The following is a 72,089-nucleotide window of genomic DNA, read 5'->3' on the forward strand; positions in this document are numbered from 1 at the left end:
GGAGCGTTAGATAGAAATAGGTATTTCTCTTTTATTTAATTTCTATTCATGCATCACTGGAAATACAGGAGTCTTTGAAACATACAGATTCTCAGTCCCTGCCACCACAGAGCTTAGAGCCTACTGTAGAAATAGGTATCAAATATAAAATAACCACATAACTAGAGTTGTTTTATGTGTAAAGAGGAAAAAGTTTCGGCTATTGTGCAGTAGCAGGTGAGAGACAGAAAGAGAGAGAGGAAGGAAGGAAGGAAGGAAGGAAGGAAGGAAGGAAGGAAGGAAGGAAGAAAAGTAAAACAGTGAGAAATCAGTTTTATGTGACACAGTCTCAAATGGTAGAAAATTAATTTATTGACTGTAGATGCACCTGGACCCAGGTCATCACATGATTCCAGAGGAAACCTTCACCCTCGATCTCCTGTCTCACTTCTTCACTTTCTGTGGGTTTGGCTTGCCCTGTGGAGTACTGAGACAGACACCAGCAGCTCCAGGCTTACAGCCTACCAAGTCAACAACCCAGCAAAGAGTTTCTTTTCCCAAACAATGCTCATTTAAGCTAATTTCTTAGGTGCACCTTTCTCTGATATCATGAGTCACGGGCCTCCCAGCCCACCCCACCAACCTATTTATTGAATCAAATTCCCCAAACCTCAGCCAAGGGCATGTAGGATGTTGGTCAACCAGGTCTAGATTGAACCCCCATCTCAGAAGGGTTGTAACAAAACCAGTTTAACACTAACCATACGGAATAATAATAGGGGAAAAAACAGCTCACCAAGGAAAAACCACAGTGCTTGGAATGGATGCTGGTCAGGTAAAAGCAAGAATTGTCTGCACCAAACAGAAGCATAATATCCAGATGGTCACTAATCCGGATGGTTTCTCTTAAATTTCTTGGCTTATCACTTTTTAGTCTCTATCCTCCTTTTAGCCCAATCCCCTAGTATTTTTCTCTATTCACTCCCTGATTCTCAAAGGTTACCCACATTTCTGCACAAAGCTGAAAGCTTCAGTCACTCAGAAACACAAAGTAGTATGAAATATGGGGCAGAATCGCTGGGCTAGTGGATCCAAAAAGACTAGCAAGGCTGGAATATATCTGCACACATAGAGAACAAAGAAAAGGGACTAGAGAAAGAGAGAAACAGTGTGAGCAGACTTCCTTCCTTTAGAGACATATTAAGACAATGGTATTTTAGAATTACTTTCGGAAAGAAGTGAGAAATTCAGCACTCTCTTGGTTGTAATAGAAAAGCAATTCAAGTGGATTCAAACTAAAATTGGAATTAAGTCCCTGTAATGGGCTGAATAGTGGCCTCCAAAATGATATGGTAAAGACCTGACAACCCCCCTCCCCAGTGCCTGTGAATGTGACCTTATTTTGATATAAGGTCTTTGGAGATGTAATCAAGTTAAGGTGAGATCATACTGGATTGGGGGCATGGGGAGGGGGGCTAAATCCCATTACTGGTGCCCTTATAAGGAAAGGGAGATCTGCAGACACAGATTCACAGACTCACAGGGAAGAATCCATGTGAGGATGGAGACAGACACAGGAGTGATGCAGCAATAAGCCAAGAATCACCAAGTATTGACAGCACCCACCAGAAGTGAGGAAGAGGCAGGGAAGGATTCTCCCCTAGAACCTCCAGAGGAAACGCAACCCTGCTGATACCTTGATTTCAGATTTCCAGCTTCCAGAACAGTGAGAAAATATACTTCTATTGTTTTAAGCCACCCAGCATGTGATGGTTTGTTGCAGCAGCCCTAGGAAATGGACACACTTCCCTACATCAAGGGGTATCTGGCTTCAGGCTTGGCTAAATATATCTTGTCGTCAGGAAGATACCAGTCACTATCTCTGGGTTCTGCTTATCTTGCAGTTGACTTTAGTTCAGGTGGGCTCTTCCTAAGTAGAGCAAAATGGCCCCAGAAGATCAGTTCTAGACTTACCTTGGAAAAAATTAGTGAAAAAGTCCTAGACTTGGTCCGAGGGGTCCTGTATCCATTGCTGAAGCAGTCTCTTCCAGAACAGACATGGGATGCTGTATTTATTTGGTTGGGCCAGAGACCCTCGTGCATCCCTGGATCTTGGAATAAGTGTCGATTCCACATGGACTCCAAGGGAAACGGGAAAAGAGAGGTTCTTAAAAAGAAAAGAGGTCCCCAAAAGGAAAACTGAAGGGAGGTGGGTGGGGGGGATGTTATTATCAGAAATAGGTAGAAAAATGCTGTGTGGAGAGCACACATCACACATACATGCATGCACACACACACGTGCACACACACGCGTGCACATATGCACGTGCACACACATAATTCCTTCTCTAGGTCAACTCTGAGGGCCACGGATGACAGGTGAGAAGGGTTTTTAGTTACACAGGTTTGCTTGAGAATGTATACTAAGAAGCAAGAATGTAGTTACTGGGAGATCCAGTAAAACTGGAAGGTTTGGGGAGAAGGTGGATGGGGGAGAGAATACCATCTCACTCTCCTACAAATTCTGAGAAATCATGAGCTCTTTCTGGTTTGCAAGGGCAACACCTACCCCAGGTGGGTCCTAGCCTGAGGTAAACTCTCAATAGTAAAGAAAGGTATGAGGAGTTTACCATAGCAACCCAGAGAAACAATAGAAAGGGTCTGAACACGGGATGATTTTAATTCATTTTTCTGTACAGAACGAAAAGACAAAAACCCTTCAAAAATAATAAAAACTACTTTTGAGTCCTAAATGCTTTCTACCTACAAGACCATTTGGTAACTGCTTTACAAGCATGATTCGTTTAATCTGTGTATTGAAAAAAGTAGATAGACACTTTTTTTTCAGATGATGAAATGAATTTTCAGAAGTATTAAATGAATGTTAAATAAATGAGCAGGTGTCAGGGCTACAATTAAAGGTTTGCTCAGCTCCAGAGACCATGGAACTTTCCTCTGCTCCCAGCAGCCACAAAATTATGGGTAGCCAACAAACTTGACAATGCTTAAGGCCCTGTTGTACCACTTGACTGACACACCCATAAAAATACAAACAGGTATAAAGATGTAGACATATGAGCTATGTGGTAAGTTTCTGTGGAGACTATAAGTCTTTATTTTATTACTCTTAGTTCAAAATGGACTTATTGCCCCCAAAAGGCTACCTACATCAAAAGATCCCAAAAAGAGAGTTTTAAACAGCATAAATTAAGAGGTCCATATCAAAAACATCAGGGAGCTAGAATTAAATAAAAATTAAGCACAGAAGCTGAGTAATGACCCAGTGGCTCATTACAGTGTTACATTTTCAATCAAAGATAAAATCTCATTAAAAGTATATCTTTGATTAGGGAGCATGTTTTGACTATTCCAAAGTCAGATTACTTTATCCATAGACATATGAGCCATGAAATCTTTTTCCCTCTTTTTTGACTTTAAAGATAGTGAGTTATTTATCTTCTGACATCATCATAAAGGTTGTTAATACAGAGGAAAACTGAATAGAGATGGCAAAGCTTTTTATATATCTACCAGTGACTTTTATCTCGTAAAACTAACGTGCCTATTTATATAAGCTGTTGCAATTCTAGGGAAGATTTTTTATGTATTAGTAGACTAATTCTTTAGTAAGGAACCAAAGAGAGTATCTAACCCAGCGCTGCCCAATAGAAATATAATGCCAGCCATGTATGTAACGCTACATTTACTAGCAGCAACATTAAAAAACATAAGAAGAAACACATGAAGTGAATTTTAATAATATATTTTATTTAATCTATACATCCAAAATATTATCATTTTACCATGTAGCCAACATAAAATTATTTATGAGATATTTTACATATAAATGTTATTTGGTAATAAGTCTTCAAAATCTGGTGTGCGTTTTACACTTACAGGACATCTCGATTTGGGCTGGCCCTGTTTAGAGAGCTCAAGAGCCACATGCAGCTTCTGTATTGAGCAGCGCGGAAATCACACAATCCTGTCATTCTGTCAGTGTGTGATGTAGTGCTTATATTAATTAGCTGAATTTAGCCATTCCACAATGTATACATATTTCAAAGCATCATGTTATACATGAAAAACATACATATGTCCATCAAAACAAGTAAAAAAGAAAAAGAAAAGAAAAGCAAGTAAATGAGAAAGATAAAGAAATAAAAAATAGATAAACTTAGCATTTGAGAGATCTCTTTATGGGTTTTCCGATAACAAGAGTTCCTACTTTGAGAATAAGTTGTATACTAGATTTTCTCCTAACAATGTGCTTTGGGGAAGCATCATTTCTAAGTCACAAGATACAGTGAACTTATGTAGGGAATTCTTTAAGCCTCATGTATCTCAGAGTAGAGGCTCTGACCAATTGATTTCAAGAAGTGCTAACATCTCCCCCACTTTAAGCTCTGAAATTTAATCTCTGACCATCAATAGCTGATGAAACTTGTTACATTGTTCATCCATGAGGCCAGCTGAGGCTTGGTAGATGAGTAGTTACAGCAGTGTTTCCAAGTGTAACGTGCATTTCATCATTGTAGATGAAGTCATTTTGGGTGGTGCATGACTGTGTCATTTAACATAATTGAATTATAGAGTGAGGATTTAATTTCCTTTTCAAAGCTATTTCAGTCTTCCAGGTTTTAAAGAGAACGGCTCCGTGTGTTGCTATTATGTCTCTAACACCTCTCTAACCCTTGCTAATCTTTTTGAATACAGAGAGAGAGCTCTTAGGAGACAAACTATCCAGCCAGAATTCAACAATTAAGGAACATTGACCTGTTTTCAACCCATTTAGTCTAACAGTCTCCATCTATTTATGGAAAATCAGACCAGTTTTCAGTTTGAGTAATGATATAAAAAGAAGTGTTTTAAAGTTTATCAAAACATAGAAGAGTCAATTTAAAGAAAGATGATAAGATAATCATGATAAAGGTGACCCATCAATAAAGCAAAAAATGGTGAAAAGTTGTCTTGTGAATGAATGGAAGTTGGAGAAATGCTCCTCTTGAAGATTTGTCCATGCTTGCTCCAGATATCACCACATCGCTTCATTCCTCGGTCTCAGTTTCCCCTCCTGGACCCGGCCAGTTTCCACAAATGACGTTTCTTGGTCACATTCTTGATCACGTCCTGTGGGTGTACCACTTGAAATCCTTTGCTATGAATGGGCACACATTTACAATGGTATCCTCTCTTCCAGGAGATGACCTCATTATCTTTTTATATTAAAGACAAATAGATAGGAAAGGGACTGACCTTTTTGACCATCTCCTTTGCTCAAAAATTAAAAATGCTGACACAAATTGTGTACCCACCCAAGTCCAAACTAACCACCTAGCCCACACAGGAGGACTTCAGCGTGCTCTTTGTGGAAGGAAAGGATGTGGTATTTGTGTATACAACTTCTCTTCTGTTTTCAAGTTCTGTTTATCAACTGTTAAGTCATCAGAGAAAGGCTAAACAAATACTAGAATCTTCTTCATAAAACTATAATTTTTTTTATTTCAAAAAAACTTTTCAAAACCTGACGTTTAATCCAAATAGAAGAGCACACAAACATAAATGTGTAGCTGTATGAATTAGTATAATGTGGATGTAAACATGAACACCTCTCAGGGTAAAAAAAAGACCATCCCAGGTCCCCCTCATGCCCCTTCCCAAGTCTGCTCCCATGAACAACCGCCCTTTTGACTTCTCATACCAAGGATTAGTTTTGCATGTTTTGAAACATTCTGTAGATGCTAGTTGTTTATTTTCTTTCATATTTTTGAAGCTTTTGCTTACTTTTCTCATGGAGTTTATTAAAGCAGTGTTTTTTTTTAATCTGCCTGAGAGGCAAGACGTGGTGGTTAGAAGTTTAGACTCCAAAATATGATGGAGTTCAACCCAGTTCTTCTGCCTCATAACAGCCTGGTGTTGAGGAAGTCTCAAGAACTTGGTCTTCTCGGAACTTCAGTTTCCTCATCCATGAAATGGGGTCATAGGAGAACTACAGTATAGGGTTGTGGTTGAAAATGAAAAGAGGTCGGGTAGTGATTAGTATAAGGCAGTATATAAACTCCGTAAGTGGTGGAATTATAATTATTACTACCAGTATCATTCATCTCTTTGTTTTTTCTTTGTCCTCCTAGTGGATGATGGAATTTGAGTTCTGATCTACATATAGTAACAACAAAGTTTGGGTTTTGCACTCTTATTCTACTTTTCCAGTGTCAAAGATAAATTTACTACAAATAGGTGGTAGAGGTAATGTTCAACAAGGGCAATTGCTGTAGTTATGATTTATATCTTTGGGTTTCATCTTTGTAAGGCAGAAAGGGTAATCCAGCTACGATGGACAGCACAGAATTAAATCAATATTTATACAGTGATCACAGTATAAATGAAAATGGAGCCACATGATAATTGGGCTTAACATAGTTCATAGAAAACTTCAGATTTCTGTATGGGTCTCAGACTAAGTAGGAGTCTGTTTTTTATCCTATCTTGGTTGAACATCTTTGCTACTTATCTTGGTAGCAAACTTTTATCAGTCAGTAATATTTGCCTGGCAAATTGTGTTAAGAAGGATTCAGAGGTATAACCATATTTCGCAGGAGTATTTCTTCAATCAGTTTGTGATATTTTTCTTGTCTCTAAAACATACATAGGTACTTTTCATTTGTGTAATTTAGTATTTTGAGAAAATAATTAAAATAACCAATTGTTAATTTAGTGCATTAAAGACAAAAGAAAAGACACAAAGAATACATATAATTATAGTTACAGCACCCCCCTCCCAATACATACAACAAAGTTATTTTACCATCAACAAAAAAATCCTAGTCCAATGAATCAAATGTTCAATTTTCATCTGATAATGTTGATGTCATAAACATAATCTCTCTTCTCAGTTCTCTTGTCTGCAAGGTGAAGATAATAGCTATCCTTTTTAATCATCCAGGTCGTTCTGAAGATAAAGTGAGCTACTTTGAGGATCAATCCTGTAAATATTTACTGAGTCCCTTGTGCAAATCCCCAGGATTATGCTTGGAAATAGTAAAGCATGTTCCTCAATGCAAATTTTGCTATTAGTATCTATTTTTTAACATTTATTTCTTCTTCCAAATTTTGAAGTCATCTCAGAAAGTTCCCCCTGACTCAGAACTCTCTACTAGAACCTGTTTCTAGATCCAGTTTGGTTTACCCCAAAGAGTGAAATGTTAGGATCCTTTTGAAGTTATTCCTGGGAAATAGTGACATCCTTGTGCCTTGAGTGTGGATTCTTTGTCTTTAAAATGAGCCATTTGTGCCCAAGGATTGGGGTGATTAAAACAACAACCAGCACAACCACAAGAAAGGACACAACAGAGTCAGTGCTTTCCACATATATTCTCAGATACTGAGGCATCTAGCCCTGTCTGCTCTGAGGGACTGAGCTCTCAGGTGTAGGCTTTCAAGCTGGCCACTAGAGACATCCCTTCTGTGTAGACCACAGTTGCTTTGTTGTCTTTTTGGGGCATTATGAAGATTGGAAAAGTGAGTTTCATTTTGTAGAAAATGAAAGTTAGAAAATGTTTAATATTAATTAAGTTTGATATATTTATAATTCATGTATTTAATTCTGATTTTGCGGTTATTTGGAAAAGGGTCTTTCGACCTTGGCATTATTGACATTTTAGACCACATAATTCTTTGCTGTGAAGATTGTTCTCTGCATTGCAGGGTGTTGAGCCAGCACCCCTGGCTTCTACCCACTAAATGCCAGTAGCATCTCCTCCTCCTGTTGTGACAACCAAAAATGTTAACAGATACTGTGAAATGTCCCCTGGGCAGCAAAATTGACCCTATTTAAAAATCGCCGATGTAGGACAATGTTATCATTAGTAAATTCATGTAAAATATTTCAGAATGAAATTTCCATAGCCTATTCTCAAATAGTTTAGCAAGAAAGTAAAACAGAATAAAAGCAAAAAGATAGGAAAAGAGAGAAAAAGAGAAGGAAGCAAAGAAAATGGAAGGAAAGGAAAAAACAAACTATGAGAGACAAATTTCACAGGCCAAGCAAGTCACATCAGGCCTCCTGTGGTTGACAAGTTCCAGCTCTGGATACTCTAAACAGCAGGCCCAGGGGGGTGAGGACAATTCTATCATCAATATGGTATAATATGCGTGATACTGGAGACTCTACTGCAACAAAATATTTATTTAATGACAAAAGAGTTAATTGGCAAATTATTATTTTTTCCTTGGACATTAACCAGAGGACTATGTTGAACTGTCATGTAGAAAAACAAACAAGCAAAAGGGGGGGGGTGCGCTGTTCTAAATTAAAAGAGACAAAGGGAGCATAATCAAATGTTAATTTTTAATTGCTAATTTTTAATTATTAATGTTAATCAAAGGTTAATTTTTTAAAGGGTCTAAATGACTGTTGAGACATTTGAATATGATACTGAGCATTAGATTTTATTTTGAATTAAAGTTAATTTTCTTAGGTGTGATAATAGAATTGTGATTATGTAGGAGACCATCCTCATTAGGAGACGCATTCTGGGGTGTTTGGGAGTGATATAGCTACACTCTACTTTCAAATACAGCAAAAGAGGCAAAACAAAACAAAAGCTATACATATATATAATGAATGTTATATATACATATATGCATGTATACATATGTATGCATGTATGCATAAGTGTATATATATATATACTGTATGTTTATAAGTATATACATTTATATATACACACTGTGTGTATGTGTGTGTGTATGTGTATATGTATGTGTGTATAGCTCAACTGCACAGAACAAGTAGGTCACACCACCTCTGTGGTGACAACAAGTCCTCAGAAGTGCACTCTCTGATCGGGCACAGTAGGGTGTGTAGGGTGGTGACACGCAGGTTGGACATTCCCACGAGAGTTTGAGCTTTGTGTTCAGACACCTGGATTCAAATCCTCCTTCTTCCAGTTAACAGCACATTGACCCTTGATGGGTTTTCTATCTTCAAAGCCTCAGTAAAATGGGAATAACATTTTCTCTAACACAAAACGATTTTAAGAATGACAAGAGGTAGCATATGTGAAAGGACCAGTCATGCAGTCAATGTCTGTTAATGATACCTGTTTCCTTTTCTCCGTGTCACGTGTCCTTGTCACAAGGGTTGGGGGGGGGAGACAGTGAATGTCACAAAGTTGTGATCAGCTCATTGTGGGTGCTGTAAACTTCTGTTTGTATTTCACTGGTTTTTGCACCATATGTTCAAGCACAGATAGAATAATTGCATTTCCTATGGTTTTCTTGGCTATTAGCATGTTTTCATAGTTGCACTTTAGGATCTGATTTTAGACACCTGCAAATGCGTATGTTACTCTTACACGTGTTAACTGGTGGTTGCTGGTGTAGGGGCTGATATGGCCAGAAGATGGCAGTGCACGATAAAGAAAGAGCTCCCTGGCGCCCGCCACTGTTTTAATTAGCTAAAAGCAAGACAGGTACACTTCTATACAGGTTTTGATTTTGTAATTTTCCTGAGCAGCCATTAAGGGCAGATGTTTCCAGCCTTTCCTCCAGTGTAAGCGTTAGAGGAGTGGGGATATCAAGATGCGATCAATCGCTGGCCCCAGAAAACCCCCTGAAATTAAGTCTTGCAAACATCATCAGCTTGTGCTGTCTCAGAAATTACTGCAGTGGAAGAGGCATGGAGCTATCAATTACTTCTAGGGCTGCAATCCCCTCTGTCCTTGAAAAGGAAGCCAGCTGCCTCTGTGGGTGAGATTAGGGGACAGTCTCAGGGGTGGGAGGCAGGCTTCTTTATCAGTGTCCTAGAAGTTGATCTGGAGCCCTAGAGGAAGAAATTAAAGATCAGCTTAAGTTGTACATGATGGCTAAGCTCGCTGTAATGAATTATCATTAACTGGTCAGCAAAATAATTGAAACATGGAAGGCCGAAGGAAGAGAAAAATTCTTTAAAACATTATTTCTTTTCTAGTTGTTTCCTTTGTCCTTTTAGTGAAGGCAGCTGGTGTATTCTCTGTACATACTAAGTGCTAGACACGTTTTATACATTTTCTGGTTTTACTTAGGGCAAACTTCAAGTAAACCCATATGGTGGGTAGTGTTAGTACCATTTTATACAAGAGGAAAACTGGGTCTTCGAAACAGGTAACTTGCCTAAGGTTGTGTAGTGACTCAAAAGTTACAGGTGAGAGTCGAATCCCAATCTGTCACCCAACCTCCTTCATCTGCAGAAAGGGAAGGTAAATAAATGTGAATGTCTCCTTTTGTATTCTATTCAATTTCTTTATTCCTACTCTGCATATTTACTAAGAGAAAATAATGACAAGAGGTGTTGCTGATGATCACTGGGTTGGCAATAAATGATTACGAATGAGTGTAATAAAAGAGGGAGAGCTTTATTTTTTGATCATACTTAAACCAAGCTCAACCATCATTTGCTAATTACACGAAAGTCATCCATGCTCATTGCAGAACATGTAAAAAATATAGAAAAGCACAAAAAGTAAATTGTTCTCACCAGTTAGGAATAACGACTTTTAACAGTTTGGTGTTTTTCCTTACTTTCCCCCCCAAGCACCTATAATTTTAACAATCAGTTTTGTGTTTTCATCACATCACAAAAGCATTTCCTGCCTCAATATATATTTATTTCTTAAAAGCACCATTTTTAATGCTTTTGTGTTCTCTTTTATTAGATGAATATTTCCTAGTTATTTTTTAAAAAGCTATTCTACTTTCGTCCAGTTAGGTTGATTCCAACTTGGGAGAAATAGGTTCTCTCTGGCTTTTGAAAAATGGATAATGCCACACTTTAAACAATGCATTCTTTGAAAACGTACCACATGCCAAACACCATGCTGAGCGCTGCATTATTTCATTTAAATCCTGCAGCAACAGCAGTAGGGACTATCATTTCTTCTGCATGATAATACTGTGAAGGAACAAATCCCTGTGATGTAATCAGGTTGGTTTCCACCACGCAGATGTTCCTGTCACTCAAGCAAGTCTCAAACCAGACTAGGCAGTGGGCAGCACCCTTAATAGCAATCGAGGTCTTCTGTCCACATGGGAACTTTACAGAGTTGCATGGGCTTATTCTGAGCCTTTGCCTCTTCTCTTTAGCTCTGCTGATACTTTGGAAAGCCCTGTAGGCCATCCCATTACACACAGATGACAGCATTTCCAAGGACCACTGTGCCCAGGCCTCCCTTGTACCCTCAACGCAGCTTGTTTTTGCATAATTTAAGCACTACATAGTTGCGCCGTTTAAGTTCTGTGAAATTGGTACTCTTCCACCCATGAAATTATATACATCTTGGGAACACTTCTAGTTGGTAAAGGGGTGAACACATTCTTCAAAAGGGGTGAGACGACAGTGGAGTTGATAGAGCTACCCCAAAAAGCATGAATATCTTTCCTGGCCACGTTGACACACAAACGTAGACTTTTTCTTTTTAAATTCTAAGGAGACCAGATAAGGATAAGCTTTCCATTCTATACCCAGCAGCAACTCATTCCTTTTTCCCCAACCTCTCCCTTCCTACCCCCCCAATCCAAGTTCACACATGGAGAGACCCACGGAAATTTTTGGTAATGCAGATTTCATGTTCTTTCTAAACATTCTCTGCACTTCTGCTAATCTTTTGTGTTTTGGGTGCCTAGGATGATAATCTTCCAAAAAATGCTTTCAAGTTTTTATTTCATGTATTCGATTTACATGTATGTGTGTATGTGTATGCAGATTCTGCTCATGATTATATAATTTAAACTATTTATTATGTAAACACAAATAAATAATATATGTCATCATGGGAGACATTGTTAAACTCATTTCAAAAATCTCTGCACTGTTACCATACAAAAATGGCAGGTATCTAGTTCCTGAAGGAATCACACTTCTAGGAGAAGGACATTTCTTCTTCTTGTGACTTGGCGCATCTGGAGAAATCCAGGTCAGCATGGGCATCCTCTGAATTCCTGGATTTGAAGTCAGTGATAGTCTATATTAGTCAGGATAGGCTAGTCTGTGCTATAGTAACAAGCATGTCTTGACACATCAATGGCATATCACCTGCAAGTTAATTTCTTGCCACACAAAACTCACTGTAGGTCTAACAGCTCTCTAGGACAGCTCTCTTCCAAGGAGAATTGCAGGGGTTCAGGCTGCTTCTACGCCATATAGCTATACTTATGTCTTATATGGTTTTGCAGGGTTGCAGTGGAGAGAAGGAAAGAGCAGGCAGGGTTCATACCTGTTCTTCTATGTGTTGGCCCGGAGTGGCCACATGACTCTACCTCTGCTCCCTATTGGCCAGAACAAATCACATGAGACCAGCCTAATTGCAAAGGAGTCTGGGAAATGTATTCTCAGCAAGCACAAAATGACACAGTGAACACTTATTTCCCTCTGCCATATTGCCAAAATGATCCTCTTGAGTGGGAGCTTTAGAAATATCAGGTGTCACATGTTTACAAAAATATTCTTTGAGAACATATTCCATGCCAGACACTGGGCTACCCATTTCACCTGCTTTCTTTCAGCAGTGTGGCTATCATTTTCCATGCATAATAAATGAAGAGACTGAAGCTGATCAAGGTAACTTCCCAATCACCCGTAGTGGGGACACTGGGATTCAAACCCAGGACCACCTCAGGTCAAGCTTGCATCATTATCTACTAGCCAGTCAACCCCCATCACTTGGTATGGGGTTTAACGACCCCAGACTCATCCTCTAAGGCTGATTCTGTTGGGAGTTTTTATACAAACTGGTTGTAGAATCTTATGATTGAGTTGAATTTCCTACTTTTATGCATGTTTATGAAGTGATACAGTAGACTTTGAAATATTTGTAATATGTGAAAATCCAGACTTATTTGATGTGGGTAAAGGATAATTACTTCTACTAAGAAAAACTCATCTTTTTTAAATGATCAGTTTCTCTCATGCATTTTAAATAGTTTATGTAATGCAGAAAAAAATGTTTACTTTCATGCTAGAGATGCTTATCAGGGACCTATCTTTTGTATAAAGTACCTCAGCCTAAGACAATGTCCACTGTAAGTGATATCAAAGGGTTTCTGGAGTTGATATCTTTCTAGTGTAGACACATTCACTGGGGACAGTTGTCGTGAAAATCCTCTGGAAGTACTTTGGTGACATGTCCATCATTCATGTTCTGTTTGGTTCTTTGCTGTAACTCCCACAACATGGAAATAAACAGAGAGCCCAGCTGTTTTATTTCTCCATATTCCTATGGGGAGAGGCTCACTGCACAGACCTCCTGAGCGAGAGCAGTAAGCTTCATCTCCTGCAAAGAGATTAGTCTCTGAATGCGGTTTCTTTTTGTGTTGTACTTGTGATTGTGTGCATGTGTTTATCAATTGAGAATTGGCAACTATGGGGCATAAGAGTTGACAGTTCCCCAGATCATGTAGGCAAGCTGATAGAAAATTAGTTTGGGATGTTGATGATAAACAAGTGAATCTTCTTTGGGTAATCTTTTGAAAACAAATCTTGCTTTATTTATTTATTAATATTTTTTTTTTCCTGTAGGGAATTATCCATGAGTGAAATAAAAATGCTTAGAAGATGTTCTTAGATTTGAGCCTCTATTTTTTTAGGATTTCAAAAAATGTTATATTACCTATGGCTTAAAACGTGGGTTAATTCATCAATGGTTTACTTTAAGTAACATGAATCTCTAAGAAGGATTTCATTTTCTTTTATTGGGATTCTAGGATGTGGAGAAACAATGATAATATGTGTGCTTAAAAGTGTGGACTGAGTGATATCATTACCCGTGCAGTACTGCTTCCTGTAGAAGATAATTCACAAATCTGTTCATTGGCATAAATTCATATAAAAGATTATTATACTATTAACAATAGGAGGGATTATTTAAAATACAAAATGATTTTGCCTAAGATAGTTTAACATTAATGAGAGAAAAGAAAATCAACCTATTTGTTTAAAAATGATGTATAGGTGAAAGGCAAACAAAACCTTAAAGGTCACCATCTCTAAACTATAATCATTACATACTAGATGAATTTATGTATCATTATTAAGTAAGATGGAGCAGGGATTGGTTGGTTGGTTGGTTGGTTGGAAATCATAAACCTCTGTTTTTAGGCAATTATAATATAGGAAGAAGTGGATTGAATAAAAAGAGATATTATCAACACCAAGATATTTCAAGTTTGTTTTCCTTGACTTTAGAAGTACCATGAGCCAAGAAGTGTACTGTCTTGAGGCCATCATGCTCCTTCCTAGAAGCTCGCAGTACTGAAATCCTCCCCGCTTGGACTCTGAAGCAGAATCAGGGGAACTGGTAGGGTTGGACTCTCATTTCCACCTCAGGCTAAATCTGTCAACCTGTGATGAGGTTGGTTGGGCATCATCAAGAAGCCGAATGTTTTCATAATTGTGGGGTAGCAACAAGTACCAGCTCATTCAGTGCCCATTCATTCTGTTGTTCATGTTACATCATGTTCTTTCCGATTGTTAACATGACCGTGTCACTTTGTCTTGAGAGATGTTGGGAAAAGTAAAAGGGAGTTATAGAGTTCTGGGACGAAACCTCCCAACCATGTCTTTTGTATCAAAAAGAGTCTGCTATTAGCTGTGTGGGAGTTAGGTGTCACTCCCATCAAAAGATGACTTCCTGTCTCTATAAAATGATCTGTATGTTCTCTAGAGAGCAACTGTATGTGTGCACGCCAGGGAGGGAAGGGGTGAGAGAGCTTTAAGCCCATAATAAATGTGACCATTTTTAAAGAATGCTTATTTTGCTGTCATTTTTCACTCCTTTCTCCATTGCTACCCTCCCTTTCCCTGAAATCCAGGCTTGTCACTTACAGGACCTATTAATTCTACTTCCTCGATACCTTTAGCATCTTTTTGTGTGTGTGTGTGTGTGGCTGCAACTCAAGTTTGGGAAGTGGAAAACATTCTGAGTAAATGCCGTGTAGTAAGTATCACACTATCACATTATGTGTATTATATATATCATTTAATATCATCTTTAAATGAACCCTAGGAATGTGTGCCCCCCATTCAAGATGACCTAGGTTCACAAATGGGAAATGACTGAGGTAGGCAGAATAATGGCTGCTTCAAAATGTCCATGTCCTAATCCCCTTGAACTTTTGAATATCTTACAATACCTGGCAAAAGGATTTTACAGATGTGGTTAAATGAAGGGCCTTGAGAATGAGAGATTATCGTTAATTACCTAAGTGAGGCCAATGTAATCACATGGGTTTTTAAAAGCTGAGAATCTTTCCTTGCTATGGTTAGAAGGGAGATGTGAAGAACAGTCAGAGAGTTGCAACTTACCTGTCTTTGAAGGTGGAGGAAAGGGCATGGGCTGAGGAATGCTGGAGGCCTCTAGGAGCTGGAGAAGACAGGGAAGCAGACTCTCTCCTACAGCCTCCAAAAGGAGCACAGCCCTGCCTGCTGACACCTTGATTTTAGTCCATGAGATTCATGTCAGACTCTTAATGTACAGAACCATAAGATAATAAATCTGTAATCCTTTTAAGCTCCTAAACTGGTTACATGTTACAGCAGCAATAGGAAACTAATGCAATGAATTACCTTTAGGGCCACCCAATGCATTGAGAGGTGTCTTGAGCTGTAGCTTGAATTTAAGTCTTTCTAACACTATAGAGCTGGTGTGGTTTTTGCTCAACTTCTGTAATGTTTCTGCTCTCATTTTTCCTTACCTTGATCCTTGGAGTCATTTGCTAAGTCATATCTCTGTCTAGAGTTCCTCCCATATCAATCCATTTCATTCATCTCTTGTAAAACACTCTTCCTTGTGCACGGGAGTGCTTCATTACTTTTCAGTGACCCCATGGCCTAATGAAGGAGACAGATGGCATGCCTCAATTGCCTAGATTTCTCTCCAGCATTACTCCCACTTAGATCATTCATTCACCCACACTCTAGAAAGTTGGAAAATTATTTGCTGTCCATGTCTCCTCATGTGCTTTCACATCCAAACATCTTTTCTCCTGCTGCTTCTCCCACCTGCAATATATTTCCACTCTAACCAATACCTAATTGAAAGGCTATCTATCCTCCAAGTTGGGTTAATTTCTCTCTCTCCTGATCCATTCAAAACCACCTGACACCAACATCATAAGAATCATCATTATCAAGATGATCACCATTATCATCATCAACATTATTTCCATACCCATCATAGTCTAACAAGTTGTTGGTGTTGACAATGTGTCAGACACTACGTTGGATCCTTCATGTGGATCATCTTATTTACTCTTCACTTACATGACGTGGGCACTGTTATTTCTTCTGCTTTACAGATGCCAAAACCAAGGTAACTTCAAGATGATTTTATGACAAGTTTATTTTTCTATTGTAATATAAGCATGTGTATGTCACTACTCAGATGCTGAAATGTTTGAAACAAATTTCCATGATTAGACACCCAGACTCAGAGAAGAATTTCAACTTTTTTTTTTTTGGGCTGCTAGCCGGTATGGGGATCTTGAACCCCTGACCATGGTGTAATAACACTGCACTCTAACCAACTGAGCTAACCAGCCAGTCCAATCTCGTCTTTTGTTTAAGACCATATGTTTCTACTACCTGTTGAGTTTTCTGCTGCTCCCATTAAATAATCCCTTTTTGACTGCTATTATATCATATTGTCAATATCCTACCCATTGTGAAATTCTCTAGTTTCTGTTAAATTAGAGCAGAGGCTGGAAAATGAATCAATTTTTTATCGTATTTATATTGACAAAAAATTTTGAGAGATTATCCAGGATTAGGGGCTTGACGCAAGTTAATTATGTAGATTATATCCACAGTTCTCATCCAAATTCCATTATACAGAGAAGAAGAGGAAACTGGCCTGTCTTATCATATGGAAAATTTATCTTGGATATGAATGGGAAATATTAAACGATGCCTGACCCAAGAAAATTCCAATGTATTTTAGTTATATCCCCTTAAAGCTGTTCCTTTCGACCTTTTCTTCACCAAAGGCCTTTTTACTCAATGAGACTCAGTAACTCAGAGAGTCTCACACCTGCCCATCTGTGCCTTTGTTCTTCCCTGTGTTGGTTTCATAATTGTTTCCCACATGGTAACTCAATGGCCATCAGGAGCCCTATCATATCCTTCCAGCCACACCATTGGTACAGTTATAAAAATGAAGTTCCAGAGTTGCTTCTACTTTGACCAGTTCAGACACGGGCATACCCCCGTATCAATCCCCTGTGATGGAACACACTGATCACACAGACTTGGTTTATATTCCCCATCCCTGAAACCGAGGGAACCCCAAGACAGGATGCAGAAGAGAATGGTCTTGGAGAGCAAGACTGAGGAATTGTTACCAGACCCTTGGAGAATGGATGGATGTTGCATAGATACAAACCACAGGTGTCACTGCAGGTAGAAATATTTGGTAGAGGGATCAAAATAACACCTAGGCATTTTAAAAGGTGCATGAGTAGATTTGTTATTAAATCAGGTAGGCTGAGTATAGAGAAGATAATATAACTTTTAGATGACTCACATTTCAGAAAACCCTTACCCTTTTGGATGTTAGTGGGTGTTATTAAAAAGAAAAAAAAATTAGAGTAGCATAATTAAATGTATCTGGTAACTGTTGGATTAAACAAGTTTCTTTACTGAAAGATTTCTAGGAGCCCATAAGAGACCAACATCCCTGTTATGAATCTAAATATATTTTCCCTTGGAATCTTCTTTAATAAGGAAGAATATCCTTGTAAATCTCCTTATACTGTCTGGCATATAGTTAGCACTCAGTAAATATTTGTCAAATTAATGAATGACTATTATTCACTTTGGGAAGTGCGGTCCAATAATTGTGAATCATATCTCTACTTCTTGTAGCAAAAATAAATAACATTTTTTGATGTCTTCATTTTAGTGTCCCGTTTTGTTTGTGTGTCTTTGTTTATTTTCCCTGCTTGAAATCTAAGGGGTCTTCAGGATGAACAACTCCATATGGCTGTGAAACTGTGAAAAGAGACTGGATATGGTGAAAACAGTGGCCAACTGACTAGTCTTTTGATAACATTGCAATAAGCTTTTTAAGGGATGTACAGACTTACACATACTGATCTGATTTTTTTTTTTTTTTACTTTATGTGCACATAAACTGACAAAAGTTTACCTTGCTTGAGGCAATTGTTGTATCTAGAAAACTGCGAAAATTGAATTAAATTACAGGTAGAATACACTGGGGATCTCATTATTAAATGGATCCTATACTAAGTATTTTTGTAGAGCGAGGAATTATTTTGTAAAGCAAATAATACCCTCTAGTTTATGTAATAGGTCAGCTTAAAGTGAGATATGCAATATCTGTATGTACTGCTACTATAGACACATAATGATCTTTTATTTAAACTACAGACATTTACATTATAAATTTTTATCTCAGAAATTTTCTCTGAAAAAAAGTTTTAGAATAGCACTTTCTTTGTAATATGCAATGAGTGTTGTTTTATACTGAAACTTCAATCCATTTTCCTCCTAGTTAAAAAAATGCTTTTTCATCCTTTCTGAAATAAATATAATATTTGAAATTAGAGCCGATGTAAATCCAAAGGTAATGAGTTTCAATTTTTCATTGTAGCTGAATTAGATGGAGAACTTCAAATATTTATTTGAGGTTTAATTTGAGTAATTTAGGAAAACATTGAGCTTCCTCAATCATAAATGATAATTACTTCTCTTCTTCAAATATTATACTATTTTCCCTTCCACTATCTGTTCATTCTCATTCAGATAGGAACAATTTTACATCTCAAAGGGGATTTTTTTTTTATGTAACTTACTTGGATTGTTTAATTTATAAAACCTTTAGAAATGGAGTTTGCTGTGCCTGTGTTTTGGAGTGTTTAGTTTTATAGGCAAAAGAGGTGAGAAGTAGAATAACATTTACATTGATTTTCTTTAAGGGCGTGCTCTAGTTAGAAATAGTATTTTGTCTTACTAAAGCACATGTTTAAGAAATGGAGATTGCTGTCTTGCAAAACTCCCAAAATAAACTCCAGCAGATTAAAATGCCTGTAGCCTCTAGTTGATTATAATTCTGTACTAAATCAAAAGTGACTGCATTAAAAAACTTCCATAAAGAAAAGCTTAAGCGTTTCAAACTAATGCTTGGCCAATGAAAGATTCTTCATTCCTTTACCTTCAGAAATTCCTTCGGGTAATGAAAAAAAATTGTTTGTATATATGTACACACACATATATGTTCCATGAAAATATCCAGAGGTTGACTAAAGATATCAGGCCAGTACTCTGGTGGTAATAATATTGTGGTCACTATAGTGGTAGCTGTAACAGTGAACCAGATTTTCAGTTTTGTCCCATCTTATGTCCTTCCTTTTCCACCTGCTTTATTCATGACACTTGATTTGTTTATTGCACTTACCAGAGAAAGTCACACTAAACATTGTACCAAATCAGGGATCCTTTGGGTTCAAATGACAGAAACCCAGCTCAAACTTGTGTAAGCATAGAAGGGAAATTTATTGGTTCAGAGGAAAAGTCCAGGGTGGTACTGACTTCAGGAACTAAGAAATCAAAAAACTCAATGTTTTCCAGAGACTAGTATCTCCTTATTATAAATCTGTGTTTCTCTGTGTGGCCATGTGATTTGTTCTCACTGAATGAGATTACGTCAAATGCTTATCCCTGAACCAGATTTTATCATTAATGGATGGAATGAATATGTTCTAACAATGAGCCAAGGTCACTTGCTCACCTCATGGGCTAAAGGAGGAGGGATAACCTCATCTGAAACAGATGGAGTTTGGGATGATCTTTCCCCATGTAAACAGGGTGTTGTCTGCAGAAGGAATGGACGTGGATACCGGGCAAATGAAAACAACAGATGTCTAATCGAAGACCTGACCTTTGTATTGGAATATGTCCCTACATGACCCACCTTCAGCCAGCGCTATGGGCACCAAACCTACCCCAGACACTAGAAAAGCAATTCTAATCAAGTGTAGGACATGGCCAGAAGACCAAAAGTCTATTCTTTATATCTGTTCTATTTCTATTAAGGAAACAACTAGAGAGTTGATTGGCCTATGGTAAGTACCCAATAATTGTGTCCTTATTGATCAAACCTATCACCTTTCTCAGTAATTGAACTACCTAGAATTGTCTGTTATCTCACAGCACAGTGTCTGAGAATTTGGAGTTATCTCAGCACTTTGGAGATCATAAAATATGCATTATGGTACTCATGAATTAGGGGCTAGAAGCCAGAAATCCAGTTACATTTCTTCCAACTCCCTTAAAATTTTATTTTCCCTCATGCTCTAATTTGACAATTGGATCCTGTAAATATCATTATGTAAAAGAACACAGCATTAGGACCTAAACAAAGGGCATGGGGGTAATCTATTTCTGCACCTGCACCAGTGCATTTTTCTAAGATTTACAAGAATGTGGGAAAATCTGCTTTTAACCTCAAGTGCAACATTTTTAGAGAACACAGCGGGTTGGTTTAGCTACAAAACCTAGAGATGCTTAAGTGAGAACATTCTTCTGAAGTCCTTCTGTGGCAGCCATAACCCAAATAGACTCTGTCAGTATCTCTCCCCTGGCTGGCCCCTGCCTTTCCCCATGTGTAATTAACTTTCTTTTGTCTCTTCAAATTTTTGTTTGCTCTTCTGAAGTCATCATCATCAATTAGTATTTGCTGTGGGCCCAAAGGGTCTAACTTGCCACTTCTCCATCTGTTATTCTCCAATGCATATGTGGTGGTCCCACCCCCTTCTGGGTTTGAATCACATTATTACAGGCTGTTTTCAGCATCTCTCACCTGCCATCCTCCAAGCAGTTCTCAAGTCCCACTTCTTTGTTCTGCCCTGTTTTCCTCCTGCATGATTTGACTTTCCTAACGTTACGCAATGGTGAAAAGTTTGGATCCCAGACCTCGATATTGAATTTCTGCTCTACCACTTTCTAGTTGATTTGACCTTGGGGGACTTTTGGAAGCTTTATAGCATTCTGACATTTTTTCCCCTTTATCCATAAAAGAGGTGTAATGCATGCATCTGTACGGGATAACCCTGGAGAATGGTATGCTGATTGTGAAAATGAGATTAAGGGTAGAGAATGTGGCATAGTTCTTGGCATATATTAAGTACTCAAAAATGGACATTTCTATTATCTATGGATTAAAGTAGACAGGTGAGTGGCAATCATAATCAGCATGCAGCCATCATCACCATTAGTAGCAGTGTCATCAACCCATTTCAAATGCACATTCAGGCACCCTTGTCAGGTTAATTTTAAAACATTTTTATCAGTATGCAAGACAGAAGATGGACTATGCTTCTGCTGCTGCTTTGGCCTTGAACTGTCTTCACATTCATCGTTTTTAGCTTTACCCTCCATAGTTACCTCTTTTAAAATCACTGTAAGGACCAATGACAGATAAGATTTTCAATAACGGTCATGATATACATGGATTTTCTATGCAAATGGAATGATGTTCAGAGTCAAGACTGTGCTGCTTGTCTTTGCAGGAGAAGCCTGGGTTTAAAAGCCAAGGCATTTTAGCAATATTAACTCAGTTGATTTCAGCACATTATATAATGTGTCCAGTGGTCTATAAATGCTGACTGGTCTGGCACATGGGTAACAAACACCAAAGTGAGCAATATGTCATAACAGACAAATGGGATCTTTGAACTAGACAATGGAGACAGAGTTTCCATTGGCGTGGATACTTATCTGTCAGTCAGGCCCTGACCCATTCTAATTATGGACAAGACATTGGATTAATGCTCTGCGATATAAAATGAACCATCAGGCATGGCCCTTGCCCTGAAGGAGTTTACAATCTAGTTGGGAAAATGAGGTATAAAGACCTGAACACTTACAGGCACAGTAAAGGAAAACTCATGATAGTTAGCAGTATTCAAGTGCAGATGAATGGTCTGGACACTGAGTATAGCTGTTCTGCTATTAGTCCTTCAATTTGGCCTCAAAGACAATGTGAAATTGGTGGGCAAGTATAAATTGCTCTGAGTTATTGAGTCAAAACATAATTTGCCCTGATATGTGGATGAGCTAGCTGTCATAAATGTTTTCAAGGTATCCTTTTCTTCCCTTGTGATTGGCAAGAATAGCTTAAAACCTTTCTTTCATTAAGTAATTCTTCCTCCCCTATGTCAGCAGTCCAGCACAAACCAGGCAGGTACCTGGAAATTGTAGAGACATTCCCCCAAGGTGATTTGTTTGGGAGTCAAAGTCAGAGTTGGGGGGACTTACTTGTTTTTTCCCTCTGATAGGGGAATGTGGGAGGAGCTCCATTCTCTCCTTGTCCCAGGTCTTCTTCTCAATAGCTGAACCCAAGACTTGCTGAAATCAGAAATGAGTATAGCCGTCACACACTTATGACTGTAAGTAGATTCCCAAAGCTGAGTCACCTGGTAAGACAAGACCTTCTTGGAACTCACAATTTTATTAGCACTAGATTTACCATATTTTCTTTACAACAACCTTATAAGCAGTTCAAATTAAAAGTTAACAACATTGAGAATTTACAATGAACCTAGTGATGAGCGCCCTACCTAGGTATTTTTTTAATCCTCCAGATATCCTGTTTCCCCTGTTTACGAGTCACATCCTCGGACTCCTTAACCATTGTTGCAGACTGGATTTGCAGATGCTCAGAAGCCATTCAGGGTGCAAGATGCTTATTAAGGTTCCATACCTATGAAAGAAAGGATTGGGCAGAGCAGGAAGTAAGACTATGATGTGAGCCAGGCAAAGCCTCTGCTGACCCAGTGGAGAGTTCCAGCGTGAATATTCCATCAGCATTTTCCACCTTGAGATGAAATGACAGGACCTTTGTCCCCTACTTTTCTGAGTCATTGACGTGGCTGACCCCAGAGGGCGTGACCTTGAGCAAGGAGACTCTGCAGCTGAGGCAGACCCTGAAGGACCTGGCAGCTGTGGTTGTCTGCCAACCTCATGTTCCACAGCTGTGCAGCTAGTTCTGCCTTGAAGGAGTCCCTGGGTGACACATCTCCTTGTCAAATGTCATCTTGCTAACTCCACAAAGTGGGAAGGCATCCTATTCCATCCCTAGCCCCAAAAAGTTGTTGGGAGGACTACATGGGGTCATGCGTTTAAAGAACTCAGCCCAGTGACTGAAGAGAATAATTGTTCAGTAACACTTTTTTAAAACTTATGCAGCAGATATGGGTGTTCTCTCTGTCTCTCTTTAATTATTTTAGCCTTTAAATTTATTTAAATGATTTTTTGTTGTGGTAAAATATACATAACATAAAACTTACCATTTTAACCATGTCTAAGTGTACAGTTCAGTGGCACTAAGTACATTCACATAGTTGTGCAACCATCATCACCATCTACCTCTAGAACTTTATCTTCTCAAACTGATACTTTGTACCCATTAAACACTAACTCCCCATTCCCATGTCCTCTCAGCCCCTGGCAACGACCATTCTACCTTCTGTCTCTTTGAATTTGACTGTTCTAGGTAACTCGAGTAAGTGGAATTATATGATATTCGTCCTTTAGTATCTAGCGTGCTTCATGTAGCATAATGTCCTCAATGTTCATCCATGTTGTGGCATGTATTGGTATTTCCTAACTTTTTATGGCTGAATAACGTTCCATTGAACAGATAGACCACACTTTGTTTTTCCATTCATTTGTTGATGCACATTTGGGGTGTTTCCACCTGTTGGGTACTGCAAATAATGTTGCTATGAGGATTGATGTACATGCAGATACTGTTCCCAATTCCATTTTGTAGATAATAAAATGCAGCTCACCCAGATCGAGGGGCAAGACCAGTAACCAAATCCACATCTGTCGTGCTCATAGTCCCAGCTCTTGGCTGCCATTTCTGTCGCCTCCCCACTTTGACAAGGATGGCCAGTGTCCTGAAAAATGCCTTGCAACTATCTCATATAAAAGATGTGTTGACTTCCTCCTCCAGCAAAGGCAACTTTTCAAGTCTCAATTGCCCACCTTGGATTTGAACCCTCTCTGTGTGTCTGCCTTTCCCCTCTGACTTCCTTCTCATTGCACCACATTTATTTCTTCCTCCTTGTCTATCTCCTTCATGTTGTGGGAATCTAAAAGGGCAGACACTAAGCTTACTCTCTTCCCTTCCTACTAACCCTATGGGCAGGTATTGTTATTATCACCGTAAGGAAATGGAGTCACATGGCAGTTAAAAACCTGCCTAGGTTTTGCACAGCTGTGAAGTGCCAGAACCATGAATCGAACACAGGCAGTCCATGCTCCACACAACTAAACAAGGCTGTCTCTGGGATGGAAACACAAATTCAGACTCACTTGCAGACACAGCATCTCAGAGTTAGGAGACAACTCTCCAGACAAACCTAGACAAACATAGCTGAGGTGGTGCTGCCCGCCATATCTGCCCACATGCTATGGCTGGGCTCAGGACTTCTCTCCTCACTGCAGACTGAGCAGCAAACCTGGAGGCCATTGTGGCAGGCCAAGTATTCTGCACCCCTCTTGGGTCTGGTAACTGTTGGAAAAAGGATACCAGACCATTTATAATATGGTTGCTTTTCCCTGTACCCAGCAGGAGTCAAAAGGGGGTGGGGGGGGGGAGAGAGAGAGAGAGAGAGAGAGAGAGAGAGAGAGATTGCTTACTGCCTATTTATCCCAAATCCATATATTATTTTGGAACACTCGGTATTGCAGAAACACGTGAAGGATAAATCACTCCTTTTGCCATCTGGTCTTGGAGAACCTTCCCAAGAACTGAAGCCTCATTTAATTTCATTGTGTTCCTTTCTCAACCTCTTTATGCTTTCCATCATCTTTGCTTGGCTGCATGTCTGGATTTGTTTTGCCTTCAGTTTCTTGCTCCTTTAGCTGTTTCTGGATTTCAGTTTTCAAAAAGAAATACCAGATCTCACTCATCTGAGTTGTGCCAGATTCTCTATTTGGCATGGCAGTCCCTCATGGCTATTTTTTAACTTTCATTTGGAACCTTGGAATGATGTGTGGATTTTTTTAATGCCCCAACCAGATGCACCAACAAGCTTGATGGTTCATAATGAGGAAGCACCAGGACCCTGTGGCCCTAGAGTTTCTTGGCAGCAATTTGTGGCAAATGTTTCAGTAAGAGGAGCATGGTGGACCAACCCTGGTTTTTGCTACATGGATCCAAAGTCCTTTTAAATGAACAAATGGTTTGGCACACATCTAGTGGGAATGCAACTCCAATGAAGTTACTCAGAACATACTGGGCAAAGGTTTCTCACTGTTTGAGTGGGAGGTTATAGATAAGCAAGAGAAGAAGTGTAGAGCAATTTATGTCATTATGACCAGACTTGGGCGTCAGTATGAAATCATGTTTAGCTTAATATAGATGTGGATGGTTTAAGTATAGAAATATTCATAGACATGGACAAGTATACACATATAAGCCTACTTCAAAATGTTCGTGGAAAAAAAGAATTGAAAGATAATACAAATTCTTCCATGTACTTTATGTATTCTCATATATGTCCTTGCTCTGTCAGCTGAGACGTCCTAGGAGCAAGGGCACCCCAGCAGCAGTGAGCTGCCCTAGTACTCAGATCTTGGTTTCTAATACCATTCTCCAGTAAAGGGAACAAAAACTCCTGGAGAAGTGGCTGCTTTTAGGACTGGGGAATGAAATATACAAGATAAACCTGGGAGTGAGCCTCTTACAGTGTAAGAAAGTTCTTTAAAATAACAATAACAACAGAACTACCAGGATGGGGTATGTCTATAAGTAAAAAATAAGGAGGGTTCAGAATGTTAGTTAGATGGACAATTTTGTTGACCACCTTTCACTCTTATGAAAAACTGGGCACTCAGTACTAGTGGCTGATTTTGTAGGGTCTTTGTTATAAAGCAGTCTATGTTGAATTCCTTTCTGCCGCTTCTGTGAGTAGGTGAGACCTGAATTCCTCTTTCACTACCACAGTATCTTTCCTGGGCTCTCAGAGCCCAATTTTGAAGACAGGGCAACTGGAAACTAGGAGAGTGAAAAACATCACATTTACAGGAGAAAATCAAGTTGTTGCAACTCAATTATTAATGCGCAGAACAGTTATGTAATGTAGCAGCCCAATTAACAGGTGTCTCTTGGGGAATAATCAAGGCTTAATTTGGCATGATAATTAGTAACCTCCCCTCCCAGCTTTGGATGGGGGCCCCTGCAGGACAGTCTGATGGCTGATAATGAGGCAGTATCACTTACTTTGCAGCCGTGTTAATTGTATCTTTCTGTGCATGGGGACAAAACAGATTTACCTGTTTCTAGATGCTGGGATGTGCCATTGGTCTAATAGAGTTGTTCTCATTTTCTGGTTTTGCCAACACTGGTCTTTCTGAAGGGCAACACTGTTACACTTTTGAGACTTCTTTAATTGGCTTAGTTGTTCCAATGGCTACAGCTGCAGTCTTTTTCTTTTTTTAAAAAAATAAAGTGTGTGGCAGAGTTCCAGTCTTAGAAGACATATGGCCAGAGCTGACATATTCTTAGGAATAACAGGAAATTGTCCTCTTCAGGGCCTCTGTAATAGTGGGTGACCACAGTCACCTAGCATATGCATCCATCTCCTCCTTGCATCCCTGGGCACTCCCGTTCACCACAATAAAGTTCTAGATGTTTGTGTGACCTGTATAGTCATAGAAAATAAAATTATGAAAAATTATAAAAAATTGCTACTTTTACTGACAAATACAGAAAAGCACAGAAAAGAAAAAAAGAAATGAATGACCTCTAACCATTCCTCAACTGAGGGATAACCATGCCAACATTTTTGTGTAATATCTTTTAGTCTTACACACACACACATTTCTCCCCACATGTAACTGTTAGTCCAGACGTGATTTCTATTTGCAAAATTGAGATTGTAATGTGCATTCTGTTTTATTAACATATTGCGATGTTAGCAGCAGATTTTGAACCAGGGCTACTACACCAGCTTTTCCTAAACTACCCTCCTTCAGAAGTTCGGGAGCTGCTGATCTGTGCTCTGATAATTAAACTGAGACAATAAACATTTTCTTTCCCCGTTTTTTGCTACCATGCAATGAATATCCATGATTGAAGTCTTTGTTTAAATGTTAAAAACATTAGAGAAGTCAACCATTAACAGCCCCTGCCATGTTTTCCCATAAACTACACTTGAGAAAATGCTATTGAGCATCTAGATACCTTTCCATTTGTTTTGTTTTATTATGTTTTGACATTATAAACATCACTACAGTGAACATCCCTGAACATACATTCTGGGGTATATCTAAGATTTCCTTAAAATTAATTCCTAGAAGAATCAGAGGTCAAAGGGCATACCTCTTTGAAGGTTTTGGATCATCTTTGGTGAACTGCCCTCTCCAGGAAGCTCCTGCACATTTACAAACCTACAAGGCACACGTAAGACCACCCCCTCCCCTGTTTCTGCTCTAAAGTTCATTTTAAATTTCCGATCCTGCAACTTTAGTAGTGATATAAGAGAACAAAAGAGAAAGTTTATTAAATTCTTATTTATGTATTCAATTTGCATCAGCCTCTTCCTTCCCCAAGCTCAAGGCACCACACAGAAAACATTACACTTGTAACTCTTGACTGTGCTCCTCTGAGAAAGGGACTAAGGAGAAGATAGAGGGAATGGAGATGGGTAAGCAGTGTGGTACAGAAGGAGCAGGTGCCCTGTAAAGGGATATCTAGGAATAACAATCAGTGGAGCTAGGGAGGATCTCACAACCCTTGTTCTTGAAGGAAGGCCCTTTTCCATCCCTCCCTCAATGCTTGCATGGGAAATAGGAGAAGCCATGTGAATGTCTGCATTTGTTTTCTGCACACAGACACCCGACTGGGGGGCGGGGGAGTTGGTGCCGAAGGTCAGTCTCAACTCTTCTCACCAAGCCCTCCTCCCTTGGTGCTGAGTCCTCATTAAAGGGTCACTCTTAACTACTACACACAAAGTCATTGTGTGGGCTAGGAGAGACCCCGAGTATTATTTGCCACACACCCACACGCATGCACGCGCGCACACACACACACACACACACACACACACACACACACACACCACTATCTTCCCAGCTCCCTTGAGGCCATAATCTATTTTCTTACTTTCCATTCCTTTTCTTAAATGAAGGGAGAGTTAGGTTCTAAAGTAATAAAATGATGTGGTTTTGTAGATAACGTATGTGTGAAAAATGTGCCATCTTCAAACGCCACCCAATGGAGATCTGTGAAGATCTTTTCCCTGCATTGGACAATTCCTTACCAATGTTTTTTTCCCCAATGATTTAAGATGCTCTTAATTGCTTTACTGAAGGGAAATAGAATACCTTTTAAGCCAACAGCCGAGCGATTTTCTATGACAATTCTGCCACTGTGTGTTCACTTAATTTCCAATTAATCAAACATTCAATAAATCATTAGTATAATTACACCTGCTCTCTTTTTGCCCCAGCACATTAGCTCAACTCAGGCAGCCCCCTCGACTGGCTGTGGGGCAAGTGTTCATTTGTCTGCCCTGGATGGGTGCGCATCCTTACTCCCCGTGAGCTTTGAGAAATGACAAGTAAGTAATAGTAATTATTTCAGGCATCACAAGTTTGCTTGGTTTTCCTGCTCTCTGCTTCTCACACCAATGTTTCCTCAACAACTTAATCCAACATCATAGCATCCTAGTAGCAGTGGCTGGTTAATTTCAGCAAGCTTTTTTTTTTTTTAATCATTTTTATTCCCCGACTGTGCCTCTTTTCTAATTACACCATCTCCCCAGGTGAGCGATAATTCCCTCATCATCATATATCTCAAGCACAGATTATTAAAATAATATAGCTTATGTCATATAAATGTAACAGAAAGTATCTTAAAGATGCTTTATTGAAAGCTGGTAAATTGGTTCAACAGATGAATGTTTTAAGGCCTGTTTTTAAAAGGTTGCACAAGTATAAACCCACTGAATTACTGCAGCCGTTTCACATGAGCAGATGCAATTATTTTAAGCATCTAACTGTGCAAAAGACAAATCTGAAAGGGAAGGAGCTAAATTCTCCGAGATTAATTAAAGGGTTTCATTTTGCTCTTGATTTAAAAATAAATTTCAAGCATGCATCACTTGTTATTCTCTTGAAGAATTTGCTTTACAGGGTTTAAAAAAAATACTGAGAACATTGAGCTTCAGGAGCTCTTCATACAATATAGCTGACAGCTTGTAAAAAGAAGGGTGGACATATTGTTGAAACATCATATTCTCCTACATACTTCCTTATACTTTTCCATTTGTGAAGGGTATTAATCTTAAAACTCATTTCCAATGTAAGATTGTGCATTTACATGAATCTCCCATAAGATTGCTCCTGATTCGATCTATGCCCATTGATTTAATTTCTTTTACCTCTCAGAGCCAGTGGCGCTGAAGGGTTTATGGTAATTATAGTGTTGTGGGTTTCGGTGGAACAGTTCCCTGGTACCTTAAGTGCGGATTTGATTCCCTATAAACTCACTCAGCCCCAGAGATAGTGCAGCAAATATCTCTGAGGCAGGGAGCTTGCAGGCTAGATCAGCATGTTGGCTGGTGCCCAGCCCGAAGGCAACGGGAAGCAGGAGAGTGAATGGCCTGAGGCTACTGGCCAGATGGATTGCTTTTCTAAGGGAGCCCTTTTAAAGTGAATCACCTGGCAATTTTGCAAGTTGGCAGACGATACAGCCACCTGTGCTTCACGTGAAATGAGATACAGGCAACCTACTGGTCTGAAATATGCTGCCCACCCTTTGAGAGATGATTCGGTGTTGCAAGAGGTGATTTGCCTAATAGTGGGGTGTGGGGGAGGCAACCACAGCAAAAATACAATGGGTTTGGGGTGGGACTGACTAAAGTCCAAATCCGAGCTGTATGTCTCAAGAACTATAAGACTGTAACTTGGTTTACTTACCTTCTTGAAACCAAAATATTCATCTATAACAGCACTGTCCAACAGAATATAATGCACACTACATATGTAGTTTTAGTTTTTCTAGTAGTCATTTTTTTTTAAAAAGTGAAAAAAAACAGGTGAAATTAATCTAATAATATTTTATATAACCCAATAATATATTTTATATAACCCAAAGTATCATTTCACCACATAATTAATATAAAAATTAAACAGATATTTTATATGCTTTTTTTCATCCTAATTCTTTGAAATTCATTGTGCATTTTGTATGTACAATGCATCTCCTTTTGTGCTAGCCACATTCCAAGTGCTCAAGAGCATTGCGTGGTGATGTCTACCGTATTGGATAGTGATGGTCTAGCTCATACATTATCAAGATACTCCCATTTGCAAGTGAAAGAAATTGGGTTCAAATTAGCTTCAGCAAGGTAAGAATATTTGTTTCAAGTATGGCTGGATCCAGAAACCCAAACATTGCAGTCAGGAAATTCTCCATGTCTAGGCACTGGTTGCTCTGAAGTACCACATTCGATGGTAGGAAAATGGCCCCTGACAACTTCAAGCCTAGATGGCCCTTAAGTATGTGACCGAAGGAGATGAGAGACCATCTTCCCCCATAGTTCTAAGAAGACCAAATTCATTGAGGAAAAGGATGGACTTAGCTTGTGTCATGTGTCAGGGAGTACTCCTTTCACAAGGAAGAGAAATGGGGTGATGACCAGATCCTTCTAGGCTACAAACAGTGGTGGTCCCCCCAAAGGAGCACCAGAGTGCATAAAAACAACACATACACCCTGCAAATGAGATGATACAATCTGCTTTAAAGGTTATAATAAGGATTGCTCAGACCAAAACTTTGGAGTCATTCTTGATGCTCTTATTTCTTAAATAATGAGCATCTAATCCCTCCCCAGGAAATCTTGTTGGCTTCAAAATCTATTGAGAAATTTCTATACCGCTTCCCACCATGGGGACCCTCACCCTGTCCAACCCATCGTCTCTTGCCTGGACTAGTGCATCTTCCTTTTGACGCTGCTTTCCCTGTTGCCCCGCTCCTTGTGAATAACCTGCCCTCTGCCCTCTGCCTTCAGGGCTTCCACCTTACTGAGAATAAAAGCCAAAGTCCCTGCGATTTCCCCCAAGCTTTGCACACTCTGGTTCCTGCCAACTTTCTCACCTCTTCTCTTGTTACTTTTCTCTTCATTGATCCCATCCCACCCCCCTTGTTCCAGACTTGGTTCTTCTTCTAGATGTTTGCATTGTCTGCTTCCTCTACCTGGAGCAACCTCCCCAGGCACCCCTAGGTCTTCCTCCATCCCGACCTTAGAACTTGACTTGAGTACCACATTTTCAGTGAGACTTTTCCTATTGAAAATTGCATGCCCCTACATCTCTCACTCCCACACTTGCTTTTTAGATGTAGCATTTAGCATCATATAATATTACATATATTTTAGTGATTTTGTTCTCTCTCTCTCTCTCTCTCTCACACACACACACACACACACACACACACACACACACAAACAAACAAACAAACAAACAAAAAAATAAAAAAACAACTGTAAGCTCCATGAAGGAAGATATTTCTGTCTGTGTAGTTCAGTGTTCCTGTTCCTGGAATGGGCTAATTAGAGAGGTTTAACAAATATTTATTTCATTAATGAATGATGGAACATAGAAGGACTCAACAAACAGTGACAATTATCATTATTTGCCATCAGAGGCTGTTTCCATGTACAGTGAGGTTAAAATACAAGGTGAACTTATCTACGAACCCTAAGTGTCAACACCATCGGTCTGCACGGTGTTGTAACTTTCTGTCATCTGGATCTGCCAGCTACTCCTCTGCTCATGTGTGTCTGATATCATGTTTTTGAAATGGTGCATTTTTCCTGGTCATGGTCCAGCTAATCTGTCTCATGACTAGGCCCAGTAATAAGATTTTGAGTTTTACTGTGACCCATCCTCACCTTTCTTCTCATCCTCCTAGAATTATTTTCTCACAGTCTTCTCCATCTTAGCAGATGATGTTGTCATCTACCCAGTGGTCCAGGGCATCCTCTTCTGAAGCTCAACACCTAAGCCTCAGTCCAATGCCTTCTACGGAAGGGTAATATAACTGAATCATTTATTCTTGCATTCGTTTATTTAGAAAATGTTTACTTAGGGTCCTATCATGGGGAAGGCACTGCAATCAAAATGCTTTTTAAGTATCTTTAAAAATGTGCCCACTTCTCCCCACTTTCCCTGCTACCATCTTAGTCCTGGATACCCCCTTGCAGCTGGACAATACAATGTCCCCCTCACCCATCTTACATTCGCTCCCAATCTTGCCTTTCTCTAGTTTGTCTTCTGCCTAGAGCTGGGGGAATCTTTTCTTTCTCACGTGCATCTATGATTGTCTCACTCCTCTGTTTTTTTCACTCCAAACAAAATTGAAATTTCAGTTTCCCAAACATATGATGTTCTCTCTTGTTTTTAGGCCTTTGAACCTCTTTTCCTCACTCTTTCCTCATGTACCTTCTTAGTTCTGGCTGGTTACTCCTGCTTACCCTTCATGTTCCAGCTTTATTAAATCCTCTCCTGACATCTCTGCAGGTAGCAGGGATGTGGCAAGATCCTACAATCCCATGGAGAAGATTAATCTTAGAGGGTGTGAAGGTGGGTTGGGTAGGACTTGGGGACTGAGAGCATGTGGGGAATATGGACAGGAAGATGTCACTGTTGGCTCAGTTGGTTTCCCCCAGAAGCAGGCCTGAGGATAGGATTTACATAACAGAAGTTTATTTGGGAGGAAACCCTGGTGACTGGGATAGTGGAATGGTAAGGTGTTGCAGGTAGGCTGTGTTTTATCAAACCACTGGCCACTATGTGTAACTGAAGCTTAATCCCACTATAGGAATGTTTGCAACCAGTGTAGATACACACTGTAGACTTAGCCCACTCAAGGCCTGGGGAACTGGGGTATTTATACCACAACTGTCATTAGTCTTTGGTTGGGGGGCTCTGCGTCTCCAGCACTCTGGCTTGCTGCACAGGTGGGAAAAGCAGTTTCAGCATCCAGAAAAAAGAAACTCTGAGGTTGAACATTAGCCCATGACAAGTCAGGACAGTGTGCACTGACATTGTAAAGGTGCATATACGGGAGGGTCACCATTATATCTGCCTGATGTGGTGACTCTAAGGTCATGAGTCTGTGCAACCAGGAGAAGGGCAGTGGTGTTTTCACAACAGTGGGATTTGTCGGGAAGAGAAGCTGGCTTGCTTTTTAGAACAGCGTGTGCTGCATCCTTGAGAGGCTGCACTGCAGATTCTGTTGGCAGTCAGACTAGAGAAAGTCTCTTGAAGGCAACTAGAAAAGGGGATAGCTAAGAATCGAGGCAGATTGGAGCTGAAGAATCTAGATGTGGAGGCATCTTTGAAGAGATGGTGGTTAAGTCTTGTAGACTGGCAAGGTGGGCAGTGAAGTTGGAAATCTAAGGAGGAGGTGTAATGGGAGAAGCATCTGTGTTTGGGATTAGCTATGTTCCTTCCTTCTAACGATGTCTGTGTGCAGCAGCAGGAAGTAGCGAAGAGATTGCCGCTTGGGACTAAGTCGCAGTGTTTCCAAATAAAGGCTTTAACAAACACTCCTCATTCAGACTGAATTTAAGGGGCTGAACCTTATCACTCACACACACAGAAAAGGGAAACTTTCCCTGAGGCAATGCAGGAGAAAGTTTTAAACTTTTTTTGTTTTTGTTTTTGTTTTTTAACATTGTTCTATCGAATTATCTTCTAAAGTGTTTTAAAGTGTGGGGCCGGGGTGAGGAGGGACAGATGGGGTTAGTGATTTTGAATGCTACAGCTTTATTGCTGCATTATAAATAGGGGCTGCCATGGAATGTAGCAAGCCATCAGGTTAATAAACAAATGATTGCCAAGTTTGTAATTGGCAAGGAAGGAGGTTATAATCTATAAGGACCTTGGTGTCCCCACCAATTTATTCTCTGACAGAACTTCATTGCTTCTGCTGCTGAAAATTCCCAAGGAGTTTTATGAGCAAAAAATCCCAAATTGGCTGAGTTTATTTTCTCTAGTGACTTTTCCTTTCTGGCTTCATTTCCCACCTGGATAAAGACACTTGGAAAACACATTTCTTTAAAAATGCAGCTGCTCACCTGGCCCAATGATGCCTGGTTTGTTGTTGATGGGTGGTTTTTATCCTGAGAGATGGAAGGAAAAGAATTATGTGGCAGAATCCATTTTAAATCCTTGTCTGCTATACAAAATCAGGAAATAAAATGGTGTGTTTCGTGAGACCATTAACCAAGACTGTCTGGGTTCCTTAGGGTATGAAGGTCCCTTGGGGTCAAGGTTCTGCCTACCACTGCTGCCTTGAACCCTGCTTCTCCCTCCCTGGTGCTGTGGGGAATGCAGGATCTGGTGTGCAGTGCCCAACTCTGTGGGGTGCCATTAACCTCATAGTCTATGTGAATGGACCCACTACAGTTGCATCGACTCACCCTGCTCGAATGTCACAGTGGCCCTAGAGTTTCTGGAATTAGACTGCCATGAGACAAATTCTATACAAGAAATAGAGTGACCTTAGGTAGGTTTCTTCATTTCTAGAATGGGGATTATAGTGCTGTTGTTAGAAGTCATGGAAGAAATTGCCCATCTTTGCACATATTTTTCCTTTGCCAAGACTGCTCACTGCAAATCCCTCTTTGCTTTTCAAAACCCACCTCAGATACCTTCTTTTGGGTATATTTTTTTTATGGCCACCCCTCCTTCCTCCTCTTTGCAATTTCTGAATATATATGTGACTGGAAGATTACAAGTGGCATTTAAAAACATCTAAAAAAATTTTCTTTTAGATTTTGTTTTGCTACTTTCCCCATACTTTGTAGCCAACTATATTATCACCTGCCCATTTCTGCAACTAAAATCTGTTTGCCTCCTTGCTTTTGCTTGCTTTCTTAGACCTTGCTCTTTCCACTTCTTGGAATGGGATCTGTCTCAGAATCATTTGAGCAACTGTGCCTTCCCTGCACTTACAATCCCTGTCATTCAGACAGGACTAAGGCTTCCTCTGACTCTAGTATCTGCCCATGACTCATGTTTATTCAGTCAGCCTCCTTCATTCCTCTGGCCATGGTGATTGGTTCGCCAATGCACATGTGACCCAAGTCTATCCAATGAGACTTGTCCTGGGAAGAGTTTCTTTCTCATGGGATTGTGAAACTAACAAGACGTAGGTCTGGAGTAGCTGATAACCATGTTGATACTGCATGGGTGACATGGGATGAATGTTTGTATCTCCCCCAAATCCATATGTGGAAATCCTAACCCCCAATGTGATGGTGTTAGAAGCTGGGGCCTTTGGGAGGTGATTACATCATAAAGATGGATCCCTCATGAATGGGATTAATGCTGTTATAAGGAGAAACAGGAGAGCTTGTTTCCTCTCTTTGCTCTCCACCATGCAAGGTTACAGTGAGAAGTTGGCCATTTGCAAACTAGAGAGGGAGCCCTTCCAGGGTACCGGCTCTGCCAGTGCCTTGATCTTGGACTTCCCAGCCTCCATAACAGTGAGCAATAAATGTTTGCTATTTAAAAGGCACCCAGTCTACGGTATTCTGGTAGAGCAGTCCAGACTGACAAAGAAAAGGAAGAGAGCCAGTCTGAACACAAAGCAAAGTGTTAAAAAGATATTTATTTCTCACATTATTTGACTGTCAGCACTTTCAACTAATTGGGCCTGAAGCCTTGAACTTTTCCATTTTGTGATAAATCAAATCCCCACTTTCTGTGCATTAGCTAGTTTGGGATGAACTGTGCACCCTCCAACAGCATCTACTCTATTAGAGCATGAGAAATTTAAGAGCAGGATGATGCACCTGCATGACACATTTTGACACTCCTTATGTTGAATTCAAAAATGCCTGACTCAGAATTTTAGAAGCAGAGATTTAATAGCCAAAAATCCATGTATAGTCAACCAGATGAGTTAAGATAGCCTGTGAGCCTGAGATGCTTAAGTCATTTTTTACCTAGAAATATAGTGATTTTTACATGACACATCCAGTATCGACTCTCTCTGTCAACTCAGCAAGTCTCTTTGAAGCTGGCAAGTGATAAACCACGTGAAAGTCCCAGTCACATTGTCTGGTTATTGATGATGCTGCTGGACCAGGAATGTGTGATTAGCATGTGCTTTTGGGACTGTGAGTTTGGCACTCCCTTTATTTAACCAGGGGGAAGTGTGGTGGAATGGTTTCTGTGCAGGGGAAGCCTGGAGTTGAAGATGTGAGAAAGTGCATTTCTTTGCCTTGTTAAACAGACAATGACTACTTCTCAGCTAGGTGGTGGCTATTTTCTATGAAGAACCTGATCACTGAGTTCCATGCTAAGGTGTCTCCATTTTTTGCTTTCTTGTCTCATCAGTACAAAGCCACAAAATTATAACAGCTGATCTATTTATTTATTGGTCTCTTCTATGTGCTAGGTATGCCAGCACTATTCTAAGTGCTGGAGTCAGAGTGGTGAATGGTACTGACCTGTCCTTGTCCTTATAAAGTGCATATTAGAGTGGGAAAGATGGGTTATTAAAAAAGTGAGCAGATATAGGAACAAGATAAATACAGGTTTTGATAAATGATGTAAAGGTATCCATAGGGGGATGAAATAAAGAGTTATTGGTCTTGGGGAGAGGTGGTCATGTTAGGAGAGAATGGTCTTTACAACAATTATTTCCAAAGTGAAGCCATCACTAAGGAGATAACATATGAGTGGAGTCCTACAGGTTGAGGAGCGGCCAGCCACAGATGATTCAAGAAAGGGTGTTCAGGCAGGGGGGGAAAGCAAGTGCAAAGGCCCAGAGGCTGGAAAGAGCTTGGCATGGAGAAGAAACAGAAGTGAGCTCAGTACTGCTGGAGTATAGTGAGCTAGGAGAGATATGTGGGGTGCAGTTAGAGAGATGGGGGCTCCTACAAATGGTAGGAAACATGGGCTTCTTTCACCAGTGTATGACCTTATTTACTCTTCGTATAGGTGATGGGGTGGTACTCCTGAAGGGTTAAGAATGTTGCTGAAGTTCATGAGTAAATAGCAGAACCATGATTCATTTACTGTCTTTCGAGGATCTATCCCTCATACCTTGACATCATGCTGCCGTGACATTAATTGATTTCTTTTTTTTTTTCCCCCTTTTTTTGTCTTTTTTCGTGTCCGGCAACGGATCGCAACCCTCAGTGTCATGCCCATACTGGACCGGGACCAGCAACGGGATCGCAACCCTCGGTGTTGTGCCCGCACCTCGCTCAGCCAGTGAGCGGGAACCGGTCTGTATGTGGGATCTGAGTCAGTGCAGGATAAGCAATGCCGTACTGCTTCAACTGACTTCCTATGTTTGCTAAATATAACTTAAAATAATTTAATGGTAGTAAAATACATGTAACATAAAATGTACCATCTTAACCATTTTTCAGCATATGGTTCAGTAGTGTTAAATGCATTCACATTTTCGTATGTTATGGAGACAAACAAACAAAAAGTTTCGTCTTACAAAATTGAAACTTTAAATCCATTAAATAACAAGTCCTCATTCTTCTCTCTCACCAGCCCCTGGCAACCACCATCCTACTTTCTCTCTTTGTGATTTCACTTTCTCTAGGTACCTCATATAAGTACAGTCATACAGTATTTGTTCTTTTGTGACTGGCTTACTTCACTTAGAATAATGCCCTCAAGATTCATCCACATTGTAGCACATGTCAGAATCTCCTTTCTTTTTAAGGCTGAATAATATTCCATTGTATTTATCCATTGATTGACAGTTGGGATGCTTCCACCTTTTCGTGATTGTGAATAATGCTGCTATCAATGTGGGTGCACAAATATGTTTTTGAGACCCTGCTTTCAATTCTTGTAGGCATAGACCCACAAGTAGAATTGCTGGGTGATGTGGTCATTCTATTTTTAAAGTTTTGAGGAGCTTCCATACTGTTATCCACAGAGGTTGTCCCATTTTACATTCCTACCAACTGTGCACAGGGTTCCAGTTCCTCCATGGTCTTGTCAACACTTGTTATTTTCTGGGGTTTTTTTTTTTTTTTTTGTCTTCATAACAGCTATCATATCACTTCATGTGATCTTGGCTATCTCCTTAGGAAGTATGCTATTTTCAGGGAAGCTAAAAACATCTTATTCTCTTATAGCCACTTTTTCCTGATGAAAGTGGCTTATGCCATTGATTGATTCTTCACCCTGTAGCTGAACAACACATAGCATTTTGCTGTGAAAAGCTGAGTTTTGTGTGCTTAGTACCATGTTTGTGTGATGCCGATGAGAATCCACAGATTTCTTTAAAATAATCAAGGGGTTTTTGAATTTCTTCTTGTGCACTAGAAAGTATCCAACCCGCACCCATTTAAACTCAGCTAAGATATTGTTTCTCTCTTACAATTGCATGACCCATAATTAAATGATTTGTAGGAGCAGTCTGAATTAAGGGCCCTGTTCATCAATACTGAATGAATTATGTAGGCATATCTACATTTTTACATTATTTATCTCGCTGGCCAGATGGATACGTTGGCTGCAATATTCATCAGTAAGAAATCCAAATGTAGCTTCAGTATGCTGACATCTGTGCCTGGTCTCACCCCCTGTAGGGTAGAGTGAATATTTGTGGTTGGGGATGAGGGGGCCCTGTGCTTCTAAGTAATTCAGGAGTGCAGCAACTTCTGGTATTTGACACTTGATTAGTCACCCCTAAGTAGCTCTCATCAGAGCTAAGTAGAAAGGATCTGAGAGGTGCGAGAGCTTTGGGGAGAGATGGCAGGGCTTTGGAGAGATGGCAGGGCTTTGGAGAGGGGGCAGGCAATGTTGTCTGAGTGGTGATGTTGACACCAGTGTTTTTTTTGTCTTTTTTTTTTCTTGTGACCGGTAAGGGGATTGCAACCCTTGGCTTGGTGTCACTAGCACCGCGCTCAGCCAGTGAGCGCACCGGCCATCCTTATATAGGATCTGAACCCACGGCGGGACAAGCGCCACACTCTCCCAAGTGCGCCATGGGGCTGGCCCGACACCAGTGTTTTTACAACCCACTTGTCTTGGTTTTTAATGCTAATGTAAAACTTACAATAATAGCAATAGCTAATATTTACGAAGGGGCAGTATAATTCAGTGGATGAAAGGGTGATCATAAGGATTTTAATCATAGATCCCCCACTAAATCTTCTTTGGCTTTGGGTAAACAGTTTTCTCTTGTTCCTCATCTGGACAATGACAATATAGCTACCTACTATGCCAGAGTGGTTGTGAGGATTAGTTGAACATATGCTGGTTATAAAACAGAGTACCATGAATCTGTCGATTCAAAAGATTTAAAGGTACCACTATGGAGTGATCTCAAAGTTATATAACTGATGAAAATACAAAGGGCTGAAAAGTCATATACAATGGATTCCTATTAGGGTAGAAAACAATAATACAATTATAGATTATATTTGTTTGTATATGCATAACATTTCTGGAAGGTTCTACACACACAACTGTAACTGGTTTCCTCTGGGAAGTGAGTGGCTGTGGGGGGTGTCTTGAGTCCTATTTTATGTTGTGATCTTTATTTTTATTTTATTATATACATTACGTTAATGTTTTTGAGGAACAAAGTTTCATTTTCAAAACAAAGAATGATACATGGTGAGAGATATGGGTCTAGTTTCATTCTCTTGCATATGGATATCCAGTTATCCCAGCAACATTTTCTGAAGAGGCAGTCTTCAGCAAGCCCAGTTTATAGGCTTGGTACTTTTATAAAAGATCAGATGGCTGTAGGTGTGTGGGTTGATTTCTGGATTCTCTATTCTATTCCATTGATCAGTGTGTCTGTTTTTATGCCAGTACCATACTGTTTTGGTTATTATAGCTTTGTAGTATAGTTTAAAGTCAGGTAGTGTTATGCCTCCAGCTTTATTCTTTTGCTCAGGATTGCTTTGGCTATGCATGGTCTTTTGTTATTCCATACAAATGTCTGGAGAGTTCTTTCCATTTCTGAGAAAAATGTCATTGGAATTTTGATGGGGATTGCATTGAATTTGTATATCACTTTGGGTAGTATGGACATTTTCACTATGTTGATTCTTCCAATCCAAGAGCATGGGATATCTTTACATCTTCTTGTATCCTCTCTAATTTCTCTAAGGAGTGGTTTGTAGTTCTCATTATAGAGAATTTTTTATGCCTTCAGCTTTATTTTTTTTTTTTTTTGTTCAGAATTGCTTTGGCTATGCATGGTCTTTTGTTATTCCATATAAATGCCTGGATAGGGAAGAAGACACAACATTCACAATTTGTTGAAGTTGTTATGACAAGTGGACAGATATGAGGTTGTTGGCAGGGAGGGGGGAGAGATAGAGGGAGGGAGGTTTTGGTAATGGGCCACAATAATCAACCACATTGTATATTGATAAAATAACATAAAATAAATAAATAAAAACCAAGAACAACATGAATCCCATATAAAGATATTTTTTGCAATTGCATGGGAGCCTTTTTAATACCTGGTGATGAGCCTCAACTAGACCCATGGACTTTTGTACTATGTCTTTTAGGTCTTAGCTTGATGGATTTGGGTGTCCTGCTCTAGGTTCCCACCATCATTTCTGGGTTCAGCACAGAGCACTCACCCAATCATCATCCACCAAGAAAATGATCTGGGAGAACCCCACGTCTCTTTGCTGAGGACTTGCAAGATGTCCACTTAGCAATTTGGGAGAAGCAGGTAATGGCCTCTGCCATGGTCTGAATATTTGTGTCCCTGACAAATTCACATGTTGAAATTATTCCCCAAAGTGATAGTATTAGAGATGGGGTCTTTGGGAAGTGATTAGGTCATGGGGTCAGAGCCCTCATGAATGTGATTAGTGCCCTTGTAAGAGAGGCCCCAGAGATCTCCCTTCCCCCTTCCACCACATGAGGACACAGCAAAGAGGTGCCTTCTATGAACCAGGAAAAGGGCCCTCATCAGACACCAAATCTGCTGGTGCCTTGATCTTAAATTTCCCAGCTCCCAGAAGTATAAGAAAATAAATTTCTGTTATTTATAAGCTACCCAGCCTATGGTATTTTCTTATTGCAGCCTGAATGGACAAAGACAGCCTCAAAGTCAACATTTACGAGCTCAGATGAGTCATCAGTTCTTCTAAAATTCTACAGACAGGGGATATTTCCTCCTTCTTTTTTCTATAAATGAACCAAATATGTCGAAATGCTATCATTTTAAGGCATTTTCTGGGGCTGTGTATTCTCTGCAAGCAGTGGGCTGTACAACACGGTTTGCCTTTTTCCAGCAGTGTTCCTCATTTGATTTATCAGAGATGATACTTGGTAATTCAGTTTGATACTGTTCCTTGTATCCGATGATAAACACTTGAGGGAAACCAGGAAATCTATTTTTTATTTTAAATAATAACACTGGCCCTTTCATTATCCTTTCAGAATTGCAAATCAACCTTGCTCTCTCAGCAAAGAGAGAGGAACTAAGATTTGTTCACTGTTGACTCCTACATAATTATGTTATTCGGTGTTAAATATAATAGAATTTTGTCATACAGAACCAGGAGGGGGCAGTAAATTTCCTTTTTTACTGTTATTAAAAATGGATACCACGTTTCACGCATAGCAAGATCTCACCCGTTTTCTCCAGAACAGGACCAGTTCTGCTTTTTTTTTTCCTTTCCTCCCAGCAAGGGAAAGTTTCAAGCTTCATTGTGACTCTGGTTTTATGTAAGACTCCTCCTATTAGGTTTTTAAAGTAATGTACTTTCAAATTGCTATCTGTAAATGGGCAAAAACATATTTTGCACTTGCAAAAATAAGTTTTATTGTTTTACTTTGTAAATGAGATGAAATCATGACTTGTCTTAAGATCCGTCTTAACTCTTCCCATTCTGAAGGTGAACTGTCACCAGATAAACTGAAATTAAAGTACAATGCTTGGGCGTGTTCAGGTCCTGGTGACAAATGAGAGAAGGGAATGATGTACACAGCCACTTTCCTGGTAATATTCCACTGCTTCAGCAAATGCCCTGATTCCAAATACATGTGCATTCCCAAAGAACAAGTTTACTGATGAGGGTTTGGACTGGAACTCTCATCTTGCAAATCCACTTTGCTATTCTTTTCTGCTGCTGCTTCTTCCTTCAACTTATATCTTTGAATACCATTAACTTACGTAATTGCTCTGTTCCCTACTGGGGTACCTAATATATCTGGCGAGTTTCAAAGAACACCAAGTTTTCTCTGTGGGATGATTTGGGGGTGGCTTGGGATTTATTATTGGCTGTGCTATAAAAGGCTGGGAAGGAAAATAAAGGACACATTCAGGACACAATTAACACCTCCTAATGGCACAGCCTGTGAGCTACCCAGAGATCAGGAGGCAGTACAGACTCAGAGAAATAACTACGTACAGTGAAAACTCATCATGATTTCTAGGTATTTGGATGGAAAAAATAATATATATGTGGTTATATTTGCTGTCACAAGTCACAATTCCACAGAAGGAAGAGGTCAGGTTCATTTTCTTCAATTCTGACAATCTCATACTGCAGAGTGGGCATTTCTAGGTATTTCTAAAATATATTAGAAAATATCTAAAGGATATTTTCTTAAGTGTCTAAGTTCTCATTAGTCTTCATTTCATAGTGGTTGCTTTTATTTTTTCTTTTATTTTTCCCCTGCTTCCACCTACACCAAATAAAACACAAGACAAAAATTAGATTATACACAAATTGTATGCTGATTTATTAGCCTGAGCCAGGACTTTAATGAGAGGAAAGGAAACAGTACAAATAGCTCTTAGGGGATATGGAGTGAAGTTTCTGCTGCTTTGCCAAGTTTGGGTATGAATGTGGGATGGGGGTGTTCCCCTTCCTCCTTCCTTAAGGTGGGAATGAGGAATGTATCTGCTTACAGGTGCGCCGGTACACTTAGCAAGTAGGTGGGCACGTGTGAGCCTTGTGGAATTTAGTAGAAACCATCCAGTTTTTGTTTTGATAGGCATTCCGAGTTTTTGATGTTTTCCATGGCATTTTACTTTGTTTCTCTGTTCCTTCTCCTATGGCATGTTAGAAGGATGATACATGCTTATTTAACGGATTCTATTTTGCAGTCATACAGAGTGTTTTGGAATCTCAGTTCTACACTTAGAGATGGAGGGAAGAAAGTTTATTTTATCTCTTTAATTTCCTTGTCTATAAATGAGGAGATCACAATAGTTCCTCCCTCACAAGTTTGTTTTGAGACTTAAATGACAAAATGTAGTCAGCATTTTAGCACAGGTCCAGTGACACAGTAAACACTGATAAATGCCTAATATTTTATTATCATTTTTGACTATTGGTCTCACACTTCTTCATGATGCTTTTTTGAAAAGTGCTTCAAGCAGCTCCACTTCTGACAGTCACCTGTAGTCATCTTAAGTGAAGCTTCTGCAAGACTGCTGTGGTGTATTATTTATGCCTTTAAGCAATTCTCAGCTTGGAGAAATACAACATTGCAGCTTACTCACCAAATAGCTACAAACATAATTTGACCAAATTTCTCTCTTGTGCAAACAATTAAAACCCAATATCTTGTCCTTTGTCTCTTCTTACAGAGGAGGCTGGATTCCTTGAGTCCAACTGAGTTTTAAATGTTTCATAACCTTGAAGATTGTTCATCTTTATGAAGTAATCCCTTTTATTACATAATATAAAGGGAAGATAAAGTTGTTAATTCTCGACGCATCTGAAGTGATGACGTGCGGCAAACAGCTCATTATCCCCCACACGAAGCACCATTACTCAATATAAGGAAACGCTACTTGCAGACGCTGCATTATATTGGAGCCTCCCCAAGCTGGCTAATGTTGGATATTGATTCTGAATAATTCAAATAGCAATAAAATTGGGTTTTCATGACAGTCAATCAGAGGCATTTTATATTTAATGCTCAGTGGAAGAAACACAGTGTCTTCTTACCTTCTGAATTTCAGAGCCATTAAAGTAATTGTAGGTCATTAAGCTAAATTTCTCTGCATAATCGGGATAGTTAATCTAATTCATGTACTATTCAAAACAGTGGAAAGAGAACTAATGAATGTTTAATGATATACATATATACATATGTATATCTTTACATATATACATATACCTACATACAAACACACGAGGGTATTTCAAAAAGTTTATGGAAAGATTGTGTTATCTTCTTACTCTATTTTTTCCGTGAACTTTTTGAAGTACCTTCATATTTAGTCAATTAGTGAAACTTTACAGGCATTCTCTTCATTTAATACAATCAATAAGCCATATGAGGATAACTTTTAATAATCCATTTCATTCCTGTTATTCAGATATTCCCAATGGTCTCATATATGAGTAGCTTCTATTGAAATTGAAAGAGAAAACTAAGAAGCTTAGTTTTTTATGTAATTTTACTGATCTCTTCTTTCTGGTTCTCAGCCCTCTTTGCACAATAGACTTTCCTAGAAGATGTGTGTGTGTGTGTGTGTGTGTGTGTGTGTGTGTGTGTGTGAGTATCTTGCATTATGTATACATAATAGAGGTCACCAGGCCCCAGAGATTCTGATTTAATTGCTCTGAGATTGGGGCCTGAGCATCGGGGTTTTTAAAAAGTTCCCCAATTGATCCTAATGTACAGTACAGAGTAAGAACCATGATGAGTCTAATTCACTCACTTATTCATTTATTCAAAAATTGCTTATCAAGTACCCACTATGTTCTGCAGTCTTGTAGGTATTCTGGAGTCTAACAAGATGAGTAAGTTAGTCTTCCAGAAACCTTCAAACTAATCCAGTAGGAATTTTAAAAATGCCAATTTAGACCACACAGACAAAGAAAATTTTTATATATACCTGCCTGGAAAGCCTAATTCTTTCACCTCTAAAAATATTATCAAAATCCTAGGGGAGAATGGGTTTCTGAAGGGTTCCTGGCTGTCTATAGACATTACCTCATTCTATTCTAATTTAAGACTTGTAAACCTTAATATATGATCTCAGATTTGTTTGTTGGAAGGCAGGATGACATGTGAAATTGCACCTTACATGGGAATTGGGATGAGGTTGTTTCTAGCTCTGTGAAGGCAGCAGTGCTTCTCATGGTAAGTGCTGAAGTCATGAAGGACAAACAGGGATTGGGAGAAAGTGGTTTAGAAAAGAGAATGGCCCATAATGGGTCTTTCTAAAACTTGTTCAGAATGCCTCACTCTGAGAAGAGAGAAAGGCTAATCAAAAATTCAGATCCTGATGTTAACAAATGAGTCTAATTATTGAGCATTTTCCTCCAGGAAATAATGTGGAAGACTTGGAAATAATCATGGAGACAAGCTTCAAGCTCTTTAGATATCCCTGGGCTGTCTGTTAAAAAGGCATTTCTTCACCTATGCAATCGCAGCTTCCATTGACTTAAATATTTGCTTCCCTAAAAGAAGTGTGAAATAAATGTAGCTTTATCCACCTGAAGAAAAGGAGGGGACATGAGAACAAAGCCTGAAAAAATATTAATAGTTTATAAAGGGAAATGGTAGAATTATTCACCAGTGCAAAGAACTCTAGAATAGGGGGTAGCAGTGGATGGGGAGAATCCCTTGGATTTCACTTGTGTTCATTTAAGAATATAAAATACATTATATAGTAAGCAGTATGTATGAGAAATCTATCTATATATGAATACTGTACCTATTCATGCATGTATACCTTAACCTATATCTATATATCTATGTCTATATCTATCCATTTACAGTCCTAAAGAAAGGGATTGGATTCAAAGATGATAATGTTATCATTGGTTAATGAAGAGACTGTCATTTTGTAGCTAATCTTCAATAAGGGTTAAGTGAGAACTCCTATACAGAATGCCACTGTACTGGACTCTCAGACTATTTTCTCAGTCATACTAGAGACAAGAAGACCGAATTGACTATATAATGGATTGTAGAATTCTAGAGTTGGAAGATAGCTTAGATAACATTCATTAGGAGATTCTCATATTTGGCTGAGGAACAGAACCACAAGCAGACTTTAGTCAAGATGCCCAGATACCACCTTGCCTTCTTGAATCAGAATTTCAAAGAATGGGGTCTGGGGATTTCCATCTTTAGCAGGTTTTCTTGCTAGCCCCATAACAATTCAAGAATCAGCATTTGAGGAACTGCTGGGCTAACTGAAATCATTTTATGTTACAGATCAGGAAAGAGAGGTGTGTCTTGCAACCGAGATCAGAAGCTAGCCTCTAGGTTCCTATTCCAGGAATATTCTTAGTTTTTCAAAAAGTGGTTCTTCCATCCCTTGGAGAGCCTGAATTATAAGATGAATACTGAAAGGCTGCTGAGGGTGGCTAGAATTACTGAAGGGGGGCAAGTATACAGGGAAACAAACAAAGGTCAGATCCTAAAGGAACTGGATTCAAATGCTTAAGTCTGATGGGAAATGGTAGAAAGGGTCAGGAAATAGAGTCCCATATACCTAAGAAGGATACAGAAATATTGCCACATGCACAGATAGGTATTGACCATTATTGTTGTGGACCCTTGGTGTCCACAGGGGATCAGCAACCCCAAATCCCACTTGTTGCAGAATGCTGCCACCACCACCCTCCACATCTTCTGGGCTTGCTGTCTATCTGTGCTCCTGCAGACTTCCAGCTGCCAGTATCCGTATCTCTGTGCCCAAGGGCATTTCCAAGGACTATGGGAAGCTGCTTTGCCACGCATAGGAGACCAGAATTATGGAAGAATTAATGCTCCAGGGACATCTCTCAACCCATGAGTCTTGGGAGTGGGTATATAAATACATCAGCTCCCTCACCCCTTGGGTGGAATGACGCTGAGGCACGGGTTTCACACATTTCTGTTCATGATGGAGCCCATTGTGTAGCTGATTTCTTAGTGCACCCTTTATTAAAAATGCCTTTTCTTCTCTGTGCCAATTTCTCCCTCTGCTACTGGTGTTCATTCCGTACACTCCCAAATAAACAACTTGCTCTCAAATCCTTATCTCCATATCTGCTTCTAGGAGAATCCAATTTAATAGAGTGTCCTGTGTTTTCGTGCACATCCAGTAAAAATCTGACATATAGGAGTAACGTATAAGATTAGTTGAGCCTACTAAAAACTGATTAGAATCAAAAGGGAAGTTTTTTAAAAGATTTAGGGGAATCTCAAGGAACTGGGTTGAAGAAGTCTAGCTAAGACGTAGGAGGGGAATTTACCCTTCTTTGCTCCTTTTCTCCATTTCTCTTTCATTCTTTCTTCTGCTTCTGACTCCTCTGCACGGTCTCTGATCGCTTCTCTCTGCACGTCTAATTCCTTCTCATCTCCAAAGATTGACTTTTCCTGTTTACTCATAGTTTCTGCTTTTCTACAACCTCTGCTGGCACATAACAGGATGAGAATGGTGCCAGATTTGGCCAAGAATCCACAATGAAACTCCAGCTCCAGCATTCCCTCTCTATGAATCCTGGTCCCCAGTTCAAATTCTCAGTGGAGCGCAAGCCTCTGATTGACTCAGCATTGCCGCCTAGGAATGAGCTGCTCTGAAGCAGGTGATCTCCCTGGCCAAGTCACCTGTACTGCACCTGCGTTGGGGAGGTGATTAAGGAGAACGAGGTCACCTTGTTCATAGAGTAACTCTTCCAAGGGGATAGGCATAGAGTTTTAATCTAGAAAAGAGATTTGACAGGCAATTGCATTCCATTATGAATAAGCAAATTTTCTACCGTCATGTAGCAAATTATCCACCTGTTAATGCATAATAGGTCTGCAAGTCAGAGACCCTCTGTGTTAACAGAAGGACAGTGACATGGTAAGGAACAGCAAGGTGAATACTTAGTGTCTATATAGAAAGTTGACATCCTTTGTTGCCTAAAGCACATAAGCCTGATTTATGCCAGAGGAGATCCAGTATATTCTGTCATTGTGGCTGTACATGCTGAATGGCTACATTTTAAAAGAGTAAACGACGAGGTGGGATTTGTTTGTGTGTGTTTCTTTCTTTACCTTGGACAGCCATCATTTGAACTTCTCAAAACAAATTTGTATCTTTTTTTTTTTTTTGTCTTTTGTCTTTTTCCGTGTCCGGCAACGGATCGCAACCCTCAGTGTTGCCCCCGTACCGGACCGGGGACCGGCAACGGGATCGCAACCCTCGGCGTTGCTCCCTCGCCTCGCTCAGCCAGTGAGCGGGAACCGGTCTGTATGTGGGATCCGAACCCTCGGGCGGGAGCGCCGCCGCGCTTCCCAAGTGGCGCACTATCCAGTGCGCCACCGGGCCGGCCCAAATTTGTATCTTAAAGTTTGTTGATCCATGTGTTATCTTTCATGACAAATGATGAAAATACTAATTGCTGAATAAAGTAAGAGTGCTTTTACACATTTTTTCATAAAAGGTATTACCACTTATTTATTGACATTAAAAATAAAAGATTTTTGAAAATTATTAACAGATTCCAACATCTTGGACTCGTTTCTACATAAAAGATGCAAAAAATAGATAAATAAAAACAGGATGGACATATATGCCAATATCTAAATGTGAATGAGAAAAACCAACCCCTATCTCTTATATGTTACTAGAAAGTGCTTTTAAACTATGCGCTTATTAGCAGATGGCAGAGCCCTGGAAAATAACTGTTTAGAAGTTTTCTTTTCTTCCATTTGATTAAAACACACTGTACAAAACAGAAATATGACTTTGGCATGTACATAATCCTTCCATCCTTCCATAATCCAGGGATGTGCCTGCCCAATCTATATAACCAAGTATCAGAGCAGAGACTGTGTCTGTCAGGTGAACCCTCCCAATCCTATAGCCTTCCTGAAAAATTAAATAAAAAGGTTTCATTGTGGGCTTTATAAGGGCAACAGGAGAATTTTCTAGGTCAAGATAATCAATATTTTTGTAATGAACCATTTAATAATTAATATCTAGCAAATATAAGTAATGGTTGTAGCTTGCAGTAGTTAAGAAAAACTGCTCTGAAATCTGAGAGAGCTGGGTTCTAATCCCATCTCTGTGGCTTGCTGGTGGACAGAAGAGTAGGCACTCACTGAGTTGTAGTTCTGATGGTCAGTGCCCTGTTGTACAGGGTACCAGTTGTTAGTCTGAAGAGCATCCTTGTCTATCTTGAAGGGTTGCCATAAAGTTAAAGTTCACCAGTGAGTTTGTAAGGCACAGTGCTCAGTCCTTGTACATCATTAGAGTTTAACACATGCTTATGTTTCTTATCCTGGTAATTTTAAAGAACTTCTACACAGTATGCCTGAATGTGGAGTTCCAATCTTATTACTGCAATTGCACAGGCTTCTGCCAGAATTACACAAAGTTCAACAGCTTTATTTTGACTTTATTATTGTGCTTTTGATCCCAACCCACATCTGTGCAGCTCAGCAATCATGTGAAGTCTGACCCTCTGTTCAACTCTCATTGAATGTCTATAAATGCCCTTTGCTAAGCACTGCACATGGGCGGGTTTGTATAGATGTATTTGCTTTGTTCGGGAAGAAGAAAGAATATCCTCTGGGCTGAGTTTTGAATTCACGAGTTTGCTAATCACTGCTTATAACAGCTCTAATTTACTGAAGACTGGCAATTATGTAGCCATTTCTTTTACATGCTTTATCTCATGTAATCCTAATGATAAACCTGGAGGTAAAGGTTGTAATATCCCCACATTATGGGTGAAGACCTGGGTGCAGGAAGTTAAGTCACTTACTCAAGTCCTCCCAAAGCATAAGTGACCCAATAGGAGTTTAGTCCAAGTCATTCAGAAGATTGTGTTCTTTCTGCTCTTCTTAACTACCTGGGACCATATCTCCATTGTTCAGATGTTCTTTCTTTTGTGATAGTTTCTTGTCTCTCTCTAGAAATACCTTCTTTGCAAGGGAGGGGTCTGCAGGTGCCATTAGACTTCTGTTCGATCATCCCTCTTTCTCTTTCTTCCTTTACTCCTATCCAACTACAATATGTGGAAAACATGTCTTACAAAATCTAGATACATAAAATAGAACAGGGGCAACAATTAAAAGATGAATAGTAATTCAATAATTTTTGTTGCCTGGTAAATATTATTACATTTTAAAAATAAAAGTGATGGTTTATTGCTAAATGGAGACAGTTTATTGGAAATAACATGGGTCTAGGAGTTATATACACCTGGCTTCCAGTTCTAATGCAGCCACTCACCAATAGTGTCATCTTGAGAGTTACTTAAATTCTGAATCTGGTTACTCACTGTTGTCAATTAGGGAAATTGCACCTACTGTTCAGGGCTTTTTCAGGATTAGAAAGTTGTAGATAGATAAAAGATTGAGAGATAACCCTCAATGCAGTGCCTGTCACAGAGCAGGTCTTCATAAAACAGATATTATTCAACAGTCATTTATTCTGAGACCTTTGTGTGGCAGACACCATTTGCTGTTTGTTTCTGGCCCCATATGGGGTTGTGTTGGACCTGAAAGCTAAAGCCTGGTTTTGAGAAACCCCAATACAGGAGTCCAACACAATGACCCCTGAGTGGCGTGAAGGGGGTGGTGATCTGGGCTACTTCTTCCATCATGGAGAGCACAGATATGAGCAAATGAATTCTGGAACTGGAATATTAGTTACATAATCATAGGCCCTTTTCCTGAGACCACTTGGAATAAGCAGATGGTTGAAGAATGAGGCATTATTTTTCTTTTTGCTGTAATTTTTTGAATAATTTTGTTTATGTCCCTAGATGGTCTCAGGTGGATTAATTTGAAGTGGATTAACTCGTTCCTTGAAAGGGATTTGCAGAGGCATTGGCATGGTTATCCAAACATTTTCTGACCTATCCAAAATTGCATAACTTCTGCTTCAAATTATTTTAGCTGTGAAATGAAGAATAAATAAATAAAATTCACTTCCATGTTGTTAAGATGGAAAGTCAGTTTAGAAGTAGAGGTCATAGTTTAAAGTAAGGTAGTGTTATGCCTCCAGCTTTATTTTTTTGCTCAGAATTGCTTTGGCTATTTGTGGTCTTTTGTTATTCCATATAAATGTTAAGATAGTTTTTTTTTTCCATTTCAGAGAAAAATGTCATTGGAATTTTGATGGAGATTGCATTGAATTTGTAGTTCACTTTGGGTAGTATGGACATTTTTACAATGTTGATTCTTCCAATCCAAGAGCATGGGATATCTTTCCATCTTCTTGTGTCCTCTTTAATTTCTCTCAACAGTGTTTGTAGTTCTCTTTGTAGAGATTTTACACATCCTTGGTTAACTTTATTCCTAAGTATTTTATTTTTTTGGTGGCTATTGTAAATAGGCTAGCTTTCTTGATTTCTTTTTCTTCATGTTCACTGTTGGAGTATAGAAATGCCTCTGATTTTTGTGAGATTCGTGGATATGGAAAACATGGTATGTCTATGCAATGGAATTCTATTCTGGTATAAAAAAGAATGTAATACTACCATTCGCAGCAACATAGATGGACTTTAAAAAATTATATTAAGTGAAATAAGTCAGGCACAGAAAGAGAAATACCACATGTTATCACTTATTTGTGGGATCTAAAAATAAATAAATAAATAGATAGATAAATATACAAACAAATGGGGGGCAGGGAAGAAGACACAATAATCACAATTCTTTGAACTTGTTAAGACAAGTGATCAGATATGATGTTGAGGGGCAGGAGGGGGAAGAGGGAGGGGAGGGGAGAGTGAGAAATTGGTAAAGGGACATGAAAATCAACTGCATTGTATATTGATAAAATAAAATAAAATAAAGAAGTAGAGGTTGTGATTTACATTATGTTGCTGTCCAGACCAGGTGTGGCATATTTCATTCATACATTGTGGTTTTCAGATGTGGATATGCTGGAAAGAGGAAAGAGGGTGGCAAGTGGGATACTTGGAGTCTGAAGGAATAGATTCTGAGGCTGGGTGTAGATTCATCAGGGGGGAGTGCCGTGGTAATTAATGATGTCTGCCTTAGTGATTGAGAGGTAGCAGCCTACATGCCCAGTATTTGCCAGCTATCTTTGATGTGGAGAAAGAGGGTGCTTCGTGTAAACAATATTCAGTGAACACCTACAATGCATAAGACTCTCCAGTAGGCTCTGAAAAGTTCATAGTGAATAAGGCAGGTGGTTTCTGCCTTCTTGGGGTTTACAACAGAGGCAAAGCTATAAAGAATATTGGCAAGCACAGAAATATTTGGCTAGGTCAAGCACAAAATAAGGCATATAATTTGAATAGATAAGGAGTTACAATAATTTTGCATCTCTCCATGCTTTTTTCTACAAAAGTCTAGTTACTACTTCCCCTGCCCTAGTTCATTATTATTTCTTTTTTAAAGTACATAAGTTAATTAGGTAGATCTGTTGTTTAAATTACCAGGCAAAACTGTAAGAAATCTTGGACATGAATGTAAGCATACATCAGAATAACAAAATAGAATTCAAATATTTGAGAGTTGAAAGAACAACCATGTTACTTCTTGTCCTGCTCAGTGGCCTAGAAAAGCTACTGCCTGGTGTCTATCAGCTTTCTGGTAGTCATTCTTGCCAAACACCAGTTTTAAATCTGAACTCTGCTTCTAGGATGTATTTCTCACCTGAGACTCATTTTAGGTGAGGGCTAAGTGAAGATATACAGTTTAGAAGAGTAAAGGAAGCTAATCAGGTTCAATATGAGCTCATGTATTTCCTCAAAATGTTCCCAGTACTTACAGTGGTTGGGTGTCCAGGTATATAGATGGTGTATGGGGTTTAAAGAATTATCCATTTATTAATAAGAGAAGAAATGTCAAGACTGTTTATATTTCAGTTAGCTAACCCCTTCCATTTAGGACATTGTAGAATTTTCTTAAACCTAATGTACTATGTGTTTTTTAGAAATAGGAGTAGCCATGAAGCCTCAGTTTTATTAAAAAAAAATAAAGTAAGATAATGTGTGAACATCCCTTAGCACAATGACTGGCCCAGAGAAAAGTGCGAAATTAATTCTTACTATAGTCAGTGTGTGATGAAAAACAAAACAAAACCCCAAATTCATGTTTTTTCTTCCTTTTCAATAATTCTGGAATGATACATTAGACTTCTACTTTGGGTCAAGATGGAATAACAGAGACCTGATTTAACCTCTCATCTTAAACAATGATATAGTGTACAAAGCACAATGAAACAATGGTTTGGATGACACTACATGAAAGAGTGATGCACAGTGATCCTCAACAGATAGGAACAAATGAGGTGGGTCTCATGATGCCCCAGCTGACTGCCTTAGAGTTTCCATATAGAAAGAAGGGGAATTCGGGTGAAGCCTGGTAGACTCCCTAAATTGACAGAACAGAATCAAGAGTTCAGAGATGAAAGCATCTACTGTTCTCAGGACAGAGTACCAGAGAGGAAAGTGAGAAGTCAGGGCAGGATTTATAGGAATCCTAAGTGTGTATTTACCAAACAAAAGAACTGCCTAATATATGAAGAATAAACTTACAGAACTGAAAAAAATAAATATACAAATCCACAATTATAACTGTAGACTTAAGTATGCAACTCTCAATACTTGATAATAGAACTAGACAGGATATCAGCAAGGATAGAGAAGAACTCAAAGCACCATCAACCAATAGGATGTAATCAACATTTATAAAACATTCCACCCCAAAAGAGCAGAATACACATTCTTTTCAGGAGCCCATCAAACACAGACCTAGACAGACCATGTTCTCAGCTATAAAACAAACCTCAACAAATGTAAAGATATTGAAATCATAAAGTATGTTCTGTGATCACAATGGAATCAAAGTAGAAATGAATAACATAAAATAATAGGAAAATCTTCAAACACTTGAAAACTAAACAATAAATTTCTAGGTAATTCATGAGTTGAGGGTAACATCTCAAGGGAAATTAAAAAAATTCATTGAGCTTAATAAAGATAAATATACAACATACTGAAATTTGTTTGACACAGCTAAAGTAGCTCTTAGAGGGAAATGTATAGCACTAAATGCTTTCAATAAAAAAAGGAAAAGTCTAACATTAAGCTCCCACTTCAAACATAAATAAATAAAGACAGAAGAGCTAAATAATATCAAAGCAAGAAGAAGGCTAGAATTAATAAGGATTGAAGCAAAAATCAATAAAATTGAAAACAGAAAAACAATAGAGTTGTCCCTTTTTTGAAAATATAGGGGAAAAACTACAAACCTTTAGCAAAAGTGATAGAGGGGGAAAAAAGGCAATAATTACCAATATCAGGATGGAATCAGGGGATATCACTATAGACCCTGCAGACATTAGAAGATAATAAGGGAATACTATAAACAGCTCTGCACACATAAATTTGACAACTTAGATAAAATAAATCAATTTCTTGAAAAGCATAAACCACCAAAATTCACTTAATATGCAATGGATAATTTGAATAACCCTTTAACTATTAAGAAAATGGATTTCATAACTTTAAAACTTTCCCAAAAGGAGTCCCCCTGTCCAGATAGTATCATTAGAGAATTCTACTAATGTTTAAAAAACAATTAACACCAATTCTGCCCAATAACTTTCAGAAAATTGAATATAGTAGGGCACAACCCAATTCATTTTATGAAGCCATTCTACCCTGATATCAAAACCAGACAAACACAGTACAAATAGAAAAAAAGAAAAGAGAACTACAGACCAACATTCCTCATGAATATAGACATAAAATAATTAACATTTGCAAATATAATTAAGCAACATATAAAAATAATTATATAACTCAACCTAGTGAGAAAAAGTCCAGTGATGCAAATATTGATTTTCAATATTTGAAAATCAGTCAATGTTATCTGTAATATTGATAGGCTAAACTAGAAAAGTTGTATGATTGTATCAATTGATGTAGGAAAAAAACATTTGACAAAATTAATACACACCCAGAACTCTCATAAAACTAAGAATAGAGGGCAACTCTTTATCTTGATAGAAAACATGTGTGAAAAACCTACAGCTAATATCATACTTAGTGATACAACTGAATGCTTTCCTCCTAAGACTAAGAACAAGTTACCACTGCTACTTAACATAGTGTAGAAGTTCAAGACAGTGTAATAAGACAAGAAATAGAAATAAAAGGCACACAGTTCAGAAATGAAAAAAATAAGACAGTCCGTATCTATAGATGACATGATTGTCTATGTAGAAAATCCCAAGAAATCTACCAGAACACACATACACACACACACGCACTCTGAAGAATAAAAAGTTAGCTCAGTAAAGTTGCAAGAAACACAGTCAAATTGCAAAAACCAATTCTATTTCTAAATTCTTGTTATAGGCATGTGGAAACTGAACTTAAAAATGCAATGCCATTTATAATGACTCCAATAAGTGAAATACTTAGGTGTGCATCTAATAAAATGCATATAGGACTTGTAGCTGAAAACTAGCAAAACTATTTCTTGTCTTATAGCACTATCTAGAACTTCCATATTTTGTGTGCCTAACAAAACACATACAGGATTTGTAGCTGAAAACTTACAAATGCTGACGAAAGAAATCAAAGATCTAAATAAATAAAGAAGCATACTGTGTTCATGGTTTGAAAAACTCACCATCACAAAGATGCCAGTTCTCACCAAATTGATATACAGATTTAATGCAATTCCTGTCAAAACCCCAGCAAGACTTTTTCTCTAAGTACAAACAAGATTATTCTAAACTTTGAATAGAAATTCAAAGAAACAAGAATAGTTATAACAATTTAGAAAAATAAGAGTAAGGTAGAAGAAATAAGTTTATCCAGTTTTAAAACATTGTGTAGCTCTAGCAATCACTTCTGTGTGTTATTTGCTAAGGGATAGAGGCCCAGATCAGTGAACAGAAGAGAGAACACAGAAATAGCCCTGTATTAATCCATTTCTGTTGCTTATAAAAGAAAACCTGTAACTGGTTAATTTATAAAGAAATAAAATTTATTTCTTACAGTTTGGTAGTCTGGGAAGTCCAAAGTCCAGGAACACATCTGAGAGGGTTTTCTTGTTCTTGGTGGTGGCTCTACAGCAATGCAGGGTGTCACATGGCTACCGTGGCTGAGCAACAGAGTTAAGCTTCATACTTGGTCTCTTGATAAAGCCATCAGAAACACGCCCATCACTCTATGAATAAATCAGTCCATTCACAAGGGCACAGTCCTCGCAATCTAATTACCTCTTAAAGAACCCACCTTTCGAATACCGTATTGGATTTCCCACCCTCTTAACACTGTCACAATGGGGATTTAGCTTCTAATATGTGAAACTTTGTGGGACCCATTTGACCCATAACAAACCCCATATGACTATGGCAAACTGATTTTTAGCAATGATGCAAAAGCAGTTCAATGAAGGAAGGATAAATGGTGCTGACAAATGGTGCTGGGACAATTGGATATCCATAGGCAAAATAGTAATGATGATAATAATGATGATAATGAATCTTGACCTACACTTCAGACCTCATAAAAAATTACCTCAAAATGTATCATAGGTTAAGCATAAAACATAAAACTATAGAACTTTTAGATGATATCATAGAGAAAAAGTCTTTAGGATCTAGAGCTTGGTGACATTACACCAAAAATCTATAAGAGGAAAAGAAAATCAATATCTTGCTCTTCATCAAAATTAAAACATATGCTCTGTGAACAACCCTAATAGGATTTGGAAAGACAAACTTCAAACTGGAGAAAATATTTTCAAATCACATATCTGATAAAGAACTAATACATAAAATATATAAAAAAGTAAAATGATAAATACCAGGTGCTGGAGGAGTGGGGCATTTAGATGTTGGTCAAAGGACAGAAAATTTCAGTTAAATAAGAGGAATAAGTTCGAGAGATCTGTTGTACAACATGGTAGTCATATTTAATAACAACATGCTTGTTGTATTCTTAAAAATTGCTGAGAGTAGCTTTTAAGAGTTCTCACCACAAAAAAATGATAATTATGTGAGGTAATGCATATGTTAATTAGCTGTATTTAGCCATTCCACAATGTATACATATTTAAAAACATCATAATGTACCCCATAAATATATACCATTTTTATTTGTCAATTTAAAAAATGTCAAGAGTTAAAACAAATCCAATTAGAAAATGAAAAAAAAAAAGACTTGAAGAGACATTTCACCAAAGAGGATATAAGGATGCAAATAAGCACTTGAAAAGATGTTAAACATCACTAGCTATTAAGGAAATGCAAATTAAGGCTATAATGAGATATCATTACACCCATATTAGGACATATAAAATTAAAAATAGAGACAATATTAAATGTAAAAAAAGGCAGAGAAACTGGATCTCTTATACGTTGCTGGTGGGAATGTAAAATGACACTGCCCTTCTGGGAAATACTTTGACAGTTTCTTAAAGAAAATAAATATACATTTACCATACAAGTCAACAATCACACTTCAGAACATTTATCTCAGAGAAATGAAAACTTATGTCAAGAAAACAAAACAAAATACCCATACACAATTATTCTTAGTAGTCCTGTTTTTAAGTGTTTTTTAACAGCTAGAAACAACCAAAATCTTTACAATTGGAAAATGTTAAAACAAACTGTGGGACACCCATACTATGAACTACTACTCAGCAATAAAAAAGTGAATGAATTATTGATACACACAAACACTTGGATGAATCTTAATGGCATTATGCTGAATGAAAAATAAAACAATCTCAAAAGGTCACACACTGTATGATTCCATTTATATAACATTCTCAAAATCACAAAATTATGAAGATGGAGAATATAAGAGGAGTCTTTATAAAGTTCATGGAAAGATTTGTATTATCTTTCAAATCAATTTTTCTATGAACTTTCTGAAGTAACCTCATATTAGTGATTTTCAGTATGATGGGAAAAAAGGAGATGGCTGTGACTATAAAGGGATAGCATGAAAGAGATAACTGTGGTGATGAATTAGTTCTGTATCTTCATTGTGGTGGTGGTTACAGAAATCTACATATGATAAAATGGCATAAAACTATACAAACACATTGTGTCAATGTCAGTACCTGGTTATGAGATTGTACTATAGTTTCATAAAATGTAACCAATATTTTACCATTGTAACCAACTGGATAGGGAAACAGGACCTGTCTGTAATATCTTTTTAACTGTCTGTAAATCCATAATTATTTCAAAGTAAAAAGTTGCAAAGATATCAATTATATAGTATATACTATAAACCCTAAAGCATCCATTAAAATGACAAAACCAGAGTTATGAGTAATAAACTAACAAAGGAGATAAAGCAGAATTATAAAAACATTCAATTAACCTAAAAGTAGACAGGAAAGATGAAGAGGAGAATAAAAAACAGAGGGGAAAAATAGAAAACAAACAGAGCCTATAGATTTTAACCTAACAGTATCAATAATCACATTAAACATGAATGATACAAATATACCCAGTTAAAAGGTATAAATTGTCAGAGTGAATAAAAAATAAGACTCAGTTGTAGGCTGTCTATAAGAAACACACTTTAAATGTAAAGACATGAATAGGTTAACAATAAAAGAGGAAAAAAAGATATTCTATGCTGACACTAATCTAAGTAATACTTGAGTAGCTATATTAATATCAGACAAAAAATTCTAGAAAAAAAGAATACTATCAGGAATTAAAAGGTCATTTTGTAATGTAAAAGGGTCAGTTAATCAAGAGTAAATAACAATATTAAATATTTATGCACCTCTATTTCAAAATACATAAAACAAAAACAGATGGAATTGCAAGGAAAACTATCCAGAGGTGTCAGTACTAGTCTCCCAATGACTGATGGAATAAATAGCCAGAAAATCAGTAAGTATATAGAAAATTTTAACAATATTATCAACCAAAATGCCTTAATTAACAATGATAGAGCTCTCTACTGCAAAACAGCATAATACATATATTAGTTCATTTCTGTTGCTGAATACCTGAATCTGGGTAATTTATAAATAAATGAAATATATTTCTTACAGTTTGGAGGCTGGGAAGTCCAAAGTCCAGGTAACACATGTAGTGAGGGCCTTGTTCTTAGTGGTGACTCTCCACAGAGACAGAGGGTGTCACATGGTGAGAATGGGCTGAGCAAGAGAAAGCTAACCTCCTCACTTGCTCTCCTTTTAAAATCATCAGAACCACCATATGACCACCCATTAAACCATCAGTCTATTACTACATGAATGGATCAATGCATGCACTAGGTCGTGGTCTTCAGATCCAACCTCTTCTCATAGGCCCCACCTTTCAAATACCATAATTGGGTCTCCCAACTACTTAACACTCTTATGATGGGGATCAAGTTTCTAATACATGAACTTTTGAGGGACACAGCTAACCCATAGCAATACACATTCTTTTCAAGCACACAATGAAAGTCACCAAAAGAAGCCCTATTCTGGACTGAACTACTTTTTAAAAGTCAATAAAATTAAGAGAATTGTAATCATAGAGTATGTTCTCTGACCATGATGAAATCAAACTAGAAGTAAATGACATAAAGATAATAGGAAAGTCTCCAAATACTTGGAAAATAAACACCACACTTATAAATAATGCATGAGTCAAAAAGCAAATCTAAAGGGATATCATCAACCTGAATGAAAACGTAAATATGTAAATTCAGCATATCAGATTTCATGTGGTGTCACTAAACAATGCATAGGGAGAAATTCATAGTATTAAATGCCCATATTAGGATTAACAAAAAAGTTCTCAATCAATTACTTCATCATCTAACTTAGGGAAATAAAAAAAGAAGGGCAAATTAAACTTATCAAGTAGAAGAGAGGAAATAATAAAGATCAGAATGGAAGTCAATAAAATAGAAAACAGACCAAAAATGGAGAAAATCTTTAACATCAAAAACTAGTTCTTTGAGAAAATCAATCAATAAACCTTTAGCCAGACTTAGGCAAAAAAGAGAGAAGACACAAATTATCAATATCAGTAGTGAAAGAGGTGGTGTCACTATAGATTTTCAGATATTAAATGAATGATAAGGGAATATTATGAATAACTTTATTCATAAAATTAAGACTTGTGGATGAAATGAACAGATTCCTTAAAAGGCAGACACAAAAAAAGCTCACTCAAGAAGAAATAAATCTCCTGAATTTCCTGATATCTTATAAATAAATTAAATCTTTAGTTAAAAATCTTCCCACAAAGAAAATCCCAGGTCAAGATGATTTTGTTGATGAATTTTACAAAACACTTTTCCAAAAAATGGAAAAAGAAGCAATACATCCCAATTCATTATATGAGGCAAGTATTACTGTGATATCAAAACCAGAGAGGAAACCTTACACACTCACATGCAAACTATAGACTAGTATCCCTGATGAACACCCATGTGAACATTCTAAACAAAATTTAGCAAATCAAGAAAGGATAGTATAACATGAAAAAGTGGATTTTATTCCAGGATTGCAAATACGCTTTAACATTTGAAAATCAATCTACATAATTCACTATATTATGTAATAATAAAAATGTGAAATTACATGATCGTTTTAATAGAGGCAGAAAGGCATTTGAAAAAATCCAACATTTATTCCTCATAAAAACTCACAGCAAAGTAAAGATTCGTAGCATGTTTTTAATTCTGTTTTTCCAAGAACTTTTTGAAGTACCCTCTAGAGGAGAAATTTCTCAAAATAATAAAGGACGTCTTTGAAAGATGTACAGCTAACATTATGCTTAATGAGGAAATACTGGTGTTTACCCCTGAGATCAGGAACAAGGCTGTTTTCACCATTTACAGCCAGTATTGTACTGGAGGTTCTAACCGGTACAAGAAAGCAAGAAAAAGAGATAAAATTTATCTATTTTGGAAAAGAAGAATTAAAATAGTCTTTATTCATAGACAGCATGATCATCTATGCAGAAAATTTGATATCATCTACAAAACAGCTGCTGGAACTAAGAAGTTAATCAAGTTGCAGGATGCAATGTAATATATATAAGTCAATTGTATTTCTATATATTAGTTTCAAAAGTTGGAAACTGAAACTAAAAATATTATTTACAATAGCATTTTAAAAAATGAGATACTTAGAGGGGCAAATGTGACAAAAGATAGGCAAGTTTTATATTCTGAAAGCTATAAAATGGCTGAGAAAAATTTTAAAATACCTAAATATATGCTGATGGTGTGTGCATAGGTTGAAAGACTCATTATTGTTGTCTGTTGTCCCATAATTAATCTATAGTTTTAACACAATGCCAATCAAACTCCATTATTTTTTTAATGACCTAAAGTGGCCTATATATATATATGTGTATGTGTGTATATATATATATATATATACACATACATATATATGTGTGTGTGTATATATGTGTGTGTGTGTGTGTGTATATATATATATATATATATATATATATATATATGTGTGTGTGTATATATGTGTGTGTGTGTGTGTGTATATATATATATATATATATATATATATATATATATGTTTCTTTGTTTGTTTGTTTCTGGCCTGTACAGGACAAAATATTTTTTAAAGAGAAAAAAAAATAAAAAAAAACTTGAGTGGACTAACACTGTTATTTCCAGACTTAATACAAAGATACAGTAATCAGGTCAGTGGTGATGTTGCTTTATTAATCTTTAATCATTATCAAATTAGTTTAACTCCTACTTTGGGCCTATAATTGTATATTGTTTATATAAGGTAGAAAAGAGAAATATTAGTAAATATAACCCAAATACACCAGTGTTCCCCCATCTTTAAGTACACATGAGGGCCGACCCCGTGGCTCACTCGGGAGAGTGCGGTGCTGGGAGTGTAGCGATGCTCACTCCCGCCAGCGGGTTCGGATCCTATATAGGACTGGCCGGTGCTTGCGCTCACTGGCTGAGCGCGGTGTGGGCGACACCACACCAAGGGTTGCAATCCCCTTACCGGTCACGAAAAAGACAAAATAAATAAATAAATAAATAAATAAGTACACATGAGATTTTATTCAACATAGCAATGCAAATGTTGATGTCTAGGTCATAGGAACTCCATCTCTCAGTCTTCTCAAAGTATTGTGTAAACTCCAGCAGGTGTCTCACTTGCATGCAAACTCAAATCTTTCTTCCTGTGGCGCTATACTACTCAGCAAGAATGCCCTCTCCACATGGTTTCTGAGATGTTAGTCCACTCGAGTTCTATCAGATCTACTCAGAATGGCTCATGCTACCAGAGCAGGTCTATGTAACTATGCCAAATGGGGAGAACGCTAAATGACCTTTCTGGTCTGCATTTTGTCACTTGGGGTATTTAAGAAGCATGCTGATGCAGTGTTCACAGTATCTCTCTTTAAGTGATATTCTCAGTATCTTCTTTGGCTTCTCTCTTTAAAAATTTCAGACACTGTTTCTTAAAAAAAAAAAAAGTTGCTGTGCCATACCATGTTAACTATGTCCCTCTCATTGCTACCTCTTTTGCACAAGCAGAAACACATCTTCTGGGCACTGTCTACCTTTTGGATATTGACTCCTGCAAATAGATTCCTGGGAGTTGTCAACCTACATGCCCAGATATGTCTGTAGCATGATTTATTCCCAGCCCTGACCCACTATCTGAGGTCATTTTCCCAACATAAAATTTTCACAGGCAATCCATACCTTATAGCCTCACAATTGTAAAACTGGTGGAAAACATAACACTCTGTCAACTTCAACACCATGAAGATTGGCCTGTGTTTTCTAATTCTCTCTGCTTTTAAAATACACATATATTACAAGACTTAGGTTGTATGATTTGATGGATGTTTCCATGAGTAGTGACACTGTTATTTATTGTAACATTTTATTGACACTTTTTTTGTATTAACTGAACTTGTATTTCTAATTATTATTTGGTAGGGCCATTTTTCTGATGATATTTATGGCAAGACTTACTGGCATCTCAATTAGACAATAAATGCATATTTAATTTGGTACCATAATGAATCCAGTACCATGCTTTGCATAAATACCAGAGAGATATAGGCTCAGCCTTCCCTTTTTTCTTTCTTCCTCTTTCTCTGTGTATGTAACTGTATATATACACCCACACATACATATACATATATACATATATATATACACATATGTATGTTTGTAAGTATACACACCGATTATTTGAAGTATATAGGATTTGAACTTGGTTTGGATATATGAGAATTCTCAAAGATTATAGTTGCTTATTTTCATCCTTCATTCAATAAGATTTTATTCAGTACCTACTAGGTTCTAGGGCTTCAGCATTTTGCAAAACTGGCAGTACCTGGATTTGTCTAAGGAAGAACATAGACCTCAGAAAATTATTACGAAGTCAATGTTTTTGAAAGGAAAGAATAAAAAGTCATGGGAGTATATGACAGGATGAACTAGTCCAGGTATTTCTGCCAACAGTTGAGTGAAAGTAGTGGAAGCCAACATTCACTGGGCAACTACTAATGAGGTCAGATGGTACTCCACAGAACAGTTCACAATCTCAGACAGATCTGGATTTGAGTTCCACTGTGCTATGTATTCAATGCAAGATCTTATGTGGGAAAGTTTCCTATCTCTTCGGAGTCTGGTTTCCTCACTGATATGGTAAGCTGCCAACAGCATCAACCCAATTAAATGAGAAAATGGTAGCACCTGTGAAGCATTTCACACAGCGCCCAGCTCAGGTGAGCTCCCAGCACATGACAGTTACTATTGTCCCTGAAGGAAGCACTCAATGAATGCTGTTCTTGTTGTTGCTGCTGTTACTCAGGTGCTTTATACTCACAACTGTCCTGGGAGGGAGGACTTACATTTTCCCCAATTTACAGAAGAGGACACTGAGGTTTGGGGAAGTTTTAATAATCTGCCATTGAGCACAGACCCAGTAGGTAGCCACACTGATTTCAGAGCTCCTTTTTTCTTCTTTCATTGCATGGTTTATTGACTTCGTATGCATCCTTCATCTCCTGGGGTCTCTTTTCCTAATCAGTATATTGGAATAACAAATCTAAGTGACCTTAGTGAATAATAAGCCCAAAGAGTTGCAGTGCACAAATTCTTGCTTAAGAATAGCAGTGACTTGGAAAGTTTTTCAGTGTCAACAGAGCAGCCTTATGATTAAAATCACTGAAGAATGCAAAGTAAAATGTTTTCATTTCCTCTTGCTTTCTGTCTCCCTTGGAATAATAGTCAGCAGGAAACACATTTCTGAAAGATTTCTCTATCTCTGCATCCTTAGAATATAATAAGGGCCAAGCTAACTGTCTCAGGGTGTTGGGAGTTAGTAGATACACAAATGAAAAGAAGGTACTCTCAGAGTTTTATGAATTTTTCTCTCTAACAGGCTTGGGTTGGAAGGACATCTTTGAAACTGATGTAGCTATCACCCAGGGGCTAACATTAAGATTTCAGTTGAGGTGTATAGGGTTGTGATCTTTCTGTTACTGTCAGAACTGCAGCTGTTGTATTTGCATTACTTGGTGTCCTGGATAAAGCAAAATGGGACCAGGAGAAGGAAAAACAAACAAACTAACAAAACAACCCACCAAAATCTATTGAATCATGGGCTGTACTAGAGGGCATTTGTTAAAGGTAAATTTATCAATAGCTGTTAAGTCACTTGTATTGAATAATTCTCATAGCCTAACAGCACTTTTTGGTTTTAATAATAGGTTAGAGAGGGGAGCTTGGTGATGGATGCGTTATTATGGCATTTAGGCACTTAATTGAAACTGGGCTTAAAATAGCAGCAGGAGCTGAATCTGGGCTGGCTTGGGAGTAATTTATGTTTTCAGACTGCTAAAACCCTCTGTTTTTTATTCACACTTAATATTTCTTGACATATGTTTCATAGTGTGCCATTACCAGCAGTTTATCAGAGACAGAAGAACGTTCCAAATAAACTGGTGACCAGAGTAAGACATCTAAAGGCATGTTTTGTTTATCACCATAAGAGATACAAAAAAAAAAAAAAAAAATTAGACACAGCAAGAAGTGATACCCTGCAATGATGCTAGGACAAGGGCATTCATTCATTCATTCAGTCAGTCAGTCAGTCGTCATTTACTGGTATTGTTGAGGGTTTACTAACTACACTGGAGATAGAGTGTTGTGTGAGAGACAGACCCTTGCCTTCATGGACTGATTATTTCAGTAGTAGAAATGGTAAAAGCATAAGCAAATAAATGATGACAAAGAATGCCAAAGGGTATGAGTGTGATGAACAAACCAGAGTTGCTGAAATAAGGGCATTCATTCATTCATTCAGTCAGTCAGTCAGTCGTCATTTACTGGTATTGTTGAGGGTTTACTAACTACACTGGAGATAGAGTGTTGTGTGAGAGACAGACCCTTGCCTTCATGGACTGATTATTTCAGTAGTAGAAATGGTAAAAGCATAAGCAAATAAATGATGACAAAGAATGCCAAAGGGTATGAGTGTGATGAACAAACCAGAGTTGCTGAAATAGTGAATGATGGGGGAAGGTACAGCCATGTTTGCTTCAGATGAGCTGTCCAGGGAAGGGCTCTTTGAGGAAGGACCCACTTAAGCAGAGATCTAAGTGCTCTATGTGCCTGCTGGCCATTTAGGAGAAGGAATAATTTAGAAACAGAAACAGCAGGTGCAAAGGCCCTGGTGTGAGGAGAAAAATGTGGTCAAGCTTAGTGGATGAGTCAGGGGAGGGATGGGAAATAGGCTTGAGTAGAAAGATAAAAATTGTTTCTTTTAGGGCCTGTTAAGTTTAGTCTATATTTTACTCAAAACGCAGTGAGATATATCGAAGAGTTTTAAGTATGAGGGTATCTAGCTCTGAAATATATTATCAGAAGGCCACTTGTATTGACTGTGGGATGGATGGCGGGTAGATGGCCAAGGGGGAAGTCTTGCAGTGAAATAGGAGAGAAGTAATGGTGGCCTATATCAGATAAGTGGATGGACCAAAGATGCATTTAGAAGACATGCTAACCAAAGAGGAACTAGCCAGGAAGATCCCTGAAGGAAGGTGGCCTTCTGTATTTCTTGGAACATAAATACAGGGATGGCTGAACATCCTGATTTTCTATGTCTAGTTCCTTCTACAGCAACTATGTGCCTCATTTTTAAGTGAAATGGTTATGGAGTCACTAACTGGATAAACTACTATAAAGGTAGAATGCATGTATGTCCTCCGTACATCTGATTTGGGAATTTTGATCTTTACTTGTCTGAGACTGCATAAAATGTCAAAAAATAGCCAACAATAATGACTTGTTTCTCTATCCATTGGTTACTGTCGGCTTGCTACTTAGAATATGAGCTGATAAAGCCAGGAGAAGCAATTCCAGGTGTGGAACCTACACTGTTTACTGCCCCCATGGTCTTGTGAAGAATGGGTGGTTATCGTAACCCACTTGTTATTATTTTCATAACAAAGCTGTCTCCAACCAGCAACAATCTTGGACTTACATAATTGAATTTTAGATGGAAATGTGCTGCTGGTTTATATGAACTTTCCGCAGGTGCCAGCGTGAGTCCAGGCTTTAACAAACAATATTTTTAATTGAGATTTTATGTCCTTGCCCTCAAATCAAGCACTTTAATAGGATCCCAGTTGGAATAGGTGACTCAGTAACAAATTACCACTGCTTTCAACCTCAGAAAGGTGTTAATTTCTCTAACTCCTGCTGAGCGTCCATCTACTCCAGTGACCCACTGCCTGTCTGTACCATGAAATGGGTGTTTTGCATTCCATTATGTTCAAAGTGTAGCCTTAGTAATCTGCATATTTCTTGCAGGATGTGCTGGCTTCATTCCATCAGAAAACATTAAGATGGAAAAGTATTAAAAATATTGATTTGTCATTTATAATGTTGAAGTGATAGATTGAAATGAAATTTGGATGCACTCCAAACCTCCAGTAACTTTGACAGTATTGGATGAAATGGAATGCTCTCAGTCTAATTAATATGCTACATCCACAGAAGAAAAGTAGGGAGAATGAACCACGAAATAGGCCACAAAGAAGTAGTGGCTCCAGTTTTTAACTGGGTGTAGGATTTAGAGATTCCAGATGACATTCTCCATAGCTGGACCTTGCTGTCAGCTGGAAGCTGTGTTCTTTTCCTGTTTGTTCATCTTGCAAAGTGAATTAGCACATGCCTGTAGAGTAAGGTGATATTCTCAACTTAGGAAATGTCTTTAGGCTTTTTAAGGCACCTTGCCATAATGTAATCTTCCATTCCCCTGTTCTGGAATACCAGCCACAACTGTAACACACACACACACACCTGTGTGTACATCACTTTCATGCAACTCAAGCATCTATCTTGATTTCAAACTTTCCTACTCTCTTCACGTTATTGCTTCCTAACTCTTACCCTTTTGTGCTGCTAATGAAATCATCAAACTTTGTTTCTACTTTAATCTTTTCCTCTTTTTTCTTTTTTGCAGTGTTCTGCCTTTTCTACCAGCTTCTGTGTTCCCTATTTTATAGAATCACAGATTTCAGCTTCTCATTTCTCACAGAGAATTTTTATCTCCCTATGGCAATGTGTTTATAAGCCATGGATGTATAACAAGTACATCTGATTTCTTTGTAGAAGGAAAAATGCATGTTTTCATTAAATATGTATTCTTTTTGGAAATTTGTACAGATTTCAAAATTTATTTTAACTATCTTGTAGTAGTCATATCATAGTATTAGTAAGTAGTGGCATCAAAAACACAAATATTGATCTTGAGTTAATATCAGGCATTCAGAATTATGTAGGGAGTATTGTAACAATGGCTGGAATTTACTTTGAAATGCACTGAAAATTAGATGGGTAGATGGATATGGGATGAACAGATGGAAAGACCTGGGAAAAAGCAAGTATAGTAAAATGCTAACAGTAGAACATAGGTGGTAGGTATATTGGTGTTTGCTATAAAATTATTTCAGCTTTGCCATACTTTTGAAATTTTTCGTAATAAAATATTGGAAACATATAGTCCAAAAGTTGACAATCACAGTAGCTTTTAGACTGTGGTAAAAATTGTGTGCTTGCATTCAGCATCCATTTTTTTATTTTGGGACACTTAACCCAGCATCCCTCCTTCCACCCCCTGCTCCATGGCTTTTTGCCTGTTTGCTTCTTCTTTTAGAATTTGTTACATCTGTCTTAATAGAAACAGTGCAATTCAGTCTCTTCATCAACTCCTTTAAGTAGAAGCAGGAGCAGACCAAAAGGCAGAAAGAGAAATATGCTCTTTTATCTTCTTGCCTTTTTCTTCTGCTCACCCTGAGCCTGCCCGCCCTCTCCTCCCTTGTTTCTTGTGTCAAAGTTAGTGGAGCAATTCTGGCCTCCTTGGATTTATGTGATTCAGAGTAGAAGAATGCTGCCATTGCTAAGGCTGCTGCCTGCTCTACATTGATTGAGTTTCCTGAGCTTGAGGGATTTTTGCCGAGCTGAGTTTTACGGTTGATATGCTCTCAGTCATTTGTCATAAAATCATTCCAGCCAAGCTGTTTATTGGTTTGAATGCTTAATTACTGAAGGAGAAGCGAATACTCCTTTTGGAGGTGGGCGTTGGTTTGAATGCTTTTTACTGGGTTAGTTATCTTCTGGTACCCAACTATTGCTGGGTAGTTTAGACAATATATACACCACCCTTGACAATTAAAAACAAAAAAAAGGACACCCACAAATTTACCTAAATACTCAGATATGCAAAGACACCTCATTTTACTTCATATTATGATAGTATTTTCTTTCACATAGAAAACGATTGCAAAACTCAACACTCAGGCAGCTGCAGCTGTGCAAGGGTCTCTGTGCTGGGTTTCAGATCCAAATATTCACCTGGTTTATTTAGATCAATTTCCAGAAATGCACTGCTGACTCTCCCCTAGCTTAATATCTTCAATCCAAATTGTGTAAATGGTGTTGAATGTAATTATCTCCCTGAAAAAATTTGCCCAAATTGGAGCTGAATTTATTTGTGAAAGCGAAGTCATCGTGAGAATAATTTTTCAACCTACAGTCAAGGATTTAGTGTATGAAGCTCTTTCCTGTGGTTTATTTACAATTTTAGCTCTTTTTTTTTCTTTATGAGGAAAATTTAAAGTGTTCTTTGTGTCCTCACTGTTCCCTCCCCAGCATTAAGTCCCACATATGATTTCCCTCTACAAATTGGCCTCAGCTACCTTTTGTCATTGGTTGCATATTGTTGAATGTTTAGGTAACATGCTTTTATACATGGGATGCTTTTGGAGTGAGAGATTGAGAGAGAGGAAGAGAGAGGAGGGATGCGGGAAATGGAATGTTTTAATGCCAAGATAACCTGTCAGAACACCTTAAATATTTACCACCGTTTTGATGTTTCATTTATCTCTAAGTCAGCAGGGCATTGCGTTGTTTCAATTTTTTATCACGGAGTACTGTGGTACTGTGGCTTTCTTTTTTTTTCTTTCTTTTTCTTTTTCTTTTTCTTTTTTGCTGTAAGGAATTAGAACTTAAAAAAAAAAAAAAAAACTTTTAATCACTTTTCTGTAAACATAATACTGGAGAATTCTTTCCTTCCAGTATTACTTTCCTATTATTAAAAACAACTGCTTGTCAACCCTTCTTCGTGGAGCTCTTTTTTTTTTCTCTCTCTTTCTTTAACTATTTCCCTTATTCAGAGCTATTATACTTAAAGTAATCTGGATTCTTTCAGAACTGCCAAAAGGTGAAATTGACTTTTTGAGAATGTATTGCTGAAAACTGCAGCCCACGCACTTTCTCCACATAGAAACATCTTGCATGTTAAGACCAAGAGGGACAATTTATGGCCAGTTCCAAATTCTTAGCTGAGGCCAATATATGCCCACTTCTGCAATTACATCAGCCTTGTTTAGATGACAATACACAATGAGGTGTCTCCTAGGGAGTGACCACCCAGGGCCCAGCCACCTCTATTGGCAGCAGACTCCCTTTCTTTGCAAGTTTTATTTATTTTGACATTCATAATAGAAAACTTTAAAATCTAAACTTTCTTTTAACAATTATGAAAAATGTACTGTTTTAGCATTTATGTATAAGAGATTTAATTTAATAATTACAATGACATCCAAAGCATATTGGTTTCTTTGATGTCAGGCACTGTGCTATATATTACCCCGAACTGTCACACCTTCCAGTAATTGGCTCAAATTGTCTTCATTGTACCAATTGCAAGGGGTTAAATAAGATCTTGTGTTGGAAATTTGACCCCATTGTAACAGTGTTAACAGGGTAGGGAATCCGATTATGATGTTTGAAAGGCAGGACCTTTAAGAAGTGATTAGATTGTGAGGGCTGTGCTCTCGTGAATTTCTTGATCCATTCATGGAGTAATGGGTGTGGTTCTGATGGCTTTAACAAGAGAGCAGGTGAGAAGATCAGCTCTTTCTTGCTCAGCACATTCTTGCCATGTGACACTCTGGTCTCCCAGGACTCTGTAGAGTTCCCACCCAGGAAAAGGCCCTCACCAGATGTGTTACCTGGACTTTGGACTTTCCTGCCTCCAAACTGTAAGAAATACATTTCATTTCTTTATAAATTATCCAGTTTTGGTATTTTTTATATGCAACAGAAACAGACTAATACAACCAGTGAGAAAAATGAGGATGTCAAAAGTTAAGTAAATGGCCCAAATAAGTAATCGCAGATTCATGATCTTGAAACTAAGTTGTTTGACTTCAGAGATTGTCCTCTTAATGACTCATTGTGAGTTTTGAGATCCAAGATAACTTGGCATTTTTGAGATAATGGGAAGCTACAACCAGCATCAGCCCTCTGCTTGCATTGTTAGTGTAGACTAGAGATAATTTAGTGTAAAGCATCCCAATAAAAATTTTCCCCAAAGCATATGTAAACCACGACATAATAGATTTATCAAAGTAGCAGAATGCTATTATGTTCAAAAGATTAACCAGACCGAAGCTATTTGTCATAGCAACGGGTGCTAGAGTTGACAAATTGCAATTGAACCCAGTTTGTAGCAAAATGTTAGACAGAGCCTTGGCACTGATTAATTGATGTGAAAGTCCAGCCTGGAATATATTAGAGCAATTTAAATATCACTCAAAACTGAATATAACATCCCAAAACTGTACCAAGCAACTACAACATTTCATGGTTCTAAACTGCATCAGTAGCAAGACACACCATCAAATGTAGTAATTTTTAATGAAAAAGAAAATAAATTTTACATTAAATGCTTACATTGTTTGCTAGGGAGCCTGATTACAGACACTTTAGAACTTGTGGTAGGGGATAGGAGGGACTGTCATCTTAGAAATTAGAAAAATTATTAAATCCTGGATAATATGTTTTACCCTAATGAGACAGGAAACATTTTGTTTAAATAAAAATTATGTACTGAAAGGTGATGTGTGCTCAGGTAGGGAAGGAAAAGAGTTTAGAAAAAGGAAGAAACTTTGCTTTTTTGACTAGAAAATGGATCTTTGACATATATCTCTTGAGACAATGACGAGCTGGTAAGATGGTTGCAAGAACAGGTTATCTTTCTCTCTTGCTCGTTAAGGTTTCTGTTATGAAACAGGGACCATGATTAGATCTACTGGAAGGGAAGTTGAAATTCAGTAGATTTAGTGGAATTTCATATTATCTATTCCTGTCTTGCCAATTAATTCTCACTCAGTCGACTTCCCTTCATGATGTACTAGTCGCTTGTGCTGTGTGTCTGTGTGTATCTCTGGGTGTGTACAGGTGATTTCAGTTTCTCCCTACCAAACAGTTGCCATCATTTTTCTTATTAGGGTTTAAGTCCCAGTATTTCTATGGCAGGGCCTCTTTGTTCTTTTACATGCAGGATCTCACTTAGATCCATCACCTATTTTCACTATCTTTTTTTGCCTTTTTTTAAGTTTCAGCTTTGAAAATAGCCTTTAGTAGGCATAACAATGATTGCCTTTTATTGACTAAATGTATAGAAAGGAAATTATGCTAGGACAATAATATGAAATTTGTACAAAGATTTGGCCATGAGGATGTTCATTAACAAGGTTTTTTGTAATAGCAAAAAAACACAAAAATTTACCCAAATGGCTTATACCAGGAGGCTGATGAAATCAAATATGGAATAAGCC

The sequence above is a fragment of the Galeopterus variegatus genome, unplaced genomic scaffold (genome assembly GCF_000696425.1).
Source record: "Galeopterus variegatus unplaced genomic scaffold, G_variegatus-3.0.2 Scaffold7, whole genome shotgun sequence".
Taxonomy (NCBI): Eukaryota; Metazoa; Chordata; class Mammalia; order Dermoptera; family Cynocephalidae; genus Galeopterus; species Galeopterus variegatus.